The 71,698-nt window shown below is 46.2% G+C and overlaps 2 protein-coding genes across 3 annotated transcripts; one reads left to right on the top strand and one right to left on the bottom strand.

The window, feature by feature from the left end:
• Nucleotides 1–16,827: 16,827 nt before the first annotated feature.
• Nucleotides 16,828–54,022, bottom strand: bora (aurora kinase A activator-like protein bora). The gene is made up of 11 exons (XM_089554302.1): nucleotides 53,694–54,022; nucleotides 49,262–49,475; nucleotides 44,087–44,178; nucleotides 41,573–41,697; nucleotides 40,554–40,607; nucleotides 34,352–34,408; nucleotides 31,367–31,499; nucleotides 28,194–28,251; nucleotides 26,382–26,502; nucleotides 19,824–19,889; nucleotides 16,828–18,826 (listed from the first exon to the last, which is right to left on the bottom strand). The coding sequence occupies exons 1-11, from the start codon at nucleotides 53,720–53,722 to the stop codon at nucleotides 18,684–18,686; spliced, it is 1,092 nt and encodes a 363-aa protein (XP_089410428.1). The 5' UTR covers nucleotides 53,723–54,022; the 3' UTR covers nucleotides 16,828–18,683.
• A 347-nt stretch (nucleotides 54,023–54,369) lies between these two features.
• Nucleotides 54,370–61,238, top strand: Mzt1 (Mitotic spindle organizing protein 1). 2 transcript variants are annotated; one of them, XM_089554292.1, is made up of 4 exons: nucleotides 54,370–54,432; nucleotides 54,524–54,678; nucleotides 58,196–58,245; nucleotides 60,145–61,238. In XM_089554292.1, the coding sequence occupies exons 1-3, from the start codon at nucleotides 54,381–54,383 to the stop codon at nucleotides 58,223–58,225; spliced, it is 237 nt and encodes a 78-aa protein (XP_089410418.1). In that variant the 5' UTR covers nucleotides 54,370–54,380; the 3' UTR covers nucleotides 58,226–58,245; nucleotides 60,145–61,238. The 2 variants fall into 2 exon arrangements, with proteins under 2 accessions (XP_089410418.1, XP_089410412.1); XM_089554286.1 differs by having other exon boundaries at nucleotides 58,196–58,270.
• The last annotated feature ends 10,460 nt before the right edge of the window (nucleotides 61,239–71,698 follow it).

Here is a 71,698-nt window from a genome sequence, read left to right as displayed (position 1 = left end):
GAAACACAATAGAAGGCTAAAGAAGAGAATATCGACACTCGAAAAACAGATAGAAGACTACACAAACGAGCTTCAGCGTCAACACTGGGGACAAATTTGCGATGAAATGAATGGAAAGCTAGGGTGCAAGAACACGTGGCATCTTCTTCGCCACTTACTAGACCCAGGACAAACAAAGTCGGCGGCACAAGGGCAGCTTAAACGATTGATTCACAAATACCAGGGAACAGCCGCGGACCTAATAGAGGAACTGAAGAGCAGGTACCTTAACACAGACAAAGGGGGTTCATCTCCAGCTTACCAAGGAGCAGAGAACACACAGCTAGATGAGGACATCTCGATAGCGGAGGTATGGAGAGCAATGAGTCAACTAAGAACCACGTCGGCAGCGGGGGCAGATGGGGTAACCAACAAAATGCTAAGGAACCTAGATCTAGTCTCGGTCACGGCAGTCACAGATTACCTAAATGAGATATGGAAACGAGGTAGTCTACCTTCACAATGGAAACATGCCAAAGTAATCTTTATTCCAAAACCCGGGAAGAAACTTGAAGTGGGCAACCTCAGGCCGATATCGCTAACGTCCTGCCTGGGGAAGCTGATGGAACATGTCATATTAAACAGACTCCAGGAATACGCAGAGGAAAGGGAGGTATTCCCTGAAACGATGCTAGGCTTCAGGAGCAAGTTGTCCACGCAGGACGTCATGCTCCAGCTCAAAGCAGACATCATAGACCCGCCCAACAAAGGGGGCGCCAAAACTATACTGGGCCTAGACCTACATAAAGCCTTCGATAACGTCAAACACGAGGTCATACTAACTAATCTGGCGGAGATTACCCCTGGAAAGCGGACCTACGATTACGTAAGGGACTTTCTAACCGGCAGAACCGCAGAAATAAATCTAGGAGATATCCAATCAGAAACTATTAAGCTGGGAGATAGGGGAACTCCACAGGGCTCAGTGCTCTCTCCTTTCTTATTCAACCTGGCGTTGAAGAACCTACCGCCGCTATTGAAGACTGTCGAAGGTATAAACCATACGCTATATGCGGATGACATAACAATATGGACGCATACAGGAAACGATGGGGAAATAGAACAAAATCTCCAACACGCGATCGATATTGTCCAGGAATACGCAGAATGGGCAGGACTAAAATGCTCGCCAAGCAAATCCGAACTTCTGGTGATCCGGGGGGCTAGCAAACGCGATACCAACGCAGGAGACATTCACGTACTGGTAAATGAGACTCCGGTAGCCAGAGTTGACAAAATCAGGGTCCTAGGACTTATAATACAGGACAATAGAAAGAACACAGAGACAATAAACAGGCTTAAGTCCACAATTAACATGACAACCAGGCTCATAAGGCGAATAGCTAACAAAAGACGGGGAGTCAAAGAGAAAGATCTCTGCCGAATGGTTCAGGCTTTCGTGATAAGCAGAATAGTTTACGCCGTTCCCTACCTCAAGCTAGGGCTGGCGGAACAGAACAAAATAGATGGGATCATAAGGCAGGCATATAAAGCAGCATTGGGGCTGCCCCACTGCACTCCTACGGAAAGACTTCTTAAACTGGGGATCTACAACACCACCACGGAACTATGCGAGGCACATATATTTGCGCAATTAAGGAGGCTTGCGACCTCACCCCCGGGCAGAAAGATCCTGAGCAACCTAGGATTACATGATAAAATTCCGGAAAGAAACGCGCAGGCAAAATTACAGACCAAAGTTAGAAAATTACTCACTATTAAACCACTTCCAAAAAACATGCACCCTGCTTTTCACGAAGGCAGGAGGAGAGCCAGAGCAAAGGCCCTTGAAGCCAAGCTCGAAGGCTCGGAACACACAACCTATGTAGACGCGGCGGAATACGAAGGAGGCGACTCCTTTGTGGTCGTGGCCGTGAACGACTCGGGTGAAACATTAACGGCCGGTTCGGTCAAAACAAAAAACTCAGGGACAGCGGAGGAGGCGGCTATCGCCATGGCAATGGCCAGCACCAAAGCAGTCACCATAATTAGCGACTCCAAGGTGGCTATCAACAATTTTGCGCGGGGTATGATCTCCCAGGAGGCAGAACGAATATTAAGACATAAAGACTGGGACCAAAGAGAGGTGGAACTAATATGGGTGCCGGCACACTCGGGGAACAGGGGAAACGAGTTGGCTCACAGTATAGCTCGAGGTTATGTCAGCCGAGCAGTGAGCCGGGTCGAGTCCCCAAATTTCACGAGAGATGCATTCATATCATTTCACGAATACACCAATCAGTTTAAACTGGAAAGGAGGATCTATCCGCCACCAGACAAAAAGCTCGACAAAAGCCAGGAGGTAACGTGGCGTCGGCTCCAGACGCGAGCCTTCTTTAGCCCGTCGAGACTAGCACACATGTATCCAACACAATACAACGCTACTTGCAAACAATGCGGCGAGATAGCCGGATATGACCACATTTTATGGAGCTGCAAAAAGGCGCCGCCACCGGCGGACCTACTACCAGTCCCTTCTCTAGAGCGGTGGGAGGCTATACTGGCCAGCTCAGACCCGTTGACGCAAGTCCGGGCCACTGAGTGGGCTCACAAGGTCGCCAAGAGCCATGGGCTCGAAGCCACCTAGTATAATACCCACTAGGGCTCAGTGCTGACAATAAACGTTTTCCAATCCAATGGCGGCGAGCTCCGAGGCCACAACATGTGGGAATAAGCCGGGGGAACGAAGCCTAGCTCGGCTTCGAAAACGAGAACGCACGAGAGCCTCCACGGCAATGTGCTACCCCTTCGTCTTCTTAGCAAATGGCACCGTCCATTCATTGTCACTCCTTATCCTGGATGTCATGCCTGGATGTCATGGGGGCTGCAGCTGCAATAATATTGAAAAATGCTCTTTGGCATTGTTGCCTGTGGGGGATACCAACATCTAGCTAAGGCGTGTTAGCGTTTAAGCTGGTTACCTGACATTAGTAGTTACCTCGTGAGTATTAAAGTTTGGCTCCTAAGTGTCTTAAGAGGTTTCTGTAGCTCACTACCCTTAATTAATCATTGGAGAGACATGGAGGAGGGCTTTGCCCTGTAGTAAGCGTAGTCAGGCTAATGATGATAGCTCACTATTACTCATAGCCATATCGTAGTCTAGATTTTCGAGAAGGTGTTTCTCGTAGGCGCTGCAACGCAAGGAATTCTGGCACTCTACAAGCGCCACATAGAAATCGCGGGTATGAGTAGAGCACGCAAGGCACCCTGCGCCCGCGAGGCGCCTCCACCGTCGGCGCTGCGTTCAGCGCCACCAGTGGGGAGCTCAGCGTCCCGAACATCGCCTCGAAGAGCCGCATCAGTGGGGCCATGAAGCTATGCAAAAGACTTGCGATGCGCCGCCATTGCATCAGTTCCAAAAGGAATGGTGTAGGCACCACGAGGTGCGCGGGAAAGCTGCTGTGAATCCGCAGCTACAAAGTCCACGACAGCACAGTGATCCACGACAGCACAGCAAGCTGCCGCGCGCTGGGGCTTGCGCGCGAACGACCGGGGGCTGCGCGAAAAAGAGTGTGCAAGATGGCTTCCGTCCAGCGAGGCGAGCGACGGAAGGCCATTACTGCACCTCTGCTAGACAGCGGCCGCAGCAAGGACTGCCGATAGTCGGCTCATGCCTGCAGAGACCGCAGCACCATGTTCACGTTGGGCGGCAGCAGGGGAACCGCTGGAAGACGGGCACGCCGCCGCTTCTAGCGGCGCGATGAAAAGGCACACCGCCGCCGTCTGCCTCCGGCAGAGAGCTGACGGCCTACGCACTCTATGGCCCACGTGCCAGAAACGCGAGCGCAGAGAGAGAGAGGCGGGATTAACCGCCTCCTTCGGCTGTTCGAACGGAACTGCCGTTTGGTCTCTCATAACGACGAGTACAGTACAGCGCCAGTCCTGTCCAATTCTTCGTTCGTCCTTGTCTTTTTGCACTGCATTCTTTAACCATGATCAATGACCAACAAGCCCAAGCAGCCACTTTAGTTTACAAGAGCAAAGCCTTCCGCAGCTTGTGGCGCGAGGGAGAGAGAAAAGAGAGCAAGATGTCGATTTTTATTTTTGAAAATCATTGGTCCCGTAACGTTACACGCAATTACCTTTCTGGGACCAAAACAGTATGATTCGTTTTCGTTGGCGCTTAACACGCCTGAAAAAACGTCTCTACACCTTTAGCGGGAGCTCGATCTGCCTTTTTGCTTGTGTTTCTATGTCCTGCCTCTACGGTCAAGAAACGTTTGATAAATGTTGTACTGGGACTGGTACATTCCATACTTTTTGAGCGCACATAGGGAGGAACGGTGCTTGCCGGGTGTAGTGCAAACTTGAGCTGGTTGGTTAGAACATATCCAATTAAGTTTATTTAATTGGTACACCACTATGGCACTGTGATGGCATGATGCAGCGCAAATCAATTGGAGAGCCTCGGACAGACAGTCCGTCATCACACACGCCCACACACACACGCACACGCAAGCACGCACGCACAAGCACGTCTCGGAGCCCTTCACTACGGCGTCTCTCATAGCCTGAGTCGCTCTGGGACGTTAAACCCCATAAACCATAAATGTTTGGTTTGGTTTATTGGAGCTTAATGTCTCAAAGCGACTCAGGCTATGAGGGACGCCGTAGTGAAGGGCTCCAGAAATTTCGACCACCTGGGGCTCTTTAATGTGCACTGACATCGCACAGTACACGGCCTCTAGACTTTCGCCTTCATAGAAATTCGGCCGCCGCGGCCGGGATCAAACACTCATCTTATGTGTCAGCAGCCGAGCGCCGCAACCACAGAGACACTGCGGCGGGGCCCATCTTTGCCAAGAGTAACCGGGCAGCGGTGGTTTGTTTCTTGGCCACGTTGCGAAGCACTTAATTATGGCAGCCCTTAAAGGGTCAGTCTACTCACCGAGATGAGTGTATAAATAATGGCATATTCTGGTAGTTGGCACCTTGTAACATCAATAACGAGGTAACTGCTCCCGGTTTAGGCAGGAATTTATATTTTATTTCGGCGTTAAAAGTCGCGTAAAAATGCATGGTGGCGACCCCAAACGTTCGTTTTGTTCAAGAAGGTGGTAGTCTTTTTTTTTGTAGAAGCATAAGTGAATATACTACGTATCATTTGTATGCCCCAATGTCAGAGAAACGCACTTTTTGTTCTAGTAAACTGTAGAAGGCGTACCGCTCGCTTTTTCTGTAAATCACATGAATATTTATAGTTACACGCACGCAAAACGCAGGCACATTCCCACTTTTAGTTCAGCGTATGCTAGCAGAGACGCAAAAATAAACTCAGCCTATAGTGGCGCCATCTAGTTGTCAGGACGGGAACCGTTGCTGTAAACAAACCGACTCTCCACTTAAGCCTAGGAGCCGCAGAATTGTCACTCTAATTATTAAAATAAAGCAAATTTGTCTCTTATATGTTTTCTTATAGGCGAGATGAGACGAAGCGAAAGACCGGCGCCCCATTTATGGCCAGTGAACGCACTGAAAAAGGCAGCAAGAACGAGAATTCAGTCCGAAGCGAGAGGTCCGGCTTCGATGGGCGCCGCCATGTTTGTCGCCGCGCGGCGAAAATCCAGATGGTTGCCAGATGAGACTACCATCTCATACAGATGTGTTCCCACATCAATAAATTCTATTTTAAAATGTTCTGCCGCACTCCTTGGCACCACAGCTGGCTAAACGGTAATTTGAGTAAAGAGCTATCGGTTGCCGCAAAGAAAATATGGTCGATAAAATTCAGTAGACTGACCCTTTAAGCTCTGAATCTGTGCTAAGTAAGGTGAGCCCTATTGTGCTTACCTTGACACCTTTCGGTTTCTAGGGGTGCCGTAAGGGCTCAGTAATACGGTTGAGAAGCAAAAACCTGCTGTTGCTCGGTTACTTTTTCCAAAGAGGGTACAAGGAACCAAAAAAAATTGGCAGTGGCTTAGCTTTGGTTAAGCCTGGATATACAAGCGAAAAGCTTCAGTTACGCTTGGTTTGACGTCATGGCTGTCGCAGTTCGCGCACAGTGCACTGGGAGCACCACGATAATGGTGAAGGCGTTCGGCCGTCCACACACTGTCTGTGCGGAGGCGGAAAAGACGGAAATCGGAGCGGTTAAAATTCAGAGGCCATTTTGGCTCTCTAAAGTGCTGCAAGGCGAAAGCGTTTCCTCTCACACTATTCGGTGCTTTTTTTAGTTTCATATCTTTTAGTTTCATTTTTTATTTTGTTTATTTTATTGTTTAATGTATTTTTTTAATTTTCAGGTTCTCATGTTTTTTCACTCGATTTTTTATTTCTCCTAAAACAACGCAAAAGACAAGGACACAAAGAAAACATGCTCTCTTTGTGGGGCTCCGAGAGCAAACTTCGAACACATCTCTTCATATGCCGAGAACTCCAACTACCATCTCGCTGGAACCTCACAGACCTAGAAGGGTGGGAGATCGCGGTCTCTAGCTCAGAGCCGGCCTCACAGAAGCGGCTGGTGGAATGGGCGGAGAAGGTCGCCAGAAGTCATGGACTGATGGCCACCAACCGAACCAAGCCAGCCAAACCTCCCCTACTTCCTTCCCTTACTTGGTTCATCAATAAAGTTTTTACCTACCTACCATTTTTATCGTTTTCTTAGGTTTCTTTTCACTTTTCTTTCTTTCGTATTTTTATTGTTTCTTTTATTTTTCTTATATTTTAGTCCCTTAATTTCATTTATGAGAGCTATGCATTCACTAGATGCGCCTTTATTCATGCTGAGCCCTTGAGCATTCGTGGCGGAATGGTAGCGTCTCCGCTTCAAATGCCAAGGCCCTGGTTCGATTCCCAGCCTCGACGCAGTTTCTTTTTAAATAGCGCGCGGCTGCATCGAAAGGTCAAACGGTGGCAGGAGTAGCAGCGGTAGCGGCGGCGTACGTGCGCAGTAGCGCGCGGCTGCGGCGAAAGGTGAGGCGACGGAGTCGGCGGCCACCTGCGCCTCGTGTGACGTCACTTGGTTTCGCGCATGCGCAGAACTGGCAAATCTGTGCACCGGCTCACGCGAAGCTCGGCTCCGACCCTCGTAGTGAAGCTTTTCACTTCAAAAATTGGCTTGGATTCGGCCCGGCTGAACCTAGTTTACCGAGCGGGAAGCTCGATGAGCCTCTTGTTCTTTTTTCCGTCAATCTCAGCAAGTTTGCTCGCTCTGTCCTTCCCCAACGTGTCGTGCCGACGTTCTTGACCATAAGAACAATCAGACTCAATCAGCCGTCTATGATACACAGCTGAAGCACTGGTTCCAGCGCGCGTCTCCTCCATGGCTACCTGCGAACGTCAAGCAACACTTCGCGCTTTTTATTATCTCATCAGATGAACGGCGAGTCAGCGCAACTACAAGGTGGGCGTTGAATCATTTAGTCCAACGCAGTTGCGAAGGCGAGCGAACGCCACCGTCTTTGCATGCCGCACCTGCACCGAGTCATGTGGTATGACGTCACAGCCACACACCCCCTCCGCCGCTTGAAGGTCATTCTTCGGAGCGACATGACCTTGAAGTTTTGCATGAGAGGAGTAGAGCTTCCGCTCTAAAAAATCCAACACCGGGAGAGCGAAAATTTACAATAAGCAGACCGGCTGGTGCAGGTACAAGTGCTCGTCAGGGTACCAGGGTACATGAAGAGTACCTATGCTCGCGCTCCCTTAGTGTTGCCAGACCGCGCGTTAAGTTTAGTTTTGATTACCCCTTGCTTAACTCATCAAAAGCAACCTTTGTAGCCTGTCTTCCCCACCCCACCCCACCTGTATATGCCCTAAGATACCCAGGTTGTTGAAATTATTCCGAGGCCCCCCACTATGGCGCCTAATCCTCATTCTTTGATCACTTCCTCCTTCACCCATTCAATCACGGTGCGGTTGAGGTGTCCACAGAGATGCGAGACCGTTACTGTACCCTTTCGTTTCCTACAATATAATTCTCTGGTCAGCAGCCAAGATGAATCCTTGCCAGAGAGTGGAGCGAAAGAGTCGCGCCAAGCCACGGACGTTCAGTGCCCCACGAGCAGGCGTCGCTAGTTGCCGTTGCGTATTGCTTATTGTGTGCGTGTCTTATGCGCAGTTCGGCCACACAGAAGATGAGATATCGCGTTTTACCAGTGGCGCTGCAGTCGTCATTCTGTCGACTGCTTATTGTTGCCATTCATACCACCTCATGATAAGTTCACGTAGTTGACAGCTGAACGGCAATCTGTCTAGTTAGGCATGGTGATCAAATGAAATGAAGGAGCAGTCACTGACCATAGTCGAATGGGACTTGACGACGCACCTTCTGCTGGAATCCCTATTCAGCCAGACCATATAGACAACTTAAACACGACAGAAGGCCCCATATCCTAACAATCTATGCCCGATCATTGTCATGATCTTTGCATATAAATTCGCCACCTCTCCGGCCCTGCTCATTGTGAACAAAAAAATCTGTACAGGTTTCGACACATCTCTTTCTTTTCTGTTGTGATTGACTGCTTAATTTTCCATTGTACCTCAGGGTAAACGTCCGACAAATTTTTTTACATGCGCATATATATTTTTATTCATGGCTAATAGTTGGCAAAAAATGCTCCCTAGTATTTGGTTCTTCCCTGGGTTCAAGCGACAGTGACATCTGTACAGCACCCCATCTCTCAGTAGTCAGCAGAACATTTCGAACTTCATTGAATAACTGTCATGCCCCTCATAGCAACCTGCATGTACTCACAGCCAATATTTAACTCTCTGTGGAGCCAGAAAGTTAGATTTTTCGAACCGAAATACACTATCACTAACAAAAAGCCCAAATTATCGACCTAACATGGTTGCGAAAGCAAGAACACAAATATTTGGGGTGTCCAGTCCTTTAACAGGAAACTTCCCGGCTAGCATCGCATGTATCCCTGGTGAGTACCAGTTGCAAGGCGGTTGTCTGCAATGTGATAACAATAATTTCGCACCATTACTTGGAGGGCCTCCAATGAGCTGCAATTTCCGCTTCATTCTCTAGTTGTGTCCGGTTTCCGCAAATGGCGTTGCCATGGGCAGGCAAGCGTGAAAATGCTGGCACACAGGAAGAAACCACAGGAACGCAGGGGACTTGTGACACAATACACAGGCCTCGCAACAGCAATGAGTGCCTATGCTCAGTCCTGGAAAATCTTGGCAGCGGAGTGAAATCTGCGAACGTAAGGCGAGTTTCCCCTGCTGCCTGGCTGATTTCTCCACCAGCCAACCATCCAGTTTTCAAGGTCCCCACCTCACGTTTGTACCAGTCACATGAGTGGCAACAATTTTTGCGTTATTGTGCTTGCTTCTTCACACTCAAAAATTTTGTGGCAATCGACTGTTCGATCCACCAGGAATGCGTGAGCATGACCCGATTTCATGATACACGTGGTGTTAATTTATTTCCCAACCCTTTACATATCCATTTTGCCATGCACGAACAGCCACACTTCACACGCACGTCCACTACGCCTGCGGCAGACATGTTTAGACACATCTGAAGCATACGTGGCACTATCTCCCGCTGTGGACACCTAAACAATGCCCAGCCTGCATTGTTTTAGAACAAGGAGGCCATCGTGGCATCTGGCACCACTTCCAGTTTGCTGACTTCACTTCCGGTTCGGTGACGTCACCCGAATGCCCTTTCTTTTCTCACTCTCTTCTCCTCTCCACTGTCGGACCGGCTTTGCACATCAGTTTCCTCCTCCGTCTCTCGTTCTCTTTTCTTAACCTCGCTCTTTCCTTCTCTCCCTGTCGGCGTGGTCTCACTCGACGGTCGAGTTTTGCCGTCATGGGCCCTCTAATGTTTCATGCATTTGAAGAAAGGGCAATGCACACAGAGAGAGAGAGAGTGAGGCCGCACAGAGCAGGCACCCAGATGACAGGCAAGCCCGTCACATGTCAGTAACAATAATCGGATGATCTCCGAGCTTTCGCATCATGCAATGTGCATTTGCCATCACCTGTGCGGACGGGGAGGCTGGCCATATGTCGAGGAGCAGCGAGAATGAGCTAAGAATTGTGATCATAGCAGCTTGATTTATGTGCTGCACCTGGTAAGGAGCTCTTCCTAATGGACACTGAAACTGCACCGGACATCCGCGGGACGTTCCAAACGTCTTCAGTACATCCCAAGAAGTGTTGGTGCCCACTGGGTTCATCATTTTTTCTCTGTGCTGAATAACATAATTCACCCGAGGATGTAGTCCTATATGACGAGAAAATAAAATGTTATAACATTGTTCTTCACAATTTATTCACACAAAAATCTGATATTACATGCTAAAATCAAAATAAAAATGTGATAAAACAGTCACTATCTACAGTCCAGCCGATGAACACTCCAAAGTGTGCAGAGGCAGAAGCAGAGGCAAGCAAGTATTTTCACAAGCAGAACACAAGGTCTTTGCAGAGGCCATTGAAGGAGATTAGTTTTGGCCCGGCTACTTGAGTGTGTGGCAAAGCATTCAGCAGCCATTGCACAAAATTCAGCAAGCTTTGCTTTGTTGGCAAACATGAGTAAAAGGTATAACGTCACCAATGTACAGTGTTAATCGAAGTTGCTTTAAAAAGGATTTTGTATGTTGCGAATGAAATTCCAAAAATCCGAAAACACCAAGAAAACTGATGCAGATAAACCTATTAAGGGACTGTTAGCACTGAAACCTTGCATTATACTTCTTTGAGGTACACCACCCTACAACACTAGGAACTCTTGGAAGTTCATTTACAGTGCTGTCCCTGCTAAACCTCAAAGCAATGTAAAGCCTATGCTAAATACCTGTGCAAAAAAAATGCAACTCCAGCACGCAATTTTATTGTACAGTCTTTCCAAATTCTGCAATTAGCAGCCATTCTGAGAACACGGTAAGGTCTTAAAGGAAAAATAGTGTACAGTAAATACCCTACTCTACATTTTTTTTTTAACCCAGTACATATCAGACAAATCAACAAAGCAATAAAGAGCATACTGTCACACTGCACATAATATGCCCAGCAATTCCAGTTAATGCACTGCCTTTGTTTGTTTCCTCCTGACTGCAGCCACTGACGGCCAATGCCTTGCACATCATGGGGACTCTCTAAGCGTTGTTAAACTAGCTGAACAGTGTCACAAATTTTGAGCACATCATAAAAGGGGTGCTCCAGGCTTTCCTCAAAGGCATTTTTTTACATTAACCTAAAAGTAGAGAATTTCAATTTAACCACTTAAGGTATAAGGCCGCTTTATGGGAAAAGTTTTTAATGGCAGGTACACAGCAAATTAGTGGTCCAGCTTAAAAATCGCATTGTTTCATCCCAATCAGGGTGTTAAAGCAGATGCAAAACAATCTATTTGTATATTTTAAAATGTACTACCGTATTTTCCGGTGTATAAGACGCGGCTTTTTTTCGAAAATCTTGCTGGTGCGTCCTATACAAGGGTGCGTCTTATATGCGAATTTTTCATCTTTTTTGCGAGTTCATCGATTACTCCGGTTCATGCTCAAGCTTTTTTCACCTAAAAAATATCACTACCAATAACGCGGTTGTAACACGGTTAATACTTCAATACCAGGACCGCCGTGCGCGACATTCTAGGTGATCTTTATCATGAAACGGCGGGATGACGACTTCCGGGATCACAAACGCGCGGCTGTTTCGGAGGCCCCAAGCAAAAGTAATGAGAAGCGCCAAAAGATGGTGACAATCGCGCTTCTCGCCATTGTCAAGACAAGCCGGCGTTCTTTTTTAGTCACCCTTTGGAACTTTTTTTGCTCCGTGTACGTAGTGCATGTTTCAGCCGAGTTGCTTCCAGAGATGGGTGAACCTTTTGATAGCGCATCTGAAGATGAAGACTTCGAAGGTTTCAAGTAGAAATAAAATGTTGTTATGGACATATGGGGAGCTGTATCATTTTTTCTTTCTTTTTTGCTAAAACGTGGACGGGTATGGCGTGAGTGTTGCCTTTTTCGATCACTTAGCGTTGCTGAAGAATTGCTCACAGGTACGGTGCATTTCGCGATAGTCGCGCAAGCGTGTTTAATTAAGCCTCACTAGCCTAACTGGGTAAACTGGGGTGCGTCTTATACACGGGTGCGTCTTATATACGAACTTTTTCAGTGACAGCTTGCATATATGGCAGGTGCGTCTTATACAAGGGTGCGTCTTATACACCGGAAAATACGGTAAATATACATCTGATGCTAGCCCTCATAACTCAGTTCATTGCAAGGCAAATTGCTTTAGCGGCTGTATACATAAAGAGACAAACTGTGCAGTGAACCAGAATGATGACGACACCATCGAATGTCACTGTGTAACAGTGGAATGACCAAAATCAAAGGTTTTCATGTATTGAAATATACCTGCGCTTAAAAGACACGGACTGAAAGATAGAGACACACACACACAGCGCTGGACTTACAACTGAATTTTTATTCGGGAAACACTGCTCTTTATCCACATGAGCAGCTGATAAAAATGGAAGATGGTAACACCCGGATGATAAAAAATCGACAAACTGTCTCGTCACATGTCCAGTCCTACCTTCCCTTTTGCAAAAATGCCCTTTCCTTTGATAGTAGTGAAAGGGACGTGCTACTCACGCGCAACCCCACTGTCCGCTATGCTCATGGCTTCAATCATTTCACGCGCTGTTTGGTCACGGTTCCTGCTTACTATCTTCGTCTCGTTATAGGAAGGTACACATTCACACTCTTGACAATGAACAACCAAATTCCCATCCCAATATGGTAAACCAACTCGCCCAACAAACCACTCTGCTAGTTTTCATGTAGACAACTTTTCAAAAAAGCAGCAATAACAAAAAAATTGCACGACTTTTATTGAGGTGCATTGCACAGCTCGATATATAAGACGCAAGTGTACAAAGTTTCAATAAAAATCTTTCAGGGAAATAAAGTTGGGATTGTTCGTGTGAGAAAGAACAGCAAAAAGTGACTTTCGAGAAAAAGAACAAATATGATTCGGAATAAATATAAATGCCATAAAACAATATCCAGGACAGTTAAAATGCTTCAGATTTGTAGCACAGCTCCTCCTTAGTCTTAATTTCGCTCGCATGACAGCTCGTTTTTCATTCATCTTGTTTTGGTCATCAGTCATGAAAGAGCAAGATATGCAGATACGTTGTTGGCCACCTGCCAAGCAAGCTTTCAGTGTGCACCATAGAGTTTCTTACTATTACCTAGAGGGAAAGCTGGCAAGCCGTCTATGGGAGTTTGCATGGAGGCCCCTCGAGACCACTTCAGCCACCATGGGCGCTCAAAGCATCATGGGGCGGTGAGCTACTTGTTGCGGAACTGCAACTTTTTGGCCAAAAAATAATAGAAAAATAAAGCTGTTCGATAACTGCAAACGTCCTAACATTCAATATCTTGTCTAATGATTGCAACAAACGAGCAGAAAAGCATTTAAGTGCAAAGTTTGCCCAAAATAAGAGACGACTCGCTCTCCTATTGGCCAAGTAGTGAACACTATAAAAACTAATATTTCGTAATTAACAGGTGCACTCTTAAAAGTAAATATGTTTTCAAAAAAGATGTTGTTGCTTAAATACTATAAGAGGTTTTTTAATGGCATTTCGGAAAAGTGAAACCTTTTATTGGCGTCGTGTGTCGTCGCGGTTTCACTACTATGGGTTTTGCCCACTGCGTTCGCGCGAAAGTCGTCTGCGCACACACGAACAGCGTTTTCGGAATGAAACATCTTAGTAGTGCCACTCCGTGTTCCCGAAAAACTACGGCAGTTCCGCAACAAGTAGCTCACCGCCCCATGATGCTTTGGGCGTCCATGGTGGCTGAAGTGCAGCGCCGCCAGCTTTCCCTCTAGGTAATAGTAAGAAACTCTATGGTGTGCACAGACCAGGTATGACCCTAATGTGCTTCAATACGTCTAGCGATCCTGTGTTGCCATTGTTTAAATGACACATGACATCATACAAGCCAAACTTCAGTGTTGGTAGGATGACATAACCATCCAATGTGTTCCAAAAGCTTTGAGTTGCTTTTGTGGCTATTTTTTTTTTATTTCAATACCCTAAAGGCCAAATGCGGGCATTACATAGGGGGGGATTCATCAAAGAAAACAACAGATATCCAACACAAAATACAAAGCGCTGAAAACAGATGTAAACAAGTTAAGAAGGCAGGTACAAGTTAATAAGAGGAAGGGAAAAAAAAAGGCTAATATGAGGTATTTGAAAAAATACACATGTAGCAAACCCCTCAAAAAATCAAGAAAAATCCCGGCTTCGAAGGTTACTAAACACAGAATCTAACATTTTGCGGAACGTTACGGCCAGCACACACACACACACACTGGAGCAACCAAAAAAAACAAACAAAAGCAAATATAAGAAGTGAATCACACAGTGATTAAAAAAAAAAGAAAAAAAAAGGAACGCACATCAACATATGTTAGAATTTTCTAAATAGGACCAAAGAGCTGTTTGAAATGATGATGTTTCAGCGATAGTCACAATGCTCGAAGGAAGCGAATTCCACTCTTCGATAGACAAGACCAAAGGTGAGTATCTGTATCGTTCTGTCCGAGCGAAAATAGGTTTAATCTTCTGCATGTGATCTACATGAGCCGATGTGTGCGGTGCCGGGGGAAGATGAGAGCTTGAAAATGGTGTGTTGCTGTGGTAGATAGTATGGAAAAAGGATAAATGGCTGAATTTTCTGCGCATGACCAGAGGCGAGAGATGGAGCGATAGTTTTAGTGCTGTTACATTTTGATACCGAGAGTAACGGGAAAGGATGAAACTTGATGAAACGAGCAGCTTTGTTTTGAATAGATTCCAGCATGTTGATTAGATAGACGTGATGAGGGTTCCAGATCACCGACGCGTATTCTATCGCAGGCCTGATCAGCATGTTGAATGCGTGTAGTTTTGTGTCCTGGTTGGCTTGGTGCAGTCGGCGTTTAAGAAGACCAAGTTTTTTTAAGGCTTTGTTAGTGATTTGTTCAATATGAGTGCTCCAGGATAAATTAGAGTTAAAATTTACACCGAGGTATTTTACCGACGCTGCAGTTTCAATGGTAGTATTATCAACTGAGTAGGCATTAGGGCTCGTGTTGGCAACGGAAGTAAACTTGAGGTGTTTAGCAATTAACTACAGATGTAGCTGATAAGAAATAATTATTAATAACCTGAAGCATAACCAATGTCACGAAAAGTACTTAATTACTTTTATGTAAAACTTTTAGGTTTGGTTTCGCGATAGGTGTTAATTAGAAGCAATTTGTTGCAGTTCATTGAATTGGTCTTTTGATGAAACAAAATTTTAGAAGTTAATTTTTTAAAGAGTACTGAACTCTTAAAGTGGCCTCATACCTTAAATAAGTGTAAAGGCTTATAAGTGAAACCTCGTTATAGCGAACAAGTTTAAAATCGTAAAACAGCTCGCTATAGCCGAAATTCGTAATATGAAATTTCGTCAGAAACGCGCGCAGCAACGGCAAAATTTAGTCACTGAAGGGACAGCAATTCTGGCGATTCTTACAAGAGAAACGGAGAGGTGTTTCCCCAGGTTTTGGTGGCCTTTTGAAGACGCTCGCGGCTATTGCGAAGACCGCAAAAAAACCGAGAACCAGTTAGGTTGGCTGCCCCGCACAGCACCACAAGCGCAGGTTATGCGCCGGCTACTGTGGCTTCTCCGCATCACAGCCGTGTCGTGTGGAAAGCGGTACGTCAGAGCGAAAGCTGTTGCCGTTTTCACCACCTGCGCGACAGCCGACATGAGCGCAGGATTGTTACTGCAAGTTTACAACCACCGATGCTGCTTACATGACGCTGTCGACGCGCATCACCACTAGACAGCTGTGCATTGCGGCGAAGCCTGCCGCCTGCCATCCGAATGGGCACAGTTTGGCCCTGGGGAGTTCGATATTCCCGTTTCATGGCCAACCGCGTTCGATGTATAAAGTAGAAATTGCATGAATTAGTCAAAAATGTTTACGAAGAGGTCGATATAGCGAATAATTCGTAATATCCATGTTCGTTATATCGAGGTTTGACTGTATCTGGTTGTATGTTTTCTTGCCTGTAATGATCACCACGTGGTATTTGCCAATGACGGCTAAATAATACTTAATAAGATTTCTTCTCTAGTTCTGTTTTGGTTTAAACAAATGAACGATCGCTTTGACGCCAGAAGATGGGTTTAGGTCACTTGAGGGATAAAAAAAACTGGAATATAGACAACGATAAGTCATCGTTACTTGAAGCAGGCCGGCTGAAGTGTTGTAAATTAAAACGACGCGTCAGCAATTATATTGCAGTGTTTTGCATATGTCACGCCACCTAAACACACCTTCGATTTTTCAGCTATGATTCGGTTGTTGAAACTGAGACCGAAACAGCATCAGAGAAATATATATATTTACTTAGCAGTCACAGAAATATACCATGCAGTGATCCATGCACACTAATGTCTAAAGCATCATTACAAAGAAGAAAACATGCAAGCAAAAATTTGGTGTCTATACACCTTTAATAAAAATGCTACAATCCTAAAAAGATATTCATTGAGTGCCTCATCTTGGAAAACAACGCAAAACATTTCTGTGATCTTTAAGTGCAGCAAATCTGCAAGTTACTCTCGGACCTTTGAACAAAATGGCAAATAAATGCAGCACATTAAACTGATTCATCAGTTACAAAGATTTGCCCATAGACTGTGCTGAAAATAACGACATTAACCCTTACAGGCGCCATTGTTTGTTTTATAGAAATCAGTTATTTTTTTCACCTAAGTAGTATATTAAGGCCTCAAGAAAGGGAAGTTGTTAGTTTTTGAGCGTGAAAGACCAGCGGGTAAGTTTTTACAACGATGTGCACAAGTTCGTACAAAATGTCAGATTTGTTAAAAATAACATCGAAATGTTCTCGTGTGTCAGGTAAGCACCCTAGGGATCCTGGAATCACTTTGCGTTTCAGAGATGCACATTACGCTCGAAATTGAGCAAACACAATCAATGTTTTCACTTGTGACAAAATCCGCCTGCACAAAAACAGCGGACAAAGTGCTACCTAGCTCACTGTTGAGTGAAATATTATTTACTGCGTTCGCTACATGGCACGAAAAACCAACTTATTTGCGACAAGAAGGGTGCTCAGTTCGGCTGAAGCAATGAAATCACTGCTAGGTGCACCAGTCTCTCAGAAAAAGCTGTGAGTTTGCTGTGTACACGATTGTGTACAAAGCGCCTGAAAGGGTTAACATAGACCAGACAATACCTTGCTAAAAGAACATCAGGAAGTTATATTACACCAAAATTTTTAATAGCAAAGGCCACAGCAGAGTCACATATTTCCAAGGTTGAAATTTAAATGCTGAGAAACACTAAACTGGTAGTTGCAAGTCATGCCTTTTCAAGAGCTTGGTTGGTTCTGAAGTTTTGCAGGTGTGACTGATAAGGTGAGAAACATGTGCACAGTTTTTGCAAGGCAAGAGCCCAACAATCTGCACCTATTCTGCAATCAGCTATGCTCTCGTAGAGAGAACCATTACAGAAGGGATGGAGCTTGGTATCAAAAATAAATGCACCATGGACACGTAAAGCAAAAAGAAAAATCTGAACACGAAATGTGTGGTAGTAAATACCACCAATGAGTATGGCTTGTTCACAGCACACCTCAGCATATGCGCCTGCAACGAAAAGCTACTCCAGAGTGCTCATTCGCTAAAAAAAAATGCCTTCTGCAAGTTGTCTAAAAAATTTGGCACAAAAGCCAGGTTTGACTGTAGTCGCACGAGCGCGTAGAGGTATTATACAACGCGACAGTTCCGCACATGTGTAGACTCATGCAACCTAAAATAGCATAAAACTTGTAGAAAACTCATAAACATTTGAGCATACCTAAAAGTGTAAAAAATATAAAATATAGGGCTCTTCTTAAATTTAAAACTTAAAAATTCGCAAGCGGCACCCAGCCTCAATGCAAACTCGCCAGTCTGACGAGCGACGCAAAACAGTCGTGAGCACCCCGATTTGCAGCGATTTTCTAGACAAAAAGAAAAGATAAAAGGGTATAAACGAACGACAAAAAAAAAGCAGCGCTCTCCAACAATGCCGCTCTTTCCCCTTCTGGATTCAACCGTCGATTTGCCACGAAGCGCTCAGTGACAAAAAACGACGAGGGAGTGAGACAATTCACCGCATGCACAGTTTCCCCTCATTACATTACATCTACGGTGTCTCCCAAGCTCAGAGTTTGTGCGCATTGCAGCATTTGCTGGAGAGGAACCCGGGAGGTACCAAACACCCAACACTGAAGAAAACGTCACTGCAGTGCGCCACTAGATGGCGCTGTAATACTGACTTCAGCAACAAAAAGATTGCTGTCACCTCCAGTGCTGACATGACATGCTCCCCCTTTTCTTTATCCATCACAGCAGCACAGTGGACACAGTGTAACTGCAAAGTGCCACGGCAAGTTCGATCACGACCTCAAACAAAAACGAAAAGAACTTGACCACTGCTAGAGACTTTCACCGCACAAGAAACGGCAGTCCATTGCAGACTGAAAGTGGCTCTTTTTCTAAGCTGGCCGCTTTGTCTAATGGCTTGATCGGTGGTGGCTAAGACTGAGATGTAGAGGAGACAACGGTCTGCACTGGTCTACCCGGACTAAGACGTGGCCGGTGTCATAGTGGCTCGTGCTGTCCGAATCCGCTTGCGCAAGGACTCAGCTGCATGCAGTCGGACCGGTCGCCGGCCGTGAGCACCGAGACGTCACCGGCACCAGTTGCCAGGCTCTCGTTGGCACTGTCGTTGCGGTCGTCTTCATCTGCGCAAGACAATCAGTGGTGAGACAAAAACACTGCCAAAATAAAAATCCGAGCAAATAAAACTGGCATCTTTCAACTGCTGCTCATCATCATCATCAGCCTGACTACGCCCACTGCAGGGCGAAGGCTTCTCCCATGTCTCTCCAATTAACCCTGTCCTTCGCCAGGCCTGGCCACCGTACTCCCGCAAACTTCTTAATCTCACCCGCCCACCTAATTTTCTGCCGCCCCTGCTACCCTTGCCTTCTCTTGGAATCCACTCCGTTACCCTTTAAGGACCAGCGGTTATCTTGCCTTTGCACTACATGCCCTGCCCAAGCCCATTTCTTCCTCTTGATTTCGACTAGGATGTCATTAACCTGCGTTTGTTCCCTCACCTACTATGCCCTCTTCCGATCTCTTACTGTTACAGCTGTCATTTTTCTTTCCCATAGCTCGCTGCGTTGTCCTTAACTTAAGCTGAACCCTCTTTGTTAGCCTCCACGTTGCTGCTGCTAGTGATACATAAAAATTGGATACGTTTTCATCATGCCTGACATTGGTGTTGTACATGGAATGCTATGTCCATCAATTAAATAAGAAGGGGTACGAGGAGACAGCACAACTTGACCAGTTGATCTTAGTAATATTGAAAGTAGCTTCAATAAAGAAGCTTAAGACACTTGCACTCTGTTTGATGTCTATCTCACCATCATCACCATCAACTACAATGTCTTTGTTCACATTTTTTCAAACTCTGGCAACCTTTAGTTAAGACGAATGTGCACTTCTGAAGCACTGCTGCAAAACTGATTTCTTTTGAAAAAATGTGAGTGTGAGACGTTAAACCCGCATAAAGCAAACCAAATCAAACCTTCCCTTTGTGCAAGTGCAGACCTTTGCTTTAGCTTCCATCTCGTTTCTGCTTTAGTATTCTTCATCACTGTGGTAAGGCTCCAATTTTAGGAGATAGGAGCATTAAAAACAAACAAACAAACAAAGCGAGTGCAGCCTCACCAGCGGACAGTGACGACTCCCTGAGTTCGGATAGCTTCATGCTCCTGTGCTGCTGAGGGGTGGCAGCTGGGATGGTAAGGGGGAAAAAAAGAAATGACATAAGTGACATCAAAAATGCCTAAATGCACCTATTTATACAACAATACTTTGATTTGAGCTAGTTGGTTGTAGCATGACATGTTTACGCAAAAGGCGTACTGGCGCTAAAAACGAAGACAACACACACAACAGGACAGGACTGGCGCCAGTCCTGTCCTGTTGTGTGTGTTGTCTTCGTTTTTAGCGCCAGTACGCCTTTTGCGTAAACATGTTATTTATACAACTTTTCCCTGCGAGCAGGGGTAAAACCTTTGTCTTGTTTTCTCTATAAATGCAAGATCACGCCATGTGCAACAATGGTACAGATCTTGTCTGGTACCTGCTTCTCAAGCAAACTCCCGGTCACATTTGGCACCCTTTCCTTGGGACAGCCGTCTTACTTTCCACATGCTTTGTAGGAGCACGAGAAAGCCGTTTTAAGGCAAAAGCCTTTAAGCGCTCATGCTCGCGGCCATGACTCTGTCCGTCCGTCCGTTACATCTGAAGTGAAAGTGGTAACTAGGCACAAGACACGACTAACTAGTCATTAGCCAGCCATGACTAGTTAGTCATGCCAGGTCATGACTGGTTAGTCATGAACAAATAATGACTAGTTAGTCATGACTAGTCATTAACTGGTCACGACTGGTTAATCATGACTAGCCATCAACTAACCAGTCATGACTAACTAGTCATGAACTTACTCATGACTAGTTTGTCATTAACCAATCATGACTAGTTAGTCATGGGTCATAACTAATTAGTCATGACTAACTAGTCATTAACTACTCGTGAACTTAGTTATGGCTAGTTTGTCATTAACCAATTATGGCTAGTTAGTCATGGGTCATGACTAATTAACTAGCCAATCCAAGGCCCCATTGCCGCCCCATGTGTGCCTACAGCCGTCCTATCGGTGGCAAGGCTTTTGCCTTGCGCACTTTAGATCGTCAAAGTACCCCCTGAATTTTTTGTGAAAGGAGACAAAGCTAAAGGAGTTGGAAAGCAAAAAAAAATAAACACGAATACATAACTTGAAATGCATCTCAAGTTGGTTTCAGATACACACCGCCAATATCGAAAAGAAACTTCATAGCTACGCTGCTACTATTAGAAAACAAATTTGCAGAAAAAATCTGATAACTGTGGAAGAATCATTTCACGACACTTTCTGGAGAACAGGAGCACACAAATGAGCGGGTTGTCGCAGCACCATGTTCGTTTCATGCACCCCTCAGGTTATCAACGCAGAATCCATTGCCATCCAGCATCAAATCACATGCCACACTATCTTGATTTTGCATGGCGCATTGAAAATGCATACTGAACACCTAGGCTTGAAGAGAGTGCCTACACTTCTATTTCCTTGTCAGCGTATCGCTGTGCAAACTAATGCTTAACAAATTAATTTGTAGGATCAATATTTAGTAGTTGATTTAATATCCTTTGCATGTTTTGGTATGTCCTACCTTATATTGATTCACTGCTATATTATTATTTAGTATTTTCCAAATTCCAATTTCATGCTTCCATTTTCACCACATTACTGTACTATGATAATATATTCCTTGCTGCGATATATTTACACTTTGTAGTAATCTACTGGCCTTTGTTGTTTCCAACATATCTCTGGCATTAGGAACTCAGTTGCTACAATTACGCTACGTATTCCTATATGTACTCTCTAACAGGAGTGGCCCTGTCAGTGCAAACCATCGGACATGCCTTTCTAGTATTCTCACCAAGCACTATGTACAACTCCAATGAAAGTAATAAACTAAACATAAGCTGAAACCACTCTCGTGTGTTTGTCTCATCTTTCACTCCAGCATCCATTGCTGACAGCATGAACTAGAAGCCCAAGAAAAAGTGTCTGATACTTCCACACATTAAAATATTGTATGCATTTGGATACCGGCCTCCCGTCCTATATAGAGGGGTTTTCGAAATCCGTTCCATTGAACTCTTAAGTTTCCTGGAGTGCTTTACGGGTTCTCTAAATGCCTGTACACATTTATGCCTCAACCTGAACCTTTCCTTTATGCACATTATTTTGGGGCTAATCACACTGTAATTGCTTGTCGTAGACTGCCTCACCATATTGCCAGTCAGTATTAATGGATAAGGAGTACTTGAAGCTGGGCTTGTTGATGCATATTCGTGAAAGACATGAGAGCGCAAAACGGGGACACGGACGAGGAAGGGAACAGGAGGAGCGCTGCACTTTCAACAGGATTTATTCAGGGAAGAACGTTTAAATAGCCTTTGCTCTTATCCATGCTCTTGATCGCAGACAATCGCCTCTCACAGATACGCATCAAGAAACAGCATTTCACTGTGGCGAAGAACAACTGACGTGTCACTAATACAACTATCACCTCGCTTCTTGATATAGAAGGCTTCCACAAGCTCACGTTCAGTCCTATCTCGGCTTTTCAATAGCACATTGCAATCATATAGTCGAGGCTAGCAGGCTACACGCTTCTCTTTCGAGCAGGCTTGGCAGTGGTCTGGAAGATGTCCTCTCGTTTAAAGAATTCTTGTGTTGAAGCCGGCGCTCATTAAGACAACGTCCGGTTTGTCCAACGTACACCTTGCCGCATGTAAGCGGGAACTCATAGACTACTGCTTTCTTGCAGCCAACATGTGGCATTCGGTGTCTGATGGTGCACTCTTGTACTTTTTGAGATTGACCGCTCCTTGAGTGAAGAACTTGACACGGATTGTATAGTCCACGTTTTTAGATATGTAGACGATTGCCTGGTCCTTTTGGCAGATAACGATTTTACTTTTGACGAAGCAGTAGCTGATGTTTTAGGTACGTTTGGTCAGAATAGCATGGGTCTCACCTTCACACACGAACTGCCTAGCAGTAATAACAAATTACAGTTTTTAGATCTCACCTTAACCTTCCACCCTTCACACATTTGCTGGCAGTACTGTCCACGCGCAAAGAAAGATTTGTTGCCTTTCCATTCGAACCATTCTAAGACCGTTAAGAGGGCTATCGCTTCCCAGTGCTTAGCTTCCGCACTAAAGAAGTCTTGCCACCATGCCATGCACGCAAGCTATACTTCCCAGGTGTCCAGGCTGCAGAAAGCAGGCTTCCCGGCTTCCCTGGTTCTCTCCGTGGCGCAGACCTTGCTGAAAAAGCTGAAGGGCAGCAAGGAAAACAACCGACCTCAAGAGAAAATGCAGGCAAGGCCAGAAGTTGTACCTTACGTACACCACACTTCTCATAACCTCAAGAAGGTGGCCAATAAGTATGGCGTCGATGTGGTATTTTCAGCGCCGCAAAAACTCGCTGAAATGTGTTCACGCATTGGAAGAAAAAAAGTACAAGAGTGCACCATCAGACACCGAATGCCACATGTTGGCTGCAAGAAAGCAGTAGTCTATGAGTTCCCGCTTACATGCGGCAAGGTGTACGTTGGACAAACCGGACGTTGTCTTAATGAGCGCCTGCTTCAACACAAGAATTCCTTAAACAAGAGAGGACATCTTCCAGACCACTGCCAGGCCTGCTCGAAAGAGAAGCGTGTAGCCTGCTAGCCTCGACTATATGATTACAAAGTGCTATTGAAAAGCCGAGATAGGACTGAACGTGAGCTTGTGGAAGCCTTCTATATCAAGAAGCGAGGTGATAGTTGTATTAGTGACACGTCAGTTGTTCTTCGCCACAGTGAAATGCTGCTTCTTGATGCGTATCTGTGAGAGGCGATTGTCTGCGATCAAGAGCATGGATAAGAGCAAAGGCTATTTAAACGTTCTTCCCTGAATAAATCCTGTTGAAAGTGCAGCGCTCATCCTGTTCCCTTCCTCGTCAGTGTCCCCGTTTTGCGCTCTCATGTCTTTCACGATTATTAATGATTTTGGGCATTTTTGAGGGGCATACGTGCTCCTTCATGCCAGCATGTTAGGCAGAATGGGACAGAAAACAAGAAGCATGGGATCCTCAGCAACTCTTGAAAACCCTTGGGGTACTTCAAGGCTTTCATAAAGGTTGAGAACCCCTGCTGTACAGAGTGCATCCACTTGCAGATGCAGAGATGAATGCAGAGAGTGCATCCACTCGCTCATTCACTCATGGATGCACTTTAGATGCACAGATGAATGCAGTTCAGGAGAGCAAGCTGCCAGGCTAGTTAGTGAAGCATGTTAAATAGAATTCAGCGCAAAAACACGAAACAAGGGACGAAGTAAGTAACACAGAGACTTTCACGAGTGCTAATAGCAGATAGTGCATCCACTCGCTCATTCACTCATGGATGCACTTGCAGATGCACAGATGAATGCAGAGAGCACATCCTATTCACTCACGGATGCACTTGTAGATGCATAGATGAATACAGAGTGTGCATCCACTTGCAGATGCACAGATAAATGCAGAGAGTGCGTCCACTTGCTTATTCACTCATGGATGCACTTGTAGATGCATAGATGAATGCAGAGAGTGCATCCACTTGTGTATTCACTCATGGATGCACTTGATGCATAGATGAATGCAGAGTGTGCATCCACTTGCTGATACACAGATGAATGCAGAGAGTGCATCCACTTGCTTATTCATTCATGGATGCACTTGCAGATGCATAGATGAATGCAGAGTGTGCATCCACTTGCAGATGCACAGATGAATGCAGAGAGTGCATCCACTTGCTTATTCACTCATGGATGCACATGTAGATGCACAGATGAATGCAGAGTGCATCCACTTGCAGATGCACAGATGAATGCAGAAAGTCATCTACTTGCAGATGGACAGATGAATACAGAGAGTGCATCCACTTGCAGATGCACAGATGAATGCAGAGAATAGACACTTTTAGTTGGCCGTACAGAACGGCTTTACGTACGCAGGAACGTTGCGGGTCGCGAGTGCGCATGCACAGAACGTTCCGTACCGCTGGGCCACTTGCGTACGTACGTACGCATCGTGTCGTTGCGTGCGCTACAGGCACGTTACGGGTTGCGTTGACAAGATAGCGGCGCCGAGCTCGCCGGCTTCGAAATAAATACATGTCGCCGCTGCATTCTCCGACGGGATAGCTCGCTCAAATCGTAGCGGTTCGCTTTTATTTCGCACACTCTCGCCCACACGCAGAAGTATAAGCGATAACTAGCCCCTGTTTTTAAGATAATTTGGCGATTTTCAAGCTGTAGGCCTAACCATGTTTACCTCGTAGCAACGACACCTGGCGGAGCACTTCTTTGGCTTTTAGTCAATTATTTCATTTTCTTCTGATTGCATATTTTTTCTTGGAACAAAAAAAAAAGACTCGCGATGCAGCCAGCTTCGCTCCCAGTAATTAAATGCTTCTCGGCATTTCAATAGCTGCTGTGGTAGTCGTGGAGCACACGAGAATCACAACCTGATCACAACCACGAGCAAACGAAACAGCGGGAACGGCTGGAGGAGGATTGGCAAGAGGCTTGGCTTGGCTGATGTCAAGAACTTTTCAAACATCAGTTGTCATTTTTTGCGCCAGATGGCGCGGAGAAGCACAGCGGAGAATTTTAAGATGCGCTTGGTACGTCCACTCGGAAGGACGGTAACGTACGGCTAACTAAAAGTGTCATGGAAGCGCCATTCGTACCGTACGCAACATAATGAGCGTTGCGTACGTAAGCCCGTTATGTACGGCCTACTGAAAGTGTCTAATGCATCCACTCATTCACTCATGGATACACTTGCAGATGCACAGATGAATGCAGAGAGTGCATCCTATTCACTCATGGATGCACATGCAGATGCACAGATGAATGCAGAGTGCATCCACTTGCAGATGCACAGATTAATGCAGAGAATGCATCCACTCACTCATTCACTCATGGATGCACTTACAGATGCACAGATGAATGCAGAGAGTGCATCCTATTCACTCAAGGATGCACTTGTAGATGCACAGATGAATGCAGAGTGTGCATCCACTTTCAGATGCACAGATGATTGCAGAGAGTGCATCCACTTGCTTATTCACTCATGGATGCACTTGTAGATGCACAGATGAATGCAGAGTGCACCCACTTGCAGATGCACAGATGAAGGCAGAGAGTGCATCCACTTGCTTAATCACTCATGGATGCACTTGTAGATGCATAGATAAGTGCAGAGTGTGCATCCACTTGCAGATGCACAGATGAATGCAGAGAGTGCATCCTATTCATTCATGGATGCAATTGTAGATGCATAGATGAATGCAGTGTGCATCCACTTGCAGATACACAGATGAAGGCAGAGAGTCCATCCACTTGCTTAATCACTCATGGATGCACTTGTAGATGCATAGATAAGTGCAGAGTGTGCATCCACTTGCAGATGCACAGATGAATGCAGAGAGTGCATTCACTTGCAGATGCACAGATGAATGCAGAGTGCATCCACTCGCACAGTCACTCATGGATGCACGGACAGATGCAGAGAGTGCATCCACAGAGGGCATGCACTCCACAAGAAGTATGACAAGAGTGTGGGCTTACGGGGAAGTGGCCTGGTCCTCGCCTGGCGGCAGATGGGAGACAGCTGCATGCGTTCACTGTCAGGACTTGAACCCTGGCTGCAGCGCGTGTGACCACCAATGGGGCTTGAACACAGTGCCATCTGCAAGGTGGAACGAGAAGCACAATCAGCTAGCAGTGTTCACCAGCTGTAAGATGCAGTTCAGATGGTTGCGAGCACTGTCCTCACAGGAGAGCGTGTGGAATGCGAAGTCGGCATTCGTGCAAGAGCTGCAGTTTTTATGCAATAACGAAAAGGTCCTGTTCTCAACAAAATCTGGCATTGGCATAGTTGTGAGTGAAAAATCCAGATTGGTCAAAAAGGTGTTGAAGGTAGAGGAGAAGCGGTAGTCATTTTTAATTTTATTTGTGTTGTTGATATGTCGCGTAACATTTAATTGTACTCTAACACTCATGAGAAAGATGACACAAATTCCCCGTCATCGCGTGCAAAAAAAGAAATTCATTACAAATTAAAGGGATGCCTTAACTGGGGAAGACAAAGGCTGGGAGGGGGAAGGGAAATCACTGCTCAGGGCTCAAAGGCACCATATGGGATTGGATGTGAGCAGCATAAAAGATCAGCTAACAAATCCTGTCAGCAAGCTTCAGTTTATAGCAAGCCTTCATTTCATTCATGGTTAAGGCCCCCACCTTGAAAAAATTAAAGGTAAGAACGGAGCGTGATTAAAGCAAGAGGAAACGTAGCGCTAAGACACGCTGAAAAAGTTAGGCGGAGGCCACGGTTGCATGCGTGGCCTCCGTGACTGTTGCTCGCAGCCGGAGCTGGTCGCGGAGGCCATGGCGCATGCATTTCAATGGCTATTACCGTGTGGGTCATGGAAAGTTTGGGTGTGGCCCTTACATGGATCTTTTTTTTTGTTTAAATATTTGCCTCAGGAAAACAGGGTGCAGCCCATAGACAGGTGCCACCCTTACACGTGTCTATACGGTATGCTGCAAGCCGGCTGAATTCAAAAAAGTTGCTCTTGCTTACTACCATTACAGACGTTTCATGAATGGAGTTACCACTTGCAGTCACCAGCTTACCCTTTGTACATACACATGACAGCTACTGTTCATTACATCATTTGCTGGTCCTTTCCAATGTCATACGTTGGCAGAAACCGAGCTTTGGCTTCTTTCCTGTAGTAATAATAATTTCAACAGCGCATGCTACACACGGACACAGGACGAGGAAACACATACACGAGCGCTTAACTGCAACTTTATTTGAGAAAGGTGCCAACGTCTACATATATACCCTCAAGGAACCGCCCACCAGGGTGTTTCCTCGTCCTGTGTCCATGTGTAGCATGCGCTGTTGAAATTATTATGAATGACCAACAAGCCCGTCAGCTCACTCTGTTTCCTGTGCTGATTTTTTTCTTTTTTTCTCTTTTGAAACCCACTTTCGGCTTCATTCTAAAAAAAAGAAATGATCTACCACAGATTACAGAGGAACGACTGGCTAAAAGGATCTACTGGAAATGTCCAGAAACACTTGCCTTTAGATGAGTACATAACACACGTGGTCCTAAGCACCACTGGGCTTCTCTTTCAGGGCGCGAGCAGCATATAGCTAGCCTTACATTGCCAGTGCTGCAAGCACCCCTAGGGTGTGATGAACTAGCATCCTCACCCCTGCAAAGCTTAGCAGTGTAAGGTGTAACGGAACTCTCCCGCTACAGAGTCAACCGAAGACCCTATGGCGTGCGTTTGTGACAGAGGCTGTGCACGTACACAATACAAACACCACCGGCACTGCAGTTCAAAGGCAGCAGAGCCACTCACGTGCACGGGGGTGAAGCCCTGGCCCTCCACCAGCACACTCAGCCGCTGGTTCTCACGCCTGCAAATGCACAGAGAGGGCGCTTCACACAACAGCCGAGGAGGACAAAGGACAGGCACCAAGCGCAAGTCACCAATCACCAACCAGCAGAGACGTGTGTTACCGCTTTCACTTCACCCCCAGACAGCCAAACTTCCACCAACATTTGCCAACTAGACAAACGGAGTGATCCCGCAAGAGGTGGACTGCATGCTATGTGGCTACATGTGGAGATGTAAAAGTTCAAGAAATTTTGAACGGCATGAAAAAAGCCGTTTTTTTTTTTCAGGGTTTTTTTCATGAAAAATTCGAAAGTTTGCAAAACGTGACAAAAAGAGATTTATTTGCAACAGCACAACAATCAATAATAATGCTCTGAACCTCAGCCAAATATGCAGTCATAGATGTACCGGGTGTCCCAGCTAAATGTAACCAAAATTTAAAAAAAGCCGAAGTGTCCTAGTCCAGTGAAGCCAACTCAGGGTTGTTCATAGTCGCGTCGCCTAGTCTTGAGTATTTTATCGCTCTTCAAAGTTAATTAGTTAAGTTTGATTAGCTAACTTTTTAATTATTAACTTCAGGAAGAAAGTGTCAATGGAATAGTTTTAGATCACCTCGAAAAACCGCTAGTAGTGCTGCTTCCATCAAGTTACGATTTATGTAGCTTGATTTATTGGCCTTAAAAGAAAGTTGTCACATGACCAGCTGCTCGCTCACTTCTCTGCCCCAATGTGCACCCAAAGTCTCATCGAGGAGAGGACTTCAGAAAAAAACGGATTTCATTCTTTAAGGCGCGTCTTGGGACGTTGAAGTGGCACAGTCATGTGGAAGCTTTTTCTTATTGTGTGGGTTATGGTTAAAGGCCGGTAAAAAAACTACTTTACATTAATATTACTATGCTGCACATGTCTCAGTAAGCTGTTTCTCAAAGCGATCTACAACTTTTCCATTGACACTTTGTTCCTCAAGTCATTAATTAAAAAGTTAGTTAATTAAGCTTAACTAATTAGTCAACCTTGAAGAACGAAAAAAATACTGCAGACTAGGTCACGCGACTCTAAACAACCCCCATTTGGTTTCAGACGGCTAGGACGTCCCGTGTTTTTTAAAAGCTTGGTTACATTTAGCTGGGACACCCTGTATATTGTGAAACGAACTTCTTGTTCTTTGCACCAAGAAAGGGAACATGAAAACTGACCAACAAGTCACTCCACATCGGACTCAGAGTCACTGTCGCTGGATGCGGCACTACGCGCAGCAGCATGGATTGAAGCTTAGTAGAGCAGAAATTTGGGCCAGTTGGTGTAGCGACATATTCAAGAAAACTTTGCGCAGAATGCGCTCGTGTGCGTGTACGTGTTTCTCCCTCCGTCTTGTGTCATTCTGCGCAAAGTTTTCTTGAACATGGATTGAAGCTTTGTCCACAGTTAGGTTCGACTGCACATACACAAGCTTTCAAACGCGTTCCCCTGAAAGCCTGTTGCGAATCCTTGTATGAACGTTTCCGAAACGTGACCAGTTTCGTTCGCAGCTGGCGGATGATGGTGGTATCTGCAGCAGTCGGCAAGCCAGACGAGTTAGCGGCTGGTTGGTGCAAAGGCGCTGCCACCAGGCAGATGGGGCCACGTGCTTCGCTGTTAAAAATATATTTCATTGTATAGTCAACTCTTACGCCGAAGCTACCAAGTTTTTGTACGGGGCACAGCCCCTCGTCAAGCCTTTAATAGGCTTTTCGGCTGCGTTCTCTAGCATCTTTGCGATGTTGAAATAAAGATTACTTGACTTGACTTGACTTGCCCCTGACCCAGACAAAATTCCTGCAGTTGTCCTGTACTCTGCTACATTGGAAATCAAAAAGCTAGGCGTGTATTTGGCTAAAACCGCTTACGTGCACATCAGCCTATGTTATTTATGCCATGTGTGTAGCGCTGTACAATTCGCAGCCATTTTGTTCTACTTCAGCCGTGAGTTCAAGTATTAGTGTGTTTTTAAGTCAAGCCTGGATCTTATATGTGACCTGGCCTTCAACCCGCGTACTTGCAGCACCAACGTTCTAGAAGCACTACCTGGCACCGGCGATGATGACTGCTCTCCAATTGTTCAACGATGCACTAATGGTTTTCAAAGCAAAAACAAAAACTTAAACTAAACGCAAACAATCACAAAACTTTGAAATTGCATTGCGAAATTTTCTGTTTCTTTCCATTTTTCTCGCCAGAAAAAAACGAACAAAAACAGTTTTTTTTCCAAAAGTGCAGTGTTTTTTTTCAGGCCTTCACATCTCTAGCTACATGTACTGTCTCCAGTGCACCATGCGGTTTGATGATGATGATTGAGTTTTAATGGTGCAAGAACAACTTTGGTCAAAGAGCAGCATGGAACAAGGTCTTGGTTTATACAAGGTGGAGTTGTAGACCCATTTTTACAAGCATTCTGCCCCATAGAAGCTGCCCAGGGCATTGAAACTGCACTGGACGTCCGCGGGACATCCCCAGGACGTCCTAATAAGTGTTGATGCCTATCGGGTCAAGCACCAAGGCAACGGAAAGCTTGTATACCGACTGTATTGTCGGTGGACACCCGGTGGCGCTGTGGACTGAATCCTGTTCCGCCCGCATGCAAGGCGGGTGCTCAAACTACTAGACCACCGCTCCTGCACCACACGGATTAGCTTTCCTGTCATCGTTCTAGGTGTGTCCTGGTGAGGTTATCACACAGCCACTGGTGAAGCCAATCTAGTTTTTTCCACACAGTACTCTGACAATTAATACATAAGTATATATAAAAAATAGCAAGCACCAAGGACCACTGCAAACAGAAAAGGCCAAGAGAACAAAGCAATGCCTGCAAACATGCCTCTGAGTACTGAACAGGACTTGCGACAAAATGGCCACCTTCAGGCGCAAGGCCAAGGACTAACTTTAAAACCGCGTTCCCTCTGCGCAAGTTTCTTCCTGCATGCTTGATTCACAATGGCCAGCAGTTCACACCTGGTGCTGTACTTGCCAAACTCAAATTTGAAGCAAAGCTGACCATGCTAAATTTTTTCCGAACTGACAAGTGTCTACCGATCACCAAGCGTGGATCACTTCAGGTGAAGCCATGCTGTGAACCGGAGCAAGGACCAGGCACGCACCTCTCGGGGGTCTGCATCTTGCCATCGACGGCGTTGCAGAAAAGCTTGCGCCTCAGTGAGTCGCGTGAGGTGTTTCCACGGCTAGGAACCGCCACCTGCGTGTCTTGGGCGGCGTTGAAAGTGAAGTACTCGCCTGTTGAAGATGAGAACACAAAATAAATCGCTGCTGACTCGACTCGTATCAGCGCTCCAGTAAACGGCTTGGTCATCACCGCTGAAAAAACAGCACTGCAAAAGCTGTGTGAAGACATCTGCAAATGTTATTGGAACATGACTATATACTGCAATATAACTGCACTAATTCTCCTGCAACTGCTCTTGCAAAAAAGATGAGGACTACAGAGTATTTTCATGTCATCTTTGTAAAAACGGCACTAATTTGGAACAAAAATCCTCCTATAGATAATGCCCACTTGGACCTTACACAGCCCTTGGTCACCGTCAAATCCTACTTCAGTCCAAACCTCCAAATCTCTCTACTGCTCCTGTAAAGCTGAACATAGTGGGATACTTGGACCAATGAATAAATAAATGCTGCCAGTTACTTTCGTGTTTTGACAACTCAGCTTCTTGCGATTCGATTCCAGAATAAAATTTCAGAGCCATTTCCAGGAACCAAATTTCGCCAGATGAACAGGAATGGGTACTTTCAACAGCCACAACTTTCTGCAAAAGCTGTCCATTACCACGCACAGACTGATACATTTACCCAAATGCAACGAGAGCTTTTTCCTGAGAACAGAAGTGAAACGTCCCCCTTCATGTTTCGATTAAATTAATATTACTGAATGAGAGAATATCTTTACAATGTTCTCCACTGGCAAATGGGACCCTCCATTACAATCGCAGTCATAGTGCATTTGGGTAAATATTGTACGCTATAGTTTTTATGAAGAGTTTAGCGTCCCAAAGCGACTCAGGCTATGAGGGACGCCGTAGTGATGGGCTCCGGATAATTTTGACCTCCTGGGGTACTTTACCCTTTCAGGTGCCATTTTTTTGTTTTGACTGAAATCAATTATTTTTCCACCTAAGTAGTATATACAGGCCTCCACAAAAGGAAATTTGTTAGTTTTCAAACGTGAAAGACCAGCAAGTAAGTTTTTACAATGATGTGGAGAATTCTGTACAGAGTGTCAGATTTGTTAGAAATAATAACATTGAAATGTTCTTATGTGTTTTGTAAACACCCTAGGGATCGTGGAATCGCTTTGTGTTTTGAAGATGCACATTACGCTCAAAATTGAGCAAAAACAATCGATGTTTTCACTCGCGGCAAAATCTGTCTGCCCTACACCGGTGCACAAAGTGCTACCTAGCACAATCTTATGTGAAATATTATTTACTGCATTCGCTACATGGTACAAAAAAGCAACTTATTTGCAACAAGAAGGGTGCTCAATTTGACTGAAATAATGAAATCACTCTTAAGTGGTCCAGTTTCTCAGAAAAAGCTGTAAGTTTGCCGCTTACACAATTGTGTACAAAGCGCCTGAAAGGGTTAACGTGGACTGACATCGCGTAGTACATGAGCCTCCAGCATTTTGCCTCAGTGTGTGGGGCAATTATTAGCAAAACTTCGTAATTAAAAATGAAAGAACAGATGCAGTATTCACACGAGCAACCCCATAAATTTAAATGGGCAACGGTTTGACAGGCATCGCATAACTAAGTGAATACATAAAGCCGATTAGACAACCACTGATTCTATGTTCTGACACTATTTTATACACGTACACATGATGCAGGCTGGGCAGTCATAATGTGAGAATGTCCAAACTAGTCTCCTCGCGACCTCAGAAGGATGCCAAAGGAAGGGCATTCTCCTTATACCAGGTACATTTATTTCCCTTAAATTCGCAGGAACTAAATCAAGCTGTTACCATCTCCTACACTAGTGCAAATTGTGAAATCTGTGTTCACAGGAAATACAGCAGCGATAAACAAAAAACAGACTGGCATGACTGCACTGCAAGAAAAATTCGTTAGGGTGGACTATATATTAAGGGGGGACACTGGTCTCTGAGATGACCAAAATATCAGTTTTCAATAAGTAACATTTGTGGAATCTCCAGTTATTATTTTTCAACTGTACCAATTTTTTCCTTCAATAAATCAGCATTTTGGACATAACATTAAATTCAGAGCATCATGTGGGCTGAATTTATGCAGGAGCATACAATTTAATGGCATGAAAATTTTTGACATCTGGCTGACTTAGTGTGTCGATATCTCAACATGTAGGACAGATAGAGATGTCATATTGTTTGTTAAGGGAAGCTGAAGGCAGAGTGTGTGCAATAATCAAGGCAGATTTGTTCAATCGCACTTCAAAAGTTAATTTTGCAAAGTTTGTCGATGCATTACATTCACACCTTGAACATTGATAATCCAAGAGCTGTAAAATTACTTATGAGGGTAAAATGAAAAAATGGTTTTGATTATTGCAATCTTTACTCACCATACTGTGTAGCCATGGATTAAAAATGATTTTTTATTGAGCAGTTTTTTTTGCACCTAGGTACTAATGAACAACTAATTAAAATTAATTATCTTGGCAACTGATTAATTTATGAGAAAGGTAATTTCAATGTTAAAATCAGCATAAGGAACTGAGCAAGGTGGTAGAGATTGATTAGGATTGGACTAAAAATAAGGAAAATCGGTCTAAGACCAGTGTCCCCCCCTTAAATAAAAAAAAAACTAGTGCCCTGACCACACCACATACCCTTCAAGAGATATATGTTAGGGTGGGCACCCAGAAATAAATAAAATTAAAAGCACCCAGCCCAAAAGGCAATTGGAATCCATCACGAGCTAGTGGCTTTGCCTCAAAACAGTAATGAAAAGCAGGAAAAAAGCATACTGAGAACATAAAAACAGCACTGTTCCATGGTTGCATTAAACATCCTCCTTGAGCTATTCTCACACAGACTAGGTATGTTATGCAAAATGATCTAGCACCCAGGACAGTTCCAGTCTTACCAAGAAGCGAGCTGAGATCAGCATCCGGAGGTATTGATAGTGTCGTCTGGCTCCATACTGCATGCAAATATAGACACAAGAATAAATAAAAAGGAAACTGTGAAGTTGCTGTTCTCAGCAGATTTCAGGACAGTGGAACCTCATCATTTGAACTCAGTTAATTCGAACTTGTTGCCCAGTCGTTCAAAATTTCAGATGATGTGGTCCTGTCATCACCAAGAATGAGCTCCCGTTCAAACTTCACACACTTATAACAAATTTTGAGCTCCCATTTAGTCTGAACTAATGAGAATAAAGTGTGGTTTGGTTTGGTTTATGGGGTTTAACGTCCCAAAGCGACTGAGGCTATGAGAGACGCCGTAGTGGAGGGCTCCGGAAATTTCGACCACCCGGGGTTCTTTAACGTGCACTGACATCGCACAGTACGCGGGCCTCGAATTTCTCCTCCAAAGAAATTCAACCGCCGCGGCCGGGATCGAACCCGCGTCTTTCGGGTCAGCAGCCGAGCGCCATAACCACTGAGCCACCGCGGCGGCGAGAGAATAAAGTGTATAGCATTATTTAATCAATTACAATGAAACCTCGCTGATACGTTCCCGGTTCACACGATTTCCCGGTTCATGCGGTCAAAAACGCGGACATTAAAAATGTCCCATAGAGTTATACCACATTTCTCCCGGTTAACACGTTCCCAGAAAACACGATTTCCCCGCAGCTACGTTTAAAATTTTGACAAAATGTGGTCGTATATTACGTTTATTGACCAACCGCACATGTATAAACGAGCAAGTAGGCAGGACGTGAGCGCATCCTAAAAACTGAAAAAGCAGCGGCAGTCACCCGCCGTGGTGGTTTCTCTGCAGTGCCTGGACGCAAGAGGGCGAAGCACCACCGCCAAAAATAAAAAGAAGCGGCGCGGTAGCATTCGAGACAGCCGGTTTTTGCGGGGACGCAACATGAACAGGAAAAACGCTGAGGTTTCTTCGCGATGCCTAAGAGCAAGGGGGTGTGGGGAAAAACAGAAACGCTGCTACAATCAGCCTCCGCGTTGGCTTCCCCGCTAAGCTTAGTTGCTATGGGGCGAAGCATCCGAAAATGACAAGGAAGAGATTTTTGCTACTTTCGTCATTGCCGTCCGCGGACCGGACGCGCTACGAAGTTCCTTCCGTGCTTAAGACAGCGCAAATGCGAACTTCATTTTGCGAGAACTAGAGAAGGATCTGCTCAGATCTTGTGGCAAAAAAATGCTATTTGACATTTTTATAAAGAGAAATTATCAGTTAATGTCTTTGAACCTCATTCAAAAGTTACACTTCTCAAAATTAAGCGGTTGGATCATGCGTTGTCCCGGATAATACGTTTTTCCGCAATTTTTTTCTAATAACGCATCAACGAGGTTTTCCTGTATTAGGAAAACTTTGCAACTTTGCGACCATAATCACCATAACAGAGCATGGCAACCTAAACATGATACAGTATGGGTATCGCAAGTTCATTATCACCATCATCAGCCTAACAAAATCCACTAGAGGACAAAGGCCACTCTCATATCCCTCTAATTAGCCCTGTCCTGTGCCAGCTTCAACCACCTTATCCCCATAGACTTGATAATCTCATCTGCCTGCCTGACTCTCTGATGCCCCCTCATGCAAACTTTCTGCCGCCCCTTATGCTGCAGTATGTAGCATTTAACGTCCCAAAGCGGGACATTAAACCCCACCTACCATAATGTCCCATGCTTTAACGTTGTGAAACAGACTGAAAAGAGGCTGTGCCAATCACAGTTTCAATATCAACACAACAAGATCTGTTACGCTCTCCACTTGCTTGTCAGTTCCGTGCACACTAAAATATTGCAAATGGAAACACAGATAGAATACGCCATTGACAAAGCACAATGAAGTTGTGCAGTTCAACTTGAGGGACATTTACACCCCACCTAAAAGGGATGACATGACAGCATTAATGGCTCCCTTCAATGGCTTGGGGTCCTGTTTGAGTATAGTATTAATGGCTCCCTTCAATGGCTTGGGGTCCTGTTTGAGTATCACTTGGCCTCGGTACTGCCTACATGTCCATACACAGTAAAACCTCGCTGATACTTTTTTTTTTATTGTGTAAGCAGTACTGCGCCAGGTTTCGAGCCGTCGCGTAGCTCCCGGTGGTGGCCATGGTTGACCTTTAGCCGCAGCGAGGTCAAACAGATGGAGCGCTGTTGCCATAGCAACCGCTTCAGCCCCGCTCCACCAGGGGGCAGGACCGTCGCTGCGCCTAGTCGCGTGCTCTCGACGCATGTGTCGGAATGTGGAGAGAGGAAGCGGGAGGGAAACGGGGAATAAATACGCGCGTTCGCCTCGGGCAAAATAGTTGCTGCTTGCTTACGCAACTTCCCGGTTTAACCAGAGCTAAACCTCAGCTAATTTATTTCAGTTGCGGAGGAAACGCATTATCCGGGAAAACGTATGATCCAAACCACCCAATTCTGAGAAATGCAGCTGTCGGGTGAGGTAAAAAAAATATTTATTGGCATTTCTTGGCACAAGAGTTGAACAGATCTTATTCCAGTGCTCGCCGAGTTCAATCCGCGCTCGCGCTGTCCTAAATGCGGAAAGAATTTCGCAACGCTCTCGCTCCGTCGTCAGCAATGACGAAAGTGACCAAAATCTCTCTTTTTTTCATATTTTTGAATGCTTCTCCCCTTTGCACCCAAGTATCGTGGGGAAGCCACCGCGGCGGCTGATTGTCAGTGATTCTGCATTTTAAGCTACGTTTCCCAGATCCGGAAAAAACTCCTTCTCCTTGCCCTTATGCACCGCGAAGAAACTTCAGCGTCCTCTTCACATCGCGTCCTCGCAAAAACGGCCGCCGCGCATGCAAGCGCGCCGTTTTTATTTTTTGTTCTTGGTAATAGCGCTTCGCCTCGTCGCACCTCGACATTGCAGAGAAGCCACCACGGCGGGAGAGTGCCGCAAAAACGTCGCGTGTCCATTCGGTTTGGTTTGGTTTGGTTTGGTTTATGGGGTTTAACGTCCCAAAGCGACTCAGGCTATGAGAGACGCCGTAGTGGAGGGCTCTGGAAATTTCGACCACCTGGGGTTCTTTAACGTGCGCTGACATCGCACAGTACACGGGCCTCCAGAATTTCTCCTCCAAAGAAATTCAACCGCCGCAGCCGTTCGTTCGGCCCACTTGTATGTTTTCACATGTACGGTTGGTCAATAAACGTATTATGCAACCACAAAGTGTCGGAATTTTAAAAGCAGTATCCAGGAAATCGTGTTTTCCGGGAGCCTATTAACCGGGAAAAATATAGTGCAACTCAATGGGACATTTTTAATGCCCGCGATTTTGAGCGTACGAACCGGGAAAGCATCAGCGAGGCTTTACCGTATAAGTGGAACCTCGATTATACGACGTTCAGGGGACCGCGTGAAACCGTCGTATAATCCGGGTGTCGTATAATCGAAAATCAAAGAATGCGGCCAGTGGCGCTCGGCCTTGCGCCGAAAACTGTTGACCGGCTTCAAGCCCGCGGCAAGTACGCCAATCAGATTAAAAAAGACAAAACCCAGCATTTGTTTGAAACAGATTTGCAAAAAAATCTTTATTACCGTTTAAAAAAAATCGGTAATTTTTTTTTTTGCACCTTTGCCCAACCTCGGCGCATCAACTTTCTTTCAAGGGCTGCCACGTCCGGCAGTAGGTCGCCAACATCGTCGCGCGCGCAAGTAAAGCGCCGGATGTTGTCGACGCTCTGCAACACGTCCGCGTAACTAGGAATGGGAGCGCAAACCTCTGCATCGTTGTCCACTTCCTCTTCGTCGGAAGTTTTATCGTGGGGCACAAGCATCCATTACTTCCGTTACAAAAAGCGCCGTGGACGCCGCTGTCCTCGCTTGGGCGGACGCGGCCTCGCCCGCTTATCTGTTTTTTCATCAGCGTCGGCTCCCGCGGACGCATCTGTTGCTGCGACCGACGCGCGTCTTATCTTTTCTCTTTATCTTTCCTCTGATCTTTTAACTCTCCTCGGCAGCGGTGGTGGCTTGGCTCACGCCAGTAGGCGGGCCCGTGCGCTTTCCTTTTCATCCTTCTCTCAGTCGCAACAACAACAGGCAGGCCGCGCCTCCTTGGGACTCCGACTGCACAGGCTCGACGAAAAAGAGAGCAAGTGCACTTGGCGGCCTCGGCAACGCTCTCTTCCGCGCAAAAACGGGGGTGCTTAGATTCGCATGCAAAGTTTTTTTTTTTTTTCATAAAATGGGGGGGGGGGGGGGGGGGGGGGGTGCTTAGAATCGCGAAAATACGGCACATCCCGGCCTGCGTTTGCTGACGACCTTTTTTGACGGACGGTACGAGCCAGCCGTCGTACGAAGCGGGGTCCTTCTAAAATTTGCGTCGTATAACCGAGGTTTTTAATGCATTGTCTCTGTGGGGGTTTTGCCGGGACCGCACAAATTCGTCGTAAAATGCGGGTCGTCGCATGACCGGGGGACGTATAATCGAGGTTCCACTGTATATATATATGGAATCGGTCACTCTCTACTTTACATTCACGGATCGCTGGCAGTCCTCATACCACTCCTGGCACTGTGGCCCCAGCAGAACTTGCGAGACACGCCTCGCAACTAATCCATAATTTAACTGCCACCTGCCATGGTGGGCAAGTTGCGATGACGTTACAATGTCACGTGACCCAAGTGGCAGGTGCGCCACCTGCTTTGTTCGCTCACAACGCTGACGATGGATTTTTCTGCAGAACAGTGGCCTCGATGCTACTCCATTAAAACTCACCTCACAAAAGGTCACAGCAATTCATAAACTGTGAGAGTTAAAGTTCTACGCCTCACTCCCCTTCAAGGCCATCGCATAAATCTACTGCTTAGCAACACATTTCCTTCTCTCCTTTTAAAATGCCACGATCTTAAACTCTAACCCACTTCCCGATGTATGCATGTTATTGGAATTTAGTGTCTTCTTCCGAATCCAGCATTGCTGTGAAGTGCGAAACTTGGAGGCACGGCCTTGCTCCCAGTCGGATGTACAGTCTTTGTCAAAAGTAACCAGGCTGCACGTTTTTCTTCTCAGTCGTATATTAAAGCCATTATGCCAGCCCTCAAGGTGTAAATCTCTGTATGGTAAGAAGAACCCCTGTCCTCACCTTCAAATAACTTTTTGATCTTTAGGGAAGCCGTTAGGGCTCTGTTATACGAATGAGAAGCAAACCATGCAGCCTGGTTACTTTTGACAAAGACTGTACTTAACTTGCTTCACTTTGGTGGCCTGAGTCAATCGATGCCGCCACAGACATTCAAGGCACAAGTGTGCTGCAGAATTTGTAATCAAACAATGAACACGTACAAAACCTTTTGATAAGTGTGGGAAGCCGATGACCAGTGGCTGCATGCATTTTCAACAACCTTCCCAACTACAACTCGTGTGTTGCCTGCTTTTAATTATATATATATATATAGGTTGCGAGAGCACAAAGTACTTGACTGCTGCTTAAAGGAGTATATAGCGAAGTATACGCTTCCTTAAAGGAAACATATTTATTTGACTTGACGTTTCGATCGGAAGACCAATCTTTTTCAAGAGTCCTCTTGAAAAAGATAGGTATCCTTCCTCTAACGAAGGGCACACTTCGTTATATATCTATATACACACACACACGCATCCTCGAGGGTTCTTTTAATCCTCGGCCAATGGGTCTACAAACCCAATGCAGCGTCCTTCGAACACCTCAAAGTACAAAGATGCACGTTGTTTCTGACTAGACGTTCTCTACTTCGTTCCTTGGAGTACTTTTTGGGTTCCTTGGTCACCTAAATAGATGGGTGCCTATGCTCCCAACTTCCTTTGGCACACTTTGTTTTAGGACTGATGAAATGGCAACTGGTTAAACCAAAGCGTTTCACTCTACAGCCCACCGTTAATTAAATTGAATTTTGCCATATTTTTAGGGCTCTAGCACCTGCATGCGTCTCAGGCAGGAAGGGACAACAGCCAAGACACACAGGCTTCTTCCTCAATGGCTTTTGAGAAGTGGTTAGTGTTCCCAAAAGATTGAGAAACCCCATTTCCAGCCATAGCTAGCTAGGTGAGGGCCTCACACAGACGAAACCCCCGCTGAGGAGACTACGATGCCACACACAAAAGCATAGGCAGGGCACAGAGTTTTCACAAGGAGGACAGCAACGCTCACCAGTGACTTTCTCGGGTTCCTGGTCGGACAGGGTGTGGTTACCGTCATGGAGACCTGCGGTCGGAGGAGATAACGGCATGGAAAACAACTGAACGGTTGCCCAAGCGACCGACAGAGCTCTTCCGCCCCACCAAGGAAGACTGTTAAGCTCACGAATGCTTTAACTGCCTTCAACTGCTACCAATGTGAATTCTCCCTTTCACCCGACCCATTGTTTCATTATAAATATGCAGAATTATTGCACAGCCAGTCGTTTATGCAATGACTGAATGGCCAATTTATATCAAAACTTAAGCGTTATGTTAGAGATCAACAGGTTTATGACTGTCGAAATGGCATAGCTAATTGGCTGGTAGGTTTGTATTGCAAAAGGCAAATCAGCACACTGAACAGTGAGTGAATGATTTGCAAGATCAGAGCGACGTATCCGACAGACACATCACCGTTATTATCAATTGCGCGGGTTAGCACCGAGGCATGTTTATGCCATCTGCATTTTCCCTTGCGCAGCTCAGAAATGCAATTTCGTCACTGCAGTAGAGGACTTTGTAGGATTAAAGCAGCCACAGTGAAGACAGCACAGAGCACGCACACAGGTGCCCAAACTTCGTCTTTTGGGCATGTGCCTTTGTCTAAAGGCCTTTACCACAAGTCATTTACCCTAACCACCTTTGACCTATGACCTAAAGGCCTTTAACACAAAGTTCTTTACCCTAGAAGCCTCTACCCTGAAGGTGTTTACCTTGAAGGCCTTCACCCAGGCTTTCGTGAAGGCCTGCCAGTTGTACACACCTGTGAGGTTGCCCATAACCCAGTGGGCCACCTATCAATAAGGCCAACGTAAATTTGTCCTCAACGCCCGTTGAATTCGATGCATGGCCATGCATGCCTACACATACCTGCACCTATATTTTTCACTGAACGAGCTTCCAAATATGTTTGCGAGGAGGCTGAGGTACTTCTCAGCGAGCGAATAATCCAGCCGCACAACAACATTAGCTGGCTTCGCTGAATCCTACCGTTGGAGTTGAGCAGGTGTCCCTTGACTTTCCCAGTGGGCTCCCACGGGGAGGGGACGATCTCGTGCCGTGAGAAGAACATCTCAATGGCCTGCTGGGATTGCTCCTCGTACAGGGCATCACTCCTGCGTAACAACACGCCAGAGTAATGTCACACCTCCAGCACTGACCACACTGTAGAGCCCTTGTAGCTGCAGTGATTTTGGCGTCTACTGTCTAAGCCAGAATGCGAACACCGTTTCTATTGAGATAAAAGCTTGCAACCATTTGGGCACTATGCATGATGCTCCTCAACATCGTCATCAGCCTTAATGCGGGATGAAGGCCTTTACTGACCTCCAGTAAAGTAAAGACTTGTCCTGTGCCAGCCGCGGCCACCTTGTTACCGCGAACTTCCAAACTTCCTAATCTCGCCCGCCCACCTGACTTTCTGCTGCCCCGCTACGCTTTCCCTCTCTTGGAATCCAGCCAGTTACCCTTAAAGGTGCACTGAAGAGGATTCTGAACATGTCTTTTTGCCGCAGGAACTCGATCCACACGTTCCTAGCATTCTTAGAAACAGTGACTTATTGCCCTGTGTGGCCGATTTCCCCAATTAAAACGAATTAACGTCTGGCTCCCGCCCTTTTTTTTAATTCTGCCTCGTACGGTGGGCGGAGTCGACCAACGCGTGGAGCGCCTTTCACCCAGTCCCGTGGAGGCTTTGCTTTCGCTTTATTTTGTTTTTTAGGTTTCTATGAATAAATAGTTTCATTCGCAGATAATATAGCCGCAAAATAAGCCCGAATAAATAAAGATACGTGCGGACTATTTGCTACTACGGACTACTACGTATTACTCCACCGATGGCAGAGCGGCAAGCCGCCACGGGACTGGGTGAAAGGCGCTCCACGCGTTGGTCGACTACGCCCACCGTACGAGGCAGAATTTAAAAAAAAAAGGCGGGAGCCGGACGTTAATTCGATTTAATTGGGGAAATCGGCCACACAGGGCAGTAAATCGCAGTTTCTAAGAAAGTTCGGGACGTGTAGATCGAGCTCCCGTGGCAAAAAGACAAGTTCAGAATCCTCTTCAGTGCACCTTTAACGACCATCGGTTATCTTGCCTAAACATAACATGTACAGCCCATGCCCATTAGCTTGTCTACTCGCGTTTATTCCCTGACCCACTTTCCTTATAGTCCCCTAACATTGCCCCTATCATCCACATTTCCCTAACTAGCTGCGCCGCCCAGAGTTTAATTTCAAGCTGTTGGGACAAGTTTTCAGTCATGACAGTTGTCACCTCTTGCCTCAATGCAATCTTCTCCTTTCTCGCTAAATGACCTCCATTTTCTTATTTTCCCCATGTGCTACCATTTTCCAGTGCTTTGTTCCCCTTTGCTGAACTAGGTGCTTTACAGACTTTGAAGGTTGACCACAATAAACCTGAAGCAAGCTTCCTGGCAAAACTATAAAACTTCTCCTTTTTCCAAGGTGACCAAAGTAGTGCAAGAGAATGCGCCGAACGACAAATTAGTGCTTTTGAAAACTGAACTTGACACTTCACAGAAATTATCCACGAAACAACGGATTTAATAGCTTTAAAAGAAGCTTCTTTGTGACAAAACATAATTCACACAAGTTTTTAAGCACCCCAGCAGATCGCACTATGCCAGCCTAAAAAGAAAATTCCTTGCTAACACTGCACTCGACAACAAGTGAGTGGAATTTAATTGCATGTTTTAAACACAAACGTCAAGCAAAACAACTAAAATTAATACTGATGATGTAGTTGATGACTGCAGCTATTATTCAATCAATGGTTTCCAGAAGGATTGAACTGTGAAAAAAGTTGCATGGATTTGCTTGAGTGCTATGAAAAATGTCGAACTGCAATGCCAAATCCAACTACCCCTTTCACTTTAACAGGAGTTGGAAAAGTGCAAAAATCAGCTTTGAAATGTCTAGACCTCTCAAATGCATGCCTCTCAGTGAACTCCATTCGTCACTGAATAATGCAGCAGTACATGTTAGACTGTGCGATGCATTCTTCACATAGCTAGAAACAAAAACACAGAAAGGAAGACTTATCAGAGCAAAAATGAAAGACCTCTGCCAGCCGCAAAAAAAATACCGCTATAAACAGTCAAAGGAATTGAACATTTTGTGACCCCAAATTAAAAAGCTCGACAACGAAGCTGGCAGAGGTAAGCCTGATATGAGCGGGAAACATTCCGACAGAGGCACATTTAGATATTTAGAATGAGTAGTTTCAAAATTTGCCAGCAGTATTATTAAGTCACCACAGTGCATTTGTCTCAAAGTTGTGAAACAGCTAGACCAGACAACACACGGGTAAAAAGAATGCTTCCGATTTGTTCAACTGCCCAAAACTGTGAAGTTGAACACTATAGTAATTTCACTGGCCAATGCTTAAGTGTTCAACCTGGGTTCTGAATAAGTTCCATAAGCTGGAGTTTACAAGAGGAAAAAAAAAAGTGCAAAGGTGCGGAAAACGGGTCCCTGGCCGCACCTGGTAGGTTGCGGAAGGCTCGGTTCATGTTCATCGATGTTTGCTGGAAACAGGCCAGCCAACTGCTCGATCGACCACCGGAATGAACGACGCTGCAAGCAACACAAACATAGCTCATCACTCCATGCCAATCCTGAACTTAGATGCCGAGCAGCATCAAAAAGAGCACACAAGAGACAGGAAAACAGTCAAAAGGGCTCGAAATAATAGGAATAAAGTTTTCATCAAAGGGCTTGACTAGTGGGGACAAATCATGTCAAAAAAAACTATGCACTGAAGTGCCCATCAGCATATCCCTTCGAAGTTTGTTTCCATTGATGAAAAGTAAACAAGATTCAAAGCTATCAGTTCAAGATTCTGGGAGTGACTGCTAACATGTTTCAACTTCCATGCCTCAACTAAATGAGGGCTCACAGTGCAGTAGAAATAAACTGGGAAATAGTGAGTGGAAAAATTCAGCTCCACAACAGTCCACGACTTACTAGTTACACACTGTAGTGAGTCAATCCCAAATACTGGCACAAATGGCATGCATCGCTTGGGATAAGCGCTCCATTCAACACATGCCTGCTTTCTGAGGTGCACACTTACACAGACGAAGGCATAAAAAGGAGCCAGAGAGGACAGCTTAGTTCTAGCAGGGGACCATCATAGGCATTCAAGCCTGCACTGGCACCAAATGAGTCTTGGTTGGTTTGCATGAAGTCAAGCAGAAGTACAAACTCTCGGGAGAGTCGGCTAGTACAAGTGGGGATGGGTGTGTATACTTTGTTTCATACATAGCACATAACGCTGCCAAAGCTAGCATGCCTGCGCTCAAAAAGCAGTTCGCCATACAACCACAGTGACCACAGACATATTTCGTAGCGGCAAATCTCATGTACCAAGAACGGAAACCTCCAGCACTTTGTTTTACCTCTTGCCACATTTTCGTCCTGTGACTCATTGAGACCTCAGGGAAGTCTCAATGTCTCAAGTCTTCAACAGTCCCTTGAAACTCGGCGTAGAATACTAAGGTTAAAATTTCTCTTTCTATTGAAAACTAACAAACTGTCAATGGACCCCGATTTGTATCTCCAACCGATAACGTCCAGGTCAACCAGAAACAGGCACACTGAATCGTTAAAACCTTACTTTGCCAGAACTAACATATTCAAATTCTCTTTTTTTTTCCCCGCACCATTACCGAGTGGAATCAGTTACCACCATCATCAACAGTTGACATTGATGCCATTGAACAGGCCGTTCATTGATTTTTTTTTTACTTGCCTTGTACTTTTTGTTTTGTGTTTTTTTTTTGTATTGTGTTTATTGTGCCCCTCCTGCTAGGGCCCTTCACTGGGCCTGCAGTATGTCCTAAATAAATAAATAAATAAAGTAAGAATGTCATGTGACAGTTTGACACGCGGCTCATAGGGCAGATCACGCTTGCTCCATCTGTGCTTAAGAAGTAGTCCACACTTGGTGAAAATTACAGCCAGACAGTCCGAAAACTGAGTGCCTCGCAGCTTTGACCATGATTTTCAGTGCTACCACTTTGTTTTATGCCGCTCCTTGCTCTCGTCCAAACAGTCATTAAGCCTACTAGAAGAACAACTGATAATTGGCGGAGTATGATGGTGTTGCGGACGCACTACCTCCGCATCCTCCGCAGCGTCGCCTGCTAAGTATGGAGCGGAGTATAGAAAGCACAAAGCTTGTAGCATACAGTGAACAAACTAGTATGCACTGAAAAATCAATGAAGGTGAAGTCTACCTGCAGCTACTCAGTTTAACCCTTTCCCTGCCACTCCCGAGATAACTCGGGCTACCACATATGCCCACCCCCTGCCTCTCCCGAGTTAACTCGTTTTGGCTGTTTAACTCGCCCCCTGCCGCTCCCGATAATACTCGTGTAAAAAAAAAAAAACATGCAAACATGTACCGCCATCTATGGAGAGACTCCGTAAATTCATAGGTCGTGTAGGGTAAATTTTACAGAACAGATGGCGCCCATGTTTCCACATCCGAGTACCTAGCTTCGTTTTGGTTTCAGCACAGCAGCCATGTGAGGCAGTGTGCCACACTCGTCCGCACTATGACGGACGAAGAAATTCAAAACTGCTTGTGAATTCTGAGTCCAATGATAATGAGAACGAGGAAGGAGCCCATCTAAGTGCCCTGTCGAGTGATGACAGCGATGAAGTCCCCCTGCCACCAAAAAATCCGCGCAAGAAGAGGCAATCCGACAGGCACGATTGGTGCTGGAAGATTTGATTCAGTACAACTAATATCTATAAGATTATCCTGAATAAACATGTCTACATGTCCTGCAGAGCATTTTAGTGCGTTACTAGCAAAAAATTTCCAGGAAACTAACATGCAAAAAAAACCCGGCAGGGTGTGTGCAGCTGTGAGCAAAAAAACCTGGCAGTGAAAGGGTTAAGGCACAAAGCTTGTATTCAAGCAGCTTGTGTGCGCATCTACATGTCTGTACTTGATGGTACACATTCCTTATAAATATTCAGAAATCAGCACCCAAAAGATAGGAACCAGGAGATGAAAAGACTAGACTAACAGCTGAGCCCCATGTATGGATTAAAAAGCTTCATGTTCACTTTTCTTCCCACTTCCGCAGGCCAAACAAACTTCACCAAAGGCTCATTAATTCAAACTTCAAGGGATCTGGAAAAATGTTTGAATTATCGAATGACCCCTAAACAACTGGCAAGACCTGCTTGTATCATGATATATTTATTTAGTGAATGACTGCACACTGGTAGCCTGCTTTTGAGAAGAGAACAGCACAGCAATGCCTGTTTTTCACATTTCCGTCAATGCTTTATGGCGCGAACACTGTGGCCAGTGTCGAAGCAGAACAGCTCCAGAAACAGAAGGAGACATTTACATAAAAAAAATGCCATTTATATAAAAGAATAAAAGGATTGTTAGTTGTCAGTACAGGCATTCCTAGACAGGCCTTTCTAGGACCACTCAACAATTCTTTCTTTCCTGCTTGAGTTGGGTACCTCGCAAAGGAACATAATACACTCAGTCGTGAGAGTATTTGTTGTAAACGATTAGTATACAGCCATGCACAAAATAGCCTAGCATATGCATTGAGGTAACAGCTCAGGGGGCATGACCACAGTCAGGAAAGAAATAAATATAAAACATCTATGTCAGCAAGGTAGAATGTCACATTAGTGAAATTAAGTAGGTTTCTCACGTAATGCCTCATTATTTTGGGGAAAACTCTGCATGTATTGCACATAGTGAATAATTTAAATAGTATGCTAGTCAAATGACTTGCGTAAGCAAATAAACTATCCTGAACTGTACAAGCTGTGGCCCATAAGCCACTGTGAACTTTCAATAAATGTTCAGTTTTGCAGTTATTTGTTCCAACTAAGATATATATGCCAATTACGTAATGCTAAATATTAAGTAAAGCTTTTCCAGTGAAGATGCAATATTGAAGCCCAACCAGCATGCATATTATATTACCACATTGATGGAAAAATTTATTGATTCTTCATTTGACGGCAGCCTAAATAATACTGATAAAATCGGCAAAATCATAATTGGCCTTTAGTTACTGATATCTCTAACTGCAACAATATTTCAGATAGGTAAATGCATTTGTGAACTGACAGCTAGGAAAAAATCGAGCTCAGTAATTTCATTTTTAAAATAATTCTGGCTGCAGCGAGGTATATATCTCAAACATGATTATTTTTCTCACTCTTATTTCATCAAATGTGGTTGCATTATTATTTTTGCCTTGCTAACATTTCCATTCATGCAAATAAAAACTTTCTTCCCTCGCATTACTTTCATCATGCAAAGCACTGTCAACAAGACGAGTATGTAAAGCCGTTGCTAACTTATTTCCAGTATGGCAAATACACATGTGGCTATCAGGACATTGCTTTTCATTGCTAAAAATTTTAGCGTTAAAGTAACAATCTGCCTGGATCATTACTTATTGTACAAAAAATAAATTTATTTTGTGCTCCTTTAATTTCATTAATCAACTGTTACTGCACATTTTTCAAAACAACAAACATGCTCTCGGCTCGAGTTTTTACTCAGGTGTGAACAAATCATTCTGTCTGTGACCTTGACCTGTGACCTGTGCAATACTTATCTGTCCATCTACTCCTTGGGTTACCTATTCCACTGAAGATTGCTGGCTGCAGCAAGTGACAAGTTTAGTAAGAAAGACCAGTGTCTTATTTGGGCCACGTTTTAATATGCGTGCCCAATCAGTGGCAGCAACCAAAGGGCATGAAAGGTGAGTGATCACTTATTCTTTTGGTGGTTTCTACTGCTTGTGACGGTTCCCGATTATGTTCCTAAAAAGGTGAAGTCTGCGGGTCATGAGTTATTTCAAACATTGGCCATGAACCAATGCAGTCTGGTGGGCATATTTACAATGCCTGAATATCAAGCAAAGATGCAGCGTTAGGTGTCACTCTTGTTGCTTCTGCAATATTGTTCATTCAGGCAGATTAGGAATGGGACAGGACAGTTATGATAACTGTTCGAGAATGTGCTGCAGGGTTCGCAGAGTAGGAACAATCTGGTGAACATCCTGTGCTCAAATCAGCACCTGGGACATCATCTTCATCATCAGCCTGACTATGCCCACTGCAGGGCAAAAGGCTCTCCCATGTCCCTCCAATTAACCCTGTCCTGTGCCAGTTGCAGCCATCGTATCTCTGCAAAATTCTTAATCTCATCAGCCCACCTAGCTCTCGGCTGCTCCCTGCTATGCTTGCCTTCTCTTGGAGTCCAGTCCAAGGGGACACTTAACGCACCTTAAGATTGGAATACAATAGCTTTAGAGATCCCCATTGTTGCTACTTTCGTGTTACTGTGTCATTTTTATGCACTTCGGGGTTGATCCTCATAAACTTGTCATCTCTCAACTGGTCCACTTCGATCACACACCTCAATCAGCAGATGAGGTCACAACGTTATGTGACTTCTCAGTCTGGTGGTTCGGTTGCCATCTGCCGTGGGGGGGGGGGGGGGCAAGTCGTGATGGTGTCATAAGGTCACGTGGTGACCTCTCTTAATCAGCGAATTTCGTGACACACACCGCCATTTTTGTGCAATGTGGACTCTAATGCTACTGCATTAAAATAAACAAAGAAAAGGCACGCAAAAGTGTAACCGGTTCAAGCGTACCGAACCGGGTGTCCGCCGGCTCTTGGAGAGGAACATGGACGGGGAGCAGGATGGCTGGGTGAGCTGCTCGGGCTCAACATCGAAAGGGTTGGTGCTGCTGCTGCCGCTGCTGCCACCAGGTGTCGCCAGCAGAGCCACACCGGCCAATGCGCTGCTCCGACTCAGGGGGGAGGCGGGGCCAGTGGATGAACTGCCTTCATCACGGCTGCCACTGCTGGAAGGGGCCAGAAACAGCGTTGCTTTTGGACGTGAAAACACCTTCCACAAGAACTACATTATTTAAGCAGTTCATCATCATCATAAACCTAACTATGACCTCTGGAAGGACGAATGCCCCCATCCCAAATCTCTCCACTTAACCATACCCTGTGCCATCTGCACACATCCTACGCTCTTGCAAATTTCTAGAACCTCATTCGGCAGCCTAACTGTGCGTTGTATTTATACAGCTGAAAGAAGGTATAAATACAAACCTTAGTGCATGTGCAGCAGTAAAAACGACAAAAGATTAAAAAGTGAGGCTTTGCCTTGCACTAGTTGACAAGACGTGTATACATAAGTGTACCATATGATGTCATCACGCTGTGTGCCAGATAAACAGATTCACAATCTACAAGTGGTTGGTTTGGTTTATTGGGGTTTAATGTCCCAAAGCAATTCAGGCTATGAGGGACGCCGTAGTGGAGGGCTCCGGAAATTTCGACCACCTGGGGTTCCTTAACGTGCACTGAGGAGAAATTGAAGTTGACTTGCATCGACAGAATACCAGCTCCTGATTACAAAAACGCCATTCATACTGACAACAAAGCTCTTGTAACGTAGAAAAGAGCAAGAACCAAAATACAGGTATCGCCGCCACAGGCCAAACTCGCAAGTACAAGCTTCATGACGTCATAGGACAAAACAGTGTTGCTAGAACCAATAGTTCTAGCAACACTAGGACACGAGAAGGCACGAATCACTGAGGCGCAGCAAATGCATGCGGAAATCTCCTTGACGCCGCCAGATGGCGCCACGTACCTGACAGCTACGCGCGCTCTTGCAGCGCCGGGACCAATCAGCACCTGCTCACAGCGCTATGCAGGCTCCCGGTATTCCGCTAACGGTAAACAAGGTACACGGTATGCTAAAGGTGTCTATTTGCGAGAACTTCGTTGACGACTTCGAGAACGGGATCCATTGTAACGCTGGCAAAACGCCGGTGCAAACGTAAACGAAGCGACGGCCGCAATAGCCGATAGATGCCTTCAACGTGCGGCCGGCGGTAGCTTTCTTTTCGGCTGCTGCTGGGCCGCACTGCTGGCCGCCAGAAATCACGGAGTCTGCGTTACGTCATGTGCACGTCATGTTTCACGTCACTTAGTACTGTGTCGTCATAGGAGAATCCCAAGTTTGAATCAGAGCAGCGGGAAAAACTTTTTCAATTCGAATCCAAATTTCTTAGAAATAAATGCATCTTTCGCTGCCGGCCAAGTGGCAACAAAGGCATGAAATGCCAAACTATCGGATTCTGCTATAAAAAAAATATTAATAGAGCTCTCCTCAGTGTCCCTTTAACGTGCACTGACATCGCACAGCACACGGGCCTCTGGAATTTCTCCTCAAATCGAAATTCGACCGTTGCAGCCAGGATCAAACTCGCGTCTTTCGGGTCAGCAGCCGAGTGCCGTAGCCACTGAGCCACTGCGGCGGGCATATAGTGGTGACAGTCATATGTGTTCCTATGCTGGAATCAACTGTGAGCTTGTAGAGTGAAATAAATGGAGCATGTTTCAGCTTTCTAACATCATTTGCACATTGCCTAAAGGAAATTGAGAGGTATGGCATTGGCAAGCTTGTACCGACTGCTGGTGAAGTTTCTTGTGCGCATCAAATTTTTCTTGCTTTCCACTAGGACATGCGTGACAGCTATCATAAGCCAATACTCTGTCCTGTTAACTTATGCCCGAATGTGTACTTCGACCAGCTATCGCAGTCTGCTGTCCCCTTGAGAGAAAACTGTGCCAAGTGAACATTCAGAGCTATCGCACAGCGTTGTACAAATTCCACTAACATGCCCACCTTTGGCATGATGGCCAATTTTTATGCACCTCCCCGATGAAATCCTGGTCTGCCATTGTCACTGAGGGGTCGGATCACTTTTTCTCATGTTACTACTAAGCTTAGCAAGACCAGTAATGACGAACAGTGCCCAAGAAATAGAAGTGCAGCCAAGGTAAAATAGGGCACCAGGATTGTCCTGAGTGGAGTTCAGCGTAAATGTGAGCGGACTAGATTTTTCGAACTGCACGCTTAGTTTTATGGAAGGGTACTCGCTCAACACGAATGTTGTGCCACTAGATGCGAGTGTTTTAAAAAAGAATCATACTTCAAAACGTATTAATGAAAAGTTTAAGAGCATTTTTGAAATGCATAGTGCAACAAGGAAGGAAGCATTCATAACTGCCGCGTGCCCAAATTTATCAAGTTCCCTGTTTTTTTCTGAGGCATAACAGATAAATTTTTGCATGCCACAGCTGAGTAAGCGGCTATGAGGGATCACATATTAGAGAGCTATGGATCAATTTTAGCCACTTGGGGATCTTAATGTGAGCCAAAAGTCTCTATGCAGGGGGACTTATGCATGATGCCTATAACACAACACAAGCCAAACCCGGGCCGAAGTTTACGACCTTGTGTTGAGTACAGGTTCTTCTAAAATGTGACAAAAAGAAACAATGTGGTGGTGTATCCAACTAAATAGGATAAATTCGCAAAATTTTAAAAACCCGAAGCCTGAAGGTACTTGGCTCAATATGTTAAAACCGAGGCATAGAACACGCAGTAAAGAGATCAAAGCAGCCCAATGCTCGACTTAACACATGACAGCATTATTAGCACAGCTGTAGTCAGTGCACAGTGCAGCAAGAACCTCAGCTATGCAGAGCATAGCAAGATGAGATTTTGAAGACTTTACAAATACACCAGGGAATATTGCGCTACAACACTGAGTATTAAATTTTTTTCTGGCATCCATATTGCCAGGGCGCTTGATAGCTCATGTTGCATTTCCAGCTTTCTGACTAGCAAAGGAAGTAGCTTAGTGCAGCAAAGAACTTTATTTTTTGCTCTCGCCTGGTGTGAAACGACACTATGTACAATCGCGCTCAATATGAGCTGCAACGCACAAGGCATGGTAGGAGCTCGGTTTTCGAAGTTTTGCGAACCCAGCAGTGCAGTAAATCTTTGCATTTAGCCGTTGATGAAAAGAAAAGACTCCATTGAATCTTTTTGCAAGTTTTGAACTGTGTTTTGAGATGCATTGATTTACTGCAAAGTGGAAACTTGAGCTGGCTGACCCTGGCATGTAGCAAGTTATATTGAGTATGATGGTACCCCACTTTTGTGGCCAGCAACTTTCAACAGCAGCACCCCCCCCAAAGAAGTAGGATGGCAGTTCTACATGCATCGCATGGTTGTGCATATGGTACAACCCTTGTCAAAAGAATGCAGCTCACCGGGTTCACACCTGGGTCAGGAGCTGTGGCTTGTTTGTTATAATAATGATAATAATAACGTTTTTTTCTTTAAACTCTATATCTCTAAAAGGAGAGGAACTCACTCTCAAAAGCTCAGGACTGCACATTTTCGACAAAGGCAACGCATTCTCGACGGGAATCAGTTCCTAGCCCACCTGACTCGACTGAATATTATATTACATAACGCCAACAACGGTAGCCGCAAACCTGGAATAAGGCTCCAGCAGCAGCTATCAATTACACATAAGAGCTGAGCATAATGTACTTAACTGGGCTTTTAAAACCAATTTCAGGCAGCAGGCAAAACAAAAATAAATTACACACGTGTCACCGGTACGTTGGTCTAAATTGTCGCCATAAATCCTTAGCGCAGCAGCTTTCGTGTAATTTACGCTTAAGTACCTATGGCTTTTTTCTTCTTTTTTTTCCGGCGTAATTCCGTTCTCCGCAAGGCGCCTGTGTCGAAAGGCGCGATAAAACGCCGGCTCTTTGAGACGGTACTCCGTCCTCGCATCCGGGAAGTCGGGGCCGGACACCTTTGTCGGGACGACAATGTAACGAGCATTGCACGACCTCAGAGCGAATTCATGCGCTGCTGTTTTCGCCAGACTAGAATACGGCAGATACCGAGCACGCAAATGAGTGTAAAAGGCATTTTCAGAGGCAGATCAAGGCTGGCATCGGTCAAGGCGAAGTTTGAAATGCTGGTGAGGGTGAGGAAGGGGGGTGATGTGAAGACCTCTAAAAAAATTAAAAATTTACAGATTAACCACGCTCCACAGAAAAGCAATTTCAGGCATGTTAATCACCTTACACTGTAAGGACTTTCCACTGTGAGGTAACGCGAAATAGGCGGCGGTCCACCGTGCCGATCTACGATCACAACCGTAATCGCAGGTCACGGTCAAACTTACCGTGCACAAGAATGAGTGTATTCAGTCATTGGAAAGCCCTGAGATGCAGGAACGGACTGCAGATGTGCTCCGGCGACGCACAACCCGATTGTGCTAGAGCGCAGCGATGTCACCAAACTAGAGCCGCCGCAGAAAGGTTCATGCTAGCGGCACGATAGTCCGCAGCGAAAATTTGACTAGCTCGCGCATCTGACGTACTGGAGCGGCACTTCTTCTTCCTGAATTGCAGTATTCGTTCACGAGCGGCTGCATACGATCAAATGAAACTAACTGGCCCCAAAAACCGACATTAGCCAACGAGCTCCGCATCTATTGTCGCGCCATGCAACGTGCTAGGCCATTTAAAGACGCCGCCGACCGTAGACCCGAGTACCACATGCTGCAGATTCCACTTTTGAAGTGGCCAATCGCATTGCGCGTGTTCAAAGCCAAGGCCAATGAAAATCACGTTTCAAGCACAGCTGGTCTTTGGCTGGAATTGGCACGGATTTTTGTGGTTTTTTTCACTACTAAAAAGCAGCTAAAAAGTATGAACGTTAAAATGGCCCATCAAGCTACTCAATAACCTCAACAAAGAAACAAAACAAAATTTGAACACAAATTTAATTTATAAAACAAATGCAAACACGGTTTTTTTTTCTTCATCTTGACTTGGCCGCTGGCTCCTGGCCGGCTTTACAGCGAAAGATGGCGGCTCCCAACGATGATCGACGGAGCGCTGTAAAGGAAACATTTGACGGTGCGTTGAGCTCTTGTTAGCTGCGTATTGCTGTATTTGTGTTTGTATGGTTAACGCGAGTAATGGTTTCTCCGAAATCCGCCTGTCGCAGTTTTGCTGGAGATGTCCCAGCTGCTCAATACCGGACTGGACGCGCACTCGTTGGCGCTATGCGTCCGCCTATGCGAGAACGGCGCCAATCCTGAGGCCCTGGCCAGTCTCATCAAGGAGCTACGTGCCAAGTCACCGTCCAACGTCACAAACTGGGTCAGTGCTGGCATTTTGAAACCGAACTGTCTACTGGTGCTTCTGGATCTGTGCGGTTTCCTTTCTATTGTCATTCTCCGATCTTGTCAGCGGCGGCGTACTGTTTGCGATCGCCACTAAACCAGGCGCGTTCTTTAGTACTAAGCAATGTCTACAGACCGACACATACCCACACATCAGCCTCTTGCACCACGTACACGCGGCATTATACCCAAACACATGCTCACTATGCGGGGAACACCCAACACCCTCCCACACTAAATGGACTTGCCAAATCATGCAGGCCGCGCCGAAAGTCCCAAACCCACAACCTGAGAAGTGGGAGGCCGTGCTGTCTAGCTGAAGCCTAGAAAACCAAAGACAGGTGGTTCAGCGGGCGCAGCAAACAAACAGCTAAGGCCGTAGGAACCCTGGGCTAACGGCCCCTCCCAGATCAGGGCACACAAACCTCTTTATTGAATAAAGTTTATCACCACCACTGTCTAAGTGGAAAGCTTCGTGAACGCCGCGCATTTGGTTTTCGTTCCGGCGCTGCGCTTTGCAAGGTGGATTATTCCCGCTAGTTGCTCGGTCAGCTGATCGAGGTGTGCCCCGCTTATTTTTCTAATATTCGCGCTTGCTGGTCATTTAAAACGGTGGCTTAGTGGCGTTCGACTGCAGGGTCTATTGTCGCGGGATCGAATCCCGGCTGCGGCGGCCGCATTTAGACAGAGTAGAGTCTCAAAACTTGAGGCCAGCGAACTCAGACGAGGCAACGAAGACAAGGCGCCCGTATTCTGTGCGATGTCAGTGCACGTTAAGATTCCCAGGTGGTGAAAACTATTCCGGAGCCCTCCGCTACAGCCTTTCCTAAAGCCTGTGTGCAGTGTTGGGACGTCGCATCCCTCATACCATATCACACTGGCAGGTAGTGCCTGTCTTTTGTTAAAAAATGTTTCCCAGCGACTGAAACAGAAGCTGAACGAGTTGTGTAAGATATCACGTCTTCCCTACGCTGGACTGGTTTTATCCACTATCCAGGTCTTTTACAGGTTTACTTACAAAGCTCCAAATTGTGCAATTTACACTTTAACGTTGAGGCATTTTGCAAAGTTTCACTTTTTCAGAATAATATACTGAGGGCATAAATGTCAAATGCCTGCATTGGTGAGCCAGTAGAATCAAGGTGTTTTTCTTTTTATAACAAGAATCCTTATTGAGACTGGTCGTAGGGCTGCTTTTGATCAGCATCCGTGCATTACCAGTCGTCTAAAAACTAAGCACTGGTTGGAGCACATGGCCCCAAGTCCTCTTAGTGCATCATAATCACCTAAACTAGTACTGCAGCGCAGCACATTAGTCACAATAACATACGTTAGCTGTCCATCACGTCATTAATGTGCTACTGTAGCAACTGTTGTGCTAGTTGCCTGGTACTCGCATAACTTGGAAGCTCTAGGTGAAAGGGGTGGAAGATAAGAGCCTGTCAGAAGCATGTGATGAGCTGAAAGGATTTGGCGTTTGCGTCTTACTGGTGTCAGCTAAAAACTCTCATAGTTGAAGGTCGACTAGCATGAAAACTAGCACAAGGACTCAGTGGTTCAACTGTGCCTTGTGTGGTCAGAGAATTTTTAAACTTTTTGGAATTTCCTGCTTCATGTTAGCCTCTGTTATAACTTTATCAAAATATGCAGTCTTGTTGCAGCCTGAGTAACAAACATGGCCGGCAGAGTTTGGTACTCCATGTGCACCAAAAACGCTCCTCGGCTTCAGGCAGTCTGCTCTGGTCTTTCACAGGCCACTTAAATTGCTCTTGTGGCGTGACTGGCGGTACCTCCAGCAACCAATGAAACGCGAACAAAACAAATGAACCACAGACAGCAAAATTAGAAGCTCTAAGCTAGGGGAGCTTCAGTATTAGTGGAGAGTAATTTCACTTCGAAGGTACGAAGAGTGCCCTTCAGAACTGTTAATCAGTCTCACTGGTATTTCCTCTCAGGCAGTGAGTAAGGGCACTGTTAGAGTGAGAAATTGCTGCCGTCAGGAAGGGGCAATAAAATATACTGCGATTAATCTGTGAACTGCACATTTTAGACAAGCATCACTAATGAACCAACACTTCGGAGACTCTGCCATAAACCGATATCATGTGTGTGTTTGTCCCTTGGCTCTCATTTTTAACCTTCCACTGCAGGTATACTGTGCCTTTTTTTCTTTTTTAATTGACTTTTGATTGTCTTCTGTTTTTATTGCTATGTTTACTTATTTTGATTGGTTTAAGCCCGTGATAGCTGTGCTGGGGTAGACATTCACTCACACCCTTTGTTGTATTCTTTTGGCTCCTGCCTGCAAGGCCTGTTGTCCAGAAAACAAAAGCCAGTTGACGAAGCCTTGGCTGTTCAGTGAGAAGGAAAACTAATAAGAAAGCATTTGTGCGAATTATAATGGTATCCTTGGTTCTAAGTGACCAATGAGCCCGAAAGATGCTTAACCACACTGGTGCAGTGTCACCATACTTGCAAGTACTTATCCTACTTTGTGAAGAACACTGATTCACCAGAAAAAGTTGATAAAATTCTATTTGTTGCGTGCCATCAAGGGTGCATGAATGTAGCTAATTGTAGTTTTTTTTATTTTATCTCCTTTTTTCGTTTCTTCCCCCCTGTCCTTTTTACTCTTTGCCTTCTTTCTGCAGTTCCTCTTTTTTTATTTTTTTTGTCTTCTGCTTTTTTTTATAAGGTACTGTACTGTGAGAGCACGACCTGTTCTTTTTTTTGTTTTCTTTGGAGGTTATGTACAGGATTTGTTTTTTCTTTTTGCGCATGGCACTTGCTACCTGGCTATGATCTTTTTCTGCCATAAATCAGTATCATGTGTGTGTCCCTTGGCTCTCATTTTAATTTTCCACTGCAGGTATACTGTGCCTCTTTTTCTTTTCTAATTGACTTTTGATTGTCTCCTGTTTTTTTGTTTTTTTTGCTACGGTTGTTTTAATTGGTTTAAGCCCGATAGTTGTACTGGGGCATGCATTCCCTCAGCACTTTTTTGTATTCTTTTGGCTCCTGCCTGTCAGAGGGACACCAAAACTGAGGATGCTTGGAATACACACTCTAGCTTTGCATTTTGTGAGTGCCTGTGGATAACAACCTCGATGTGACATAAGCAAAAATTGGCCTACTCAGAATTGTATCGTGGGAAGCACCAAGACCAAGGGTCTTGTACTCACTTAAAATAGTTTTTGAGGGCACCTACGATGATGGGGCAATCTTTATCTTCTGCTGTCGCTGTTGAGGGATGCCCACAAGGTGTGTCTTGCATGTGGCCTTCAGAGTAGAATGCCTGCAAGGCGTGGTCCACAGTCTTTTGTGGCTAATTAACAGGAATGCTTGTGATTGATTGCAAATACCATTTCTGGGCAAGCTCAGTTATTGTCAAGTGCCCAAGTGAACCCCAGCCTTGAACACACCCACTGTATTTGTTGTCACTGTTTGCAAACCAGCCTTCAGGTTTGTATCTGATCATTGTTTGTCTTATGCAGAGCTTGAGGCCTGAGCATGCGGAGCGGTGACTGGGGACACCTCCTCACAGGTGCGAAAATCGGCTGGCCACACTGGTGTGTTTTGACTTGTTGGACTTGGCAGATTATGCATTAACATTAGTGTACCCCGTGACGGGATGAAGAAGCCGCTGCCACTGACGAGTCCAGACCGTGCAAGCGGACGGCTTGGTCCAGTTCGTCAGTCACCGTGCGACCCCCGTTCCACTGTCTCCCATCTGCCAACCATTGCCTTTCACTCTCTCACTGCCTGCCCTATCCAGTTTGTTCCCTCCCGCCTCCTCTCCTCTATTTTCTCTCTCTCCACTCTGCCACCTGCCAATCGAGACTTGAGAGAGAGGGACAGATTTTTCTTACGTAGGGGTTCGAATACTGTCACATTAAAATTAGATGCCGTACTCACTTTTAAGATCTAACTCGTTCTGTTCTGTCCCTGAGCATATATTTTTTTGTAAGCCAGGCTGTTGTCCAGGGGGACCGGAAACATGTTACTGTAATGGAAGGGCTGCAGTCGTTGCTCCTGTGTTGAAATTGGAACAATACTTGCAAGGCTTATTCTTGAACACAAAGAATGCCCAGTACACTTTAATTAAGTAATAATGGAGGAAAGAGTTATTATGATCAGATCATAATAGTTGGTTGGTAATCACATCTTATTGGATGCTGAGCAGCTGTTCCCTTTAACAATGAACTGTACTGTACAGCCACCTGGCCCTTGCTGTTGGTTTGGCACAGGTGACAGGTGCATTAAGCTTAGTAAGTGGATGCATCCTGTTAAAAGTGTAGCTGTGGAGTGCTGTTTATAAGCAGGGTTCAGACTTTTTTTGGTTTAAACTGAGAAAATCTGGTAAAAGTACACCGAATTTAATTTCTTAAATTTTAGTCTTAACCAAGACAGTTTAGTATCCTTCACATGCTTTGCCACAGCTAGCTGGCTGTTAAATAAAAGTTACGCTTACTCAGAGGAAAAAAAAATTAAATGGTTGTACTGTTGAATTAAACGTCGCAGTTGTGCATTTTGAGGCATTGGTCAGCTACCTTACACGCCTCTACAGACTGGAAGGATCTACTTCCTTGCAGTCTGCTAGCAGAGCACTTTTTATTACCTTTCATTGCTTGCTCGGGGTAGTTACTTAGTCAAGTATGTTTCTAGACTGCATATAAGAACACTGGTGAGAAATTATACTTAATTATCACGTAAAAGTATCGTATTTCGGCTACTGCAATGGTTCATTGGCAGTTCCATTGCAGCTTCCAGCATGCAGACCATGTGATTCAGTGCCCTGCCCTCTCGCTTATGCCAGCGCAACAACCCTGCAGTAACCTGAGAGCCCAGTTTTTAGAAGTAAACTAATAGATAATGTAATATATAATATAGTAATAATTTAATATGGCTCGATCATTAAAGATCTGTCACTTTTTATAGTTTTTTTTTAATTTCTTGTGACAAGCACGGCTCTTTGTATGACCATTAAAATTTTTAATTTAATGGCAGCTTAATCGAATGCTTGTGCTGACAAAACGGCCAAGTGACTTTTGACGGCACAGGAGTGCCAGATTAGTTTCCGAAAAATAAGCAGCAGTTCATGAGCAGAAAATAATATTATTTCCCCCAAAAAAACTAGAAACCCACTTGAATTACATACTGAAAGAAGTGTGCTGAATTTTCAAAAAATAAAAGCCACAAAGTCCAGCTTCCGCCTATAAGCTGCATGGTAGAGTTATCACTGTCATTTCATTTCACCTTTAGAGAGTGAAAAGTCCGTAAGTTTTTCTGCGAGAGCCAGAACGCAGTGATGGAACGATGGGCCTCGCTGTTGCTAACCTGTGTGTGTAGTTATACCTGAGTTAAAATTGGGCCAAGTTAATGTTAATGTTGCTTAGTTTGAACAGGAATGCACGCTGATTCTCCCCTGGAAACTTTGTTTCAGTTGACACCAGATACCAGCAGCTATGAGGCACCATCCCTGGAGTTTCTGTCATATCTATCAAGCAAGTGGTCTCGTGTGCCCTCATCGAAAGTGTTCAGCGTCCATGAACCTTCAGCCATAAGGGCCTGTCATCTGAGGCTGATGCTGAACAACACGTTTCAGGCCTTTCTCCTATGTTCTTGACTGTGCAAAGCATGGTGGCTGTGGCTGTTGTGTAAATAACTTTTAGAGTTCAAGCAGTATGTTGAAGGTGTAGTTTGTTTCCTCTAAGCAACATACACCCTTGTCCTTGACTGTGGAAAGGGAAACATGAACCAACTAGCCCGAAGCAGAACTTTAATCGTGGAAAGGGATAGTGGCCGTGACTGTTGTATTAAGTAACTTTTAAAGTGCAGGCAGTATGTTAGAGGTGTGGTTTGTTATCTCTAGGTAACACCCATGTCCTTAGCTGCGCTAAGCTTAGGGGCAGCGACCATTGTATGACGTAACTTTTAAACTGCAAGTGGTATGTTGAAGGTGTAGCTTGTTACTTTTAAGGGCCATACACCCATGTGCATCGCTGTGCAAAGCATTGTGGCAGTTACTGTTGTATAAAGGAATGTTTTATGTAAGCAGTACGTTAAGGGTGTAGTTTGTTGCCTTTAAGCAGTATAAGTTTTTAGTGTAGTCTGCACATGTGTAACTCGGGAAAGCCACAGTAACTGTATCTCACAAATGCCATTTCTCTCCCCCACCCATAAAAATGATGTAAAACTTCGCGTCCAGAGTACATTGTAGTATAGTTAAGTAATCTCAAATGGTGGCTTATTTGCCGGACAGCTTGGTTTACCAGTCCGCCAGTCCGAAAAGTCAGGTTGTGTTGTTATTGTGAAACCTTGCAGGTTTTCAGATTAATTGTTAAAATAATTTGAGGAGGTGAAATTTGCATTATTGTGGAATGCTCCTATTCTCTAAACCAGTTCTATTAACTTATGCTGTTTACACTCAAGCATTTTTACATCAGCCAGCATTGCGTTTTTTGTAGCAATCTGGCAGTTTAAAGATTTTATTTATTGTAAAATAGTTTTCTTCATCCAATAAACTGCTACCATTGTCATGCTGTAAGTTTTTTATGGTACACAGCATGTGCACCTCAGTCAATAATGCATGCACTGCAGCCGTTTGAATGCTCTCAGCCCTCTCAACTGGACACCATATGCATCCATCAACTCAAGAAAGTCTGACATACAAATACTGTGGTGGAACATGAACTAGACATAAAAAAAATTCTTAGACATAAGCTTACCAGCTTAGCATATTAATCAGCGAAGGCTGATTGGCATTAGCGGCGGAGGAGAGGCCTGGAGTGGCAGGCTTATTTTTTGGTGTCTATACACTCAAGTGCATACCTTCCTCAGCTTGGGATCTTGGTTAGTTTTTTTTGAGGAACAGAAACCACACAGTAACTCTCACACAGTAACTCTCCCTTCTCGGTGGACACCTCAACCGTGCTGTGCCTGTAGGGAAGGGAGGATGGTGGCAGTGAAAGAAGAAAGATGGGTAAATGTCTTGCATATCTAGGTGGCCACCCCAACCACGCCCTAAGGGAAGGGGTAATGGAGAGCGTGAAAGAAGAAAGGTGCCGTAGTGAAGGTCTCTCTGAAAACAGCGGCTTAGCTCGGCTATGCCAGGATATACATAGCGAAAGCGAGCACAACAACGAGGCAAGCGGTGTGACGTCATACAAAATGGCAGCGCTGCGCCCGCCAGCTGCGGCGGTTGCTAGGCAACGGCTCAAGGTCGCTCCCTGTGCCTCCTCGGAGCACCGCCACAGCGAAATCGCAAGTTCGTGGCCAATGTAGCTTTCGCTACAAAAACTTTATGGGATCATGGGGGAGGGGGGGGGGGGGGTGCTTAACACCCTAAAGAGAGATAACTTTTATTTTTGAGCTCAAGTCCGGGCCTTCTTAGTTGGCCGTTTGATGGGCGCTGTATATCGGCGGTGGTGGAGTAGGGTGTTACGTTCTGGGCGAGCTATATAAACGCCACGGCAGAGCGCTGCGCCGCTTTTTCCTGCCCGTCTGCCGTAATGGAATAAAGGCATTCCGACAACCTTCGGTGTCGCCGCTTGCTCGTCGTTCGTCGGATCGCCAGAAACTTAACAAGGGCCATGTGTCCCTTGGATGTGTCGGATGTGGGCGGCGAGGGTGGGCTGCAGAGAGGTTGGTGAAGCGGTCCATCGGGCCCACATGAGGTGAAAGGAGGAAGGCACGGTAGGCGAGGAAGGTATGGTGGGAGAGTTTGTGGCGCGGGGGCATAACCAATATGTATGAAAGTTTGAGGGATGCTCTCCGCACACGAGACTGGCGGGTTTGCCCGGTTTATGAAGAATATAATGGAAATACAGTTCGCAGGGAAGGGAGTTAGTCTGTGTCTGCAGAATTAGAGTGGCGTTGGCACGGCAAAGAGAGAGAGAGAGAGAAAACTTTATTGTCGGAAAAGAAGGGTTCCTGGATGCTTAGCAGAAGCGCCAGGTGGCCGTTAGCTGATAGCTGGCGGCGACCTCTTCGGCGCGCTCGATGGCTCCTGCCTGGACGGCGGAGTCCGAGCTGCGCAGCACTTCTTCCCAGGCGTCTGGTGAGGGAGCTTCTATAAGAGCTTCCGGAGGAGGATCATCCGGGCAGTCCCATAGCATATGATCGAGGGTGGCAGTGCTACCGCAGTGTTTGCAGCTGGGGTCTATGAGATCGGGGTAGATGTGGGCGTAAATGTACGGGTTCGGGTAAGAATGGGTTTGAAGTCTTCTCCAAGCCACCTCTTGGTGTTTGGAGAGTGACTTGTGCGGGGGAGGATAGATTCTTCTAGAGAGTTTGTAGAATTGGGTAATGTCGTGGTACGAAATCACTCCATCTCGGATCCCCCTGGACGAGAGCCCACCGCTCGGCCGACAAAACCTCGAGCGTGTTGGTGGGCTGCTTCGTTCCCTGGGTTCCCTGAATGGGCAGGAGTCCATACCAGTTCTATTTCTCGTTGCAGTGTAATATTTCTGAGGATGTTTCTAGCAGTTAGGGATATTCTACCGCGCGAGAAGTTGCGTATGGCAGTCTTGGAATCGCTGAGAATGATGTCAGCGTCAGTATTTGCTATGGCCAAGGCTACAGCCGCTTCTTCTGCTTGATCCGCGTACTTGACCGTGACTGAGGCCGCAGAGATGTACTCGCTTCTTCCTGCTATGAATTTGGATGCGCAGATAGCGAAGGCCCTTTGGCTGAAATTATAATCGGTGTATACTGCTCCAGGATGGTTGAGGTACTTTCTATGCAGAGCCCGCGCTCTGGCTCGTCGTCTGCCATCGTGGAAGCCCGGTAGCATATTTTTGGGGAGCGGTTTGATGACTAGTTTGTCGCGCACTCCTCGTAGTAGAGGGCCCGGTCGGTTAGACAGGGGTTCAGCGTTTACGCCTATTCGATCTAGAATCTCCCTTCCCGCTGTAGTGTTGGCCAGTCTTTGGATGTGCATCGCCTTGTGTGCAGTGATGAGTTCTTCTACAGTGTTGTGTATACCCAAGGATAAAAATCTGTCCGTGGGTGTGTTTCTAGGAAGCCCTAGACCAGCTTCATATGCCTGTCTGAGTAACCTGTTTAATCTGTCGATGTCCACCTTAAATAGTTCGAGGTATGGTAGAGAGTAAGTGAATCTGCTAATGACGAATGCATGTATAAGGCGACAGATGTCGGAAATGGGCGGGTGAGGGAAAACGTCCTAAAGGGACTCAGGCTATGAGGGATGCCATAGTGAAGGACTCCAGGAATTTCTACCACCTGGGGTTCTTTAACGTGCACTGTCATCGTAGAGTACACGGGCATCTAGAATTTCGCCTCCCTCAAAATTCGACCGCCGCGGCCGGATGTGAAAACTATTCCTCGTACATGTACAGCGAGCTCAACGGGCGGCAGTGGCCAGCGGAGCCCTGGACTGAGGGCAACCGACCACTGATTAGAGGCGGACGACTTCGACAGAGAAGGCTCCTGGGGGTAGAACCAAGACGTCTCTGAAGATGCCCCCAAACCGCAGGAAAAACCATTAGTGTAAATAAAGTTTTCCCTTCCTTCCTTCCTCGTACATGACAGGGAAGAAGTTTCAGGTGGCCCGGAAGGGGCCACCTCTCACATTCACTAGGTGGATTCCCTCATTACAGAAGCGCATTGGCGACCGCCGCGGCTCGGGCTCGGTCGACCAGGGCCTTCTGGCTTGCCAGGTCGGAGCAGCCGAGCAAGACTGCCTCTCAGTCCTCCCGGGTGGGGTTGGGTTTTGGGGCGAGGTTCGGGGTTGACTGGCATGCCCACACCATGGGGAAGATGTCCGAAAACTTCTCGGCACAGTACGGGCACTTTCCTGTACATTATGAAGGGTGATTGGAAGAATAAGCAGGAAGTTCGCAGAGCCCATGTGAAGCGCGTCCGCTCGGCTGTCAGGAAAAGATCTTGTCGGTGTGCCGTCTAGCAGCGGTATCAGTCTCTTGCCTGCCTCCCCACTCCCACTCATTCTTCCTGGGAGGCTGCCTTATGGACAGCTCAGCCCGCCGGCCAGAAGTGACTGGTAGATCGGGCTTTATGTGGAACTCAAGCCCGTGGACTCCTGGACCAGTAGGGGACCACCCTGGAAGATTTTTTTTTTTGTCCAATAAACTTGTTTCCATCCATCCGTCCTGTACATGCAAGATCAAAGTGCTTTAAAACTTCCTTTGGAACAATTTCTATCACCTGGGGGATATTTAACGTGCACTAATATCGCACAACAGCAAACGGACGCCTTTTGCGTTTCGCCTTCATCCAAACGTGGCCGCCGTGGTGTGGTTGGACCCGGGTGCTCCGGCCCAGTAGCCGAGCGCCCTAACCTTCGGTTGGATCGCATTCCCGTCAAACTTCACGGACTCCACGACCCGCTTGAGGAGGAAAGCGCGGCGCGGAGGAGAGTGTCGCTACTTTCAAATTATCGAGTTGGAGATGGTGGTGAAAAGTATTTATCTTCTATTAAATTGTTACAGAGAAGTGATTGGGGTAGGGCCCTTTTGGTCCTTTCCACTCGCAATACTAGGTGGAGCCCCTATTACAGGCTCCATTGGCAAGCAACGACGCCCGCATCCGTTGAACCAAGGCCTTTTGGGTCTTGAGGCTTTGTCAGCCGAGCAGGGCCGCTTTCCAGTCCTCTCTGGTGTTGGGGAGGATAGATGGGTTCGATTGACACGCCCAAACCATGTGGAAGGTGTCAGCCACCTCCCCACAGAACTGGCACGCGCCATCAAGGATGTGTTGAATGTTTAAGCACCGCCGGGCACCGTACAGTGTTTGTGAGAATTTCGATGAGGAGGCTGTCGTTAGCGCGATCCAGTCCCTTACAAGGTGCCGATCGAGTACCGTCTGTGCTCCTGCTCGTGTTTTAGTGTAAGGGCCATACTATCTGAATGGGAGTAGGTTTCTAAGGACAGGGAGATAGCCCGGGGAGAGAGTCGGCTTTAGGGCCTGTGTGCATTGAACTATTTTGCGAAAAGCCACCGCGATGGCTCAGTGGTTAGAGAGCTCGGCTGCTGACCCGAAAGAGGCGGGTTCGGTCCCGGCCGCGGCGTCGAATTTTAATGGATGAGAAATTCTACAGGCCCGTGTACTGTAGCCTCATAAATAGGTGGTAGAATTGGTGAGGAGGTTAAAACTGAAATTTTTATTTCAATTTGTTATTTTTATTTTGCGATGATTTTTGGTTACGGTGTAGTACACCTCTGATGACGTTATCAGGTTGATGGACTATGGTGTGACAGTTTTCGCGGACGGACGGACAACGATGAGCCATTAAAGGCTTTCGCCTTAAAAAGGGTCGCCCGAGAGTTCCGGCCATGTTTCCCTCTCCCTCTGTATCCTCGGAGCAAGTGAGCGGTTGTGGTAGCGCCGCGATAGCAAACACAGCCGCTGCTGGCCCATGCGCACTATAATAATTGTTCTTCAGCTGAAGCCTTCTACTGTTCGGAGCGAGAGCTCCACTACGCCGTGTTTTGCCAAGGTCATAGGGTGTTGCAGTTTGACCTTCAGCAGGAGGAGCGCCGGAGGTGTGGCTAGACGTCATACCACGTGACTCGCCATTGCTGCGACCGCCGCCGCCCCACTGCTCCGACCGCGGTGCACTGACCGCCGCTTCGCCAGACGTGGTCATGTGATTATGCACGTGACTCGGCGTTCGCTTAAGGAGGCGACGTCGCTCTCGCATGCAGTTTCGCCATGGATGAGAGTACGACTGAATGTGTGCCTGAAACGCCTCGTTTCAAGCGTCTTACCAAGCGCAGTCAAGTTTAATGGAGCTTTCGCTCTAATTAGGTTTAGAAGAGTTAAACTACGGACAATTTTTAAGGCGGAAGCCTTTAATGTCTCATCGTTGTAAGCAGCAGTTGTCGACAGAAAATGTCATGCTTTTCAATTGGTGGAAACGGTCGTGACGTCACAGTGCGCGAATTTCAAACCGGGCCAATTGCACTTTGGCTAGTAACCATGCAACCAATTGAAGGGATCGTATTAGTGATGCTCCAAGTAAGTGGGACTGAGCTTAGTTAATTGCTTAATTACCCAATTAGCCTAATTAGCTTTACTAGTCAGGCCATATAAATAAATAAAACCGATTAAGAAATTGGTCGAGCTCAGGAATCGAACCCCGGTCTTCGGCGTGAGAGACGAGCCTGCTATCCACTCCGCCATGCCAGCTTGATAGTTTGGAATGAACAAAGGCGCGTCTAGTGAATACGGTGTCTTCACTCACTCTCATCCTCCTCCATTCCCTTCCGGCGAGGTTTAGGTGTCCACCGACAAATGAGAGACAGATACATTTCCTTTCCTCAAAAACCAATTTACCGACGAGCGAGGCGTAGAACCGAATGGGCGATGGCGTTCTATGGACTCCTTGGCAGCGTTGCAAGACGCTGTCGCGTTCCACTCTTGGGGGCGAAGCTTTACATCTTAACCACACATCAGTGACCACACTTTAGGTCAAAAAAGTGCCCCCCTGAATTTTGACGGGTGTCCACCGAGATATGTGAGACAGTTACTGCGCAATTTCCTTTCCTCAAATACAATTTTCATGTTCTTCATTACGGCTCCTCTTTATCTATCTTCTTTCACTCCCACTTCCTCCCTTCCTCTACGGTGCGGTTCAGGTGTCCACCGAGATGACAGAGAATTACTGCGCCATTTCCTTTCCTCAAAAAGCGTTGCGTTCAAAGGGCAAGGCATCGCGCCGAACGGGTGGTGGCGTTCCGTGGACTCCCTGGCAGCGCTACAACGAGCTGTCGCGTTCCACTCCTAAAGGCGGAGCTTAAGCGGCATTAATTAGCACTTAATTAGTATTCCGGCATTAATCAGTAATTAACAATTAATTTGTGATTTGTCATGACTTAGTAATTAGTTCTCAATTATATGTGACGCCGCCAGTGCCACAGAAACAGCGAAGGTGGTGCGGAAAACGCTTCCGCCTCTACCCACTTTAGACAGTCAAAGTGCCCCCTGAATTTTTTCTATTTTCATTGTCTTCACGTTTAGTCGGGCGCTGACTGTACGTGAACAGGTCCCAAGGTTACTTCCCATCAGCGTACGAACAGTCGTGGTGAAAAAAACTCGCTGTGGCTTAGCTTGGTTAAGCCTGGTAATTGCGAAAGCAATATCCGTACCTACGCCATGGTACAGCTGGTAGTGTAGCTGGTGGTGGTGCTTGTGGTTAGACTTGTGGTGATGCATCGGTTATACAATCCAATCCCATCCAATCCAATCCCATCCAACTCAATGCAATCTATTCCAATCCAATCTAATTAAATCCACTCCAATCCAATCCAATGTAATCTAATCTAACCTAATGTAATCTAATTCAGTCCAATGCAATATAATCTAATCCAATCTAATGCAATCAAGGTCAAATGAAGGTCAATGGTGGTCACCGCCGCGGCACGGCAAAGGCGTGAAAGTGCAAGTAGTATTGCTTTCGCAATAAAAACCTCAGGCACTTTGACAGATCTTTCGATGTACGTGACCGGTCTCTTCGGTTCAGAAAGTCCTGTTCAGTTAACTACTTGATCTCGAGAAATTCAGCGTCACATTCACATTTTTTTACCATAAAACTGAAACAAGGTATTCCTCAAGATTGCATTATAAGCCAGTCCACTACCTTTCGCCTCGCGTATTGATAGTCAACGTAACGTGCTCAACACTACCTGCCATCTTTTATGCGCAGTCGACGCATATTTAGAAGTGTCATTAAATTATGTAACATATTGTAACGTACTTGCTGACGAAGGGGGGTTTATTAGCAGGCACGAAAGGGAAGGCCAGGCAAGCTGGGGCAGCAACAGCGACAGACTCCACACGGCGCGAGCCCTACTTCGTCGTCGTCGCCCTACTTCGTATGCGCCACCTGGCAATACTAGGTGGCATTATTCCCCCCTTAGGAAGAAAAAAAAAGAGCGCTGTCGCTGTCGACGTAAGGGTGAAACAAAAAATAAACAAAAAAACAAGCAAACTGCCGCAACTGAAGCACGCGAAAACATCAGCACGTTTGCGTCACCGTGTATAGTACGGCTTAAGCCGCACAACGTGCACAGTGTCAGAGTCGGGCTGTCGGCGTCGCGGTTGCGCAGCACCGTCCGGAACCACTTCATAGTTAACCTCACTCACACGCCGTACCACTCTGTAAGGGCCAAAATAGCGGGAGAGCAGTTTCTCACACAAGCCTTGGCGACGAACAGGAGTCCACACCCAGACTTGGTCACCGGGTTTGTAGTCAACCTGTCGGTGGCGAAGGTTGTAACGGCGCGCATCCGAGCTCTGCTGTTGCCCGATGTGCACGCGGGCCAGCTGACGGGCTTCTTCAGCACGTTGGGCAAACTGTTGGGCGTCTGGGGCGAGTTGATCATCCTCTGGGCACGGGAGCATGGCATCAAGCATGCTCTGGACTTCGCGTCCGTACACAAGGCGAAACGGGGAGAAGCGCGTAGTTTCCTGCAGGGCGGTGTTGTAGGCAAAGGTGACATACGGCAGGACCTCATCCCAAGTTTTGTGTTGAACATCTACGTACATGGACAACATGTCCGCAAGGGTCCTGTTTAATCGTTCGGTCAAGCCATTGCTCTGCGGATGGTAGGCCGTGGTCTTGCGGTGTGTTGTGCAGCTCAGCCGAAAGATGTGGTCGATTAGTTGCGCTGTAAACGCCCTCCCTCTGTCTGTAATCACGTGCGAAGGAGCGCCATGTCGCAGGACGATGTTGTGCATGAAAAACTCTGCGACTTCTGAAGCTGTGCCACGAGGGATCGCCTTGGTCTCGGCGTAGCGAGTCAAATAGTCGGTAGCAACTATGATCCACTTATTGCCGCCCTGCGACAAGGGGAAAGGGCCGAGGAGGTCCATGCCAATCTGGTCGAACGGAGCGCGAGGGGCAGTAACGGGCTTGAGAAAACCCGCCGGCTTAAGTGGGGGCGTTTTCCGGCGCTGGCATTCTCGGCAGCTTTTAACGTATCGTTTGACATCAGCAGAAAGTCCAGGCCAGTAATACATGTTCCGCACTCTGGCGAGCGTACGTGAAAAGCCCAAGTGGCCAGACGTGGGCTCATCGTGGCAGGCGAAAAGAACTTCAGATCGGAGGTCGGCTGGAATGACGAGAAGGTAAGGTCTATCGTTGCCTCTCGAGTTCTTCTTGTACAAGAGACCTTGCCGCAAACAGACGGAGCCAAGACGTCGAGAGAAGTGGCGAGGTATAACCGTATCACTACCTTCAAGGGCGTCAATGAGAGGGCGAAGGTCCGAGTCCGCCCTCTGCCGAGTCAGTAGGTCGGAGGCGGTGAGAGTACCAAGGAAGCCGCTGTCGTCATCGGGCGCTGCGTCGGCAGGATCAACTGGTGCACGCGACAGTGTGTCGGCGTCTTCGTGTCTGCGGCCGGACTTGTAAACAATAGTAATGTCAAATTCCTGGAGCCGTAAGCTCCAGCGTGCCAGGCGTCCAGATGGGTCTCGCAAATTTGCCAGCCAGCATAGGCAGTGGTGATCGGTGACCACTTTGAATGGACGGCCGTAAAGATAAGGGCGAAACTTCATGGTGGCCCACACGACCCGCAAGACATTCTTTTTCAAACGTGGAGTAATTGCTCTCGGCGCGGGAGAGAGTACGGCTAGCATAGGCGATAACCCTCTCAAGGCCGTCTTGGTGTTGAACAAGGACAGCGCCAAGACCGATGTTACTGGCGTCGGTGTGGCCCTCGGTATCGGCATCTTCGTCGAAGTGCGCAAGAACGGGAGGTGTTTGAAGGCGCTGGCGGAGCGTAGAGAAAGCGGTCTGTTGCTCAGTGGTCCAGACAAAGGAGGTGGTATTCCTGGTGAGGCGCGTCAACGGCTCAGCAATCGTGGAAAAGTCCGCAATAAAGCGCCGATAATACGCACAGAGACCCAGGAAGCGCTGGACAGCTTTCTTGTCGGTCGGAACAGGAAAACGTGCGACGGCGGCAGTCTTTTCGGGGTCCGGCCGCACTCCCTCAGCGCTCACAACGTGACCCAGAAATTTGAGCTCTTCGTAACCGAAATGACACTTCTGGGGCTTCAGGGTAAGGTCTGCCGAGCGGACGGCTTCGAGGACAGCCCGCAGGCGCTGGAGATGTTGGTCAAACGTTTCCGAAAAAACTACGACGTCGTCCAAGTAAACAAGACAGCTTTGCCACTTGAGGCCTGTGAGGACGGTGTCCATCATCCGTTGGAACGTAGCCGGGGCGGAGCACAAACCGAAAGGAAGCACTTTAAATTCATAGAGGCCATCTGGAGTCACAAAGGCGGTTTTTTCGCGGTCCCGTTCGTCTACTTCAATTTGCCAATAGCCGCTCTTTAAGTCAATGGATGAGAAGTACTTAGCGCGCCGTAATCTATCCAGCGAGTCGTCAATGCGCGGCAACGGGTAGACGTCCTTTTTGGTCACACTGTTCAGTTTGCGATAGTCGACACAAAACCGGAGAGTGCCGTCCTTCTTCTTAACAAAGACTACAGGTGAAGACCACGGGCTTTGGGAAGGTTGAACAACGCCATCGTCAAGCATTTCCTGAACCTGAGTTTGGATAACCGCCCGTTCTTTAGCAGAAACACGATAAGGCTGCTGTCGTATAGGGCGAGCGTCGTCATAGGTGATGATGCGGTGCTGCGTGATGGGTGTTTGACGAACCCTCGAGGAGGAAGCGAAGCACGACTTGTATTCCTTCAGCAGCTGTTCCAAAGCCAGGCGTTGCTCCCGAGACAGGTGGCAGTTTATGTCGACGTTTTCAAGGGAAGGTTCGTCAGTGCCGGCTGCCGCGGACGCAAAACAAACGGGAATATCGGTAACAGGTTCGGCAGAAGCGATAGCCGTTCCTGCAAAAAGGTGCCGGTACTCATTAGAAAAATTAGTGACCAGGACCGCAGACCGGCCACCACGAAGCGTCAGTAGACTGCGAGCGGCGCAGATGCTTTGAGTAAGCAGGAGTGAACGGTAAGCCTCGGCGACTGCTTCTGCGTCATGCAAGTCGTTGCAAGTGACT

Source organism: Amblyomma mixtum, chromosome 1 (assembly GCF_055824585.1).
Source record: "Amblyomma mixtum isolate Tamu chromosome 1, ASM5582458v1, whole genome shotgun sequence".
NCBI lineage: Eukaryota > Metazoa > Arthropoda > Arachnida > Ixodida > Ixodidae > Amblyomma > Amblyomma mixtum.
The sequence above is the reverse complement of the archived record's forward strand: the minus strand, read 5'-3'. Positions and strand labels throughout refer to the sequence as shown.

What these genes read in the sequence shown, in the direction of transcription:
- bora (XM_089554302.1), bottom strand. Translation starts at nt 53,722, where the DNA reads ATGACTGAATACACTCATTCTTGTGCACG. An exon ending in TACACTCATTCTTGTGCACG is followed by an intron (nt 49,476 to 53,693) that starts GTAAGTTTGACC and finishes GGCCCCTTCCAG; the next exon opens with CAGTGGCAGCCGTGATGAAG. An exon ending in GGAGTCGTCACTGTCCGCTG is followed by an intron (nt 18,827 to 19,823) that starts GTGAGGCTGCAC and finishes TGTCTTGCGCAG; the next exon opens with ATGAAGACGACCGCAACGAC.
- Mzt1 (XM_089554292.1), top strand. Translation starts at nt 54,381, where the DNA reads ATGGCGGCTCCCAACGATGATCGACGGAGCGCTGTAAAGGAAACATTT. An exon ending in TGTAAAGGAAACATTTGACG is followed by an intron (nt 54,433 to 54,523) that starts GTGCGTTGAGCT and finishes CGCCTGTCGCAG; the next exon opens with TTTTGCTGGAGATGTCCCAG. An exon ending in CGTCCAACGTCACAAACTGG is followed by an intron (nt 54,679 to 58,195) that starts GTCAGTGCTGGC and finishes TGTCTTATGCAG; the next exon opens with AGCTTGAGGCCTGAGCATGC.